At 37.4% G+C, this 72,089-nt stretch overlaps 2 protein-coding genes across 2 annotated transcripts; both read right to left on the bottom strand.

Annotated features, from left to right (window-relative positions):
- Window positions 1–57,791: 57,791 nt before the first annotated feature.
- LOC145401660 (uncharacterized) lies at window positions 57,792–58,775 on the bottom strand. The gene has a single exon (XM_080273849.1). The coding sequence runs from the start codon at window positions 58,773–58,775 to the stop codon at window positions 57,792–57,794; it is 984 nt and encodes a 327-aa protein (XP_080129975.1).
- A 194-nt stretch (window positions 58,776–58,969) lies between these two features.
- Window positions 58,970–61,818, bottom strand: LOC145401659 (uncharacterized). The gene is made up of 2 exons (XM_080273848.1): window positions 60,003–61,818; window positions 58,970–59,037 (listed from the first exon to the last, which is right to left on the bottom strand). Exons 1-2 carry the CDS (start codon window positions 61,816–61,818, stop codon window positions 58,970–58,972), a joined length of 1,884 nt encoding a protein of 627 aa, XP_080129974.1.
- Between the last annotated feature and the right edge of the window lie 10,271 nt (window positions 61,819–72,089).

The raw sequence follows: 72,089 nt of genomic DNA, 5'->3' as shown, positions 1-72,089 counted from the left end.
ACTTGTGCTCATGTTTAAGTCCATATCAGGCAGTGGGTGGATATGTTTGTGTGTATGATTGAGGATGGCATAGTGATTGATGGTGGATAAAGTAGACATGGCTGGTGTAAATACTGCACAGTAGTCTGGTGTTATGTATAATCCTGAGGCTGAAGTATGAGATGGTGGAATATCTGGACAGACTATGTAAACTGATGTGTTATGAGTGAAATAAAAAAACTGTGAGTGTCCGATGCGTTGATGGTGTACAAGTTTATCTGGAGCAAAAGTGAAGTTGCAGTGATTATGAATATTGTCATTTCTGATGATAGCCATTTCACAAGGGACTGTATCAGTAGGCTGAAACGTGAAAATGTACGCAGGACAAAGATGAACAGCATGTAAGGATGTGCAGCACTTTCGATCAATCGTTGATTCACTTGCGAAAGTGACAGTGTTCCGTCTCTTGGAGACCATGATGAGTTCGGTGTCTGTGTTGATGTTGATGATGACCAAATTGTTGTTATTTTTATAGGGGAACGGGTGTATTTGGTATACTGTGAACAGGTCATCAGTTATGAATGGTACATGAACTACTACTGATGTTGGTGTTAGTGTTGCTTCTAAATATGGATAATATTGCATGAATTTCCTACTGCGGAACAAAGGCTTCAATTTATGTTTATGTATGCCTTGACTAATTATCTGACGTAGCTCATGAACTGGGAATAAGTCAATTGTGATCTTGCCATCACCAGCATCCCACCGCTGCCTCCAAATAATGTCATAAAAGACTTTGTAGTAACATGTAGAGAAATTTTCTTGTTTGGTTGTCACTCTCGATTTCTTGTAGTAGAATTTTAAGATGAATAAAGTGAGTTGATCTTAATCTATTATCTTCAGAGAAAATCTAAGTTGAGCAGGGTATGTCTTACAGAGACAATATAATAAGGAAGTCTAGTTGAGCCCCTCTTTCTTGTTCACTCTCTCCACTACCTGTTGGTTCTAATGCTAGCCTCCTTCTGCCCCTCTGCTTCCTAAATTCTGGTGAAACAAGGGTCGTGTCACGTGTGTTACACTGTGGTTGGAAAGTTCCAGAAACCTGTGTGTGAATGTGTGTGTATGTCACTAGGCTTTGTTCACCTGCTATCTCGGTGACACACTACCTACATCATCCCCTGACTTTGCTACTTTCTATGTATCGTCAACATTTCCTCAGTTAACTTGCAAGATCATTTCCCTTTCCCAGGCTTGCATGGAGCTGTCTATCTATCTATTTATCTATCTATCTATTATGATTTGTAATTATAATATGGACTCATAACATGGCTCGGCCACGCCGCTGAAGGTCCTCCGACAGCAATCATCATTGACATATGCTAATCTATTAGTACATAATATTGATTATGATATTGTATACATATAATATTCATAGTAAATTGCAATGATCCAGTAATATTACATTTTAAACAAGTTGTATACATATTTGAATAAATGCATTAAAGGTAAACTATTTAATAACTGTAATACAGTATGTACGTGGGTTACTGTAGTGAAATGCATACATGCAAGAAAAAAAAATAGTTTAAAATTAAGATTATGGTAAGAGTTATTAATATTTCATTTAAAGTTAATGGTACTGGTATGCCATACTTCTATATCATGGGTCATTCTTCTTTGTATATATATATATATATATATATATATATATATATATATATATATATATAATTAATACTATATACAAAATATGTACACTTCATTCAGGGGGGTTAACTTGGATGTTAACTCTCCCCCCACTAAATACTGACTCCAAATTTACAATTCTTGCATGCATTCTGTGCATTGCGAACAGCAGTACTGCAAATACAATGCAGATTATAAAAACAGTAGGTGCTGGGCTATACACATAATATGGGTTGAACATACTCAAACTTAAATCTTTCCAGGGATTCATTGTTTCATTGATCAGCTGCATAGTTTCAAACTTAGGTGAAGTCAACTTAATACTTGTGCTCATGTTTAAGTCCATATCAGGCAGTGGGTGGATATGTTTGTGTGTATGATTGAGGATGGCACTGTGATTGATGGTGGATAAAGTAGACATGGCTGGTGTAAATACTGCACAGTAGTCTGGTGCTATGTATAATCCTGAGGCTGAAGTATGAGATGGTGGTATATCTGGAAAGACTATGTAAACTGATGTGTTATGAGTGAAATAAAAAAACTGTGAGTATCCGATGCGTTGATGGTGTACAAGTTTATCTGGAGCAAAAGTGAAGTTGCAATGATTATGAATATTGTCATTTCTGATGATAGCCATTTCACAAGGGACTGTATCAGTAGGCTGAAACGTGAAAATGTACGCAGGACAAAGATGAACAGCATGTAAGGATGTGCAGCACTTTCGATGAGTCGTTGATTCACTTGCGAAAGTGACAGTGTTCCGTCTCTAGGAGACCAGGATGAGTTCGGTGTCTGTGTTGATGTTGATGATGACCAAATTGTTGTTATTTTTATAGGGGAACGGGTGTATTTGGTATACTGTGAACAGGTCATCAGTTATGAATGGTACATGAACTACTACTGATGTTGGTGTTAGTGTTGCTTCTAAATATGGATAATATTGCATGAGTTCCCTACTGCGGAACAAAGGCTTCAATTTATGTTTATGTATGCCTTGACTAATTATCTGACGTAGCTCATGAACTGGGAATAAGTCAATTGTGATCTTGCCATCACCAGCATCCCACCGCTGCCTCCAAATAATGTCATAAAATACTTTGTAGTAACATGTAGAGAAGTTTTTTTGTTTGGTTGTCACTCGATTTCTTGTAGTAGGAATTAAAGATGAATACAGTGAGTTGATCTTAATATATTATGTTCAGAGAAAATCTAAGTTGAGCAGGGTATGTCTTACAGAGACAATATAATAAGTAAGTCTAGTTGAGCCCCTCTTTCTTGTTCACTCTCTCCACTACCTGTCGGTTCTAATGCTAGCCTCCTTCTGCCCCTCTGCTTCCTAAATTCTGGTGAAACAGGGGTCGTGTCACGTGTGTTACACTGTGGTTGGAAAGTTCCAGAAACCTGTGTGTGAATGTGTGTGTATGTAACTAGGCTTTGTTCACCTGCTATCTCGGTGACACACTACCTACATCATCCCCTGACTTTGCTACTTCCTATGTATCGTCAACATTTCCTCAGTTAACTTGCAAGATCATTTCCCTTTCCCAGGCTTGCATGGAGCTGTCTATCTATCTATTTATCTATCTATCTATTATGATTTGTAATTATAATATGGACTCATAACATGGCTCGGCCACGCCGCAGAAGGTCCTCCGACAGCAATCATCATTGACATATGCTAATCTATTAGTACATAATATTGATTATGATATTGTATACATATAATATTCATAGTAAATTGCAATGATCCAGTAATATTACATTTTAAACAAGTTGTATACATATTTGAATAAATGCATTAAAGGTAAACTATTTAATAACTGTAATACAGTATGTACGTGGGTTATTGTAGTGAAATGCATACATGCAAGAAAAAAAAATGGTTTAAAATTAAGATTATGGTAAGAGTTATTAATATTTCATTTTAAGTTAATGGTACTGGTATGCCATACTTCTATATCATGGGTCATTCTTCTTTGTATATATATATATATATATATATATATATATATATATATATATATATATATATATATCTATATATATATATATATATATATATATATATATATATATATATATATATATAATACTATATACAAAATATGTACACTTCATTCAAGGGGGTTAACTTGGATGTTAACTTTCCCCCCACTAAATACTGTCTCCAAATTTGCAATTCTTGCATGCATTCTGTGCATTGCGAACAGCAGTACTGCAAATACAATGCAGAAGATTATAAAAACAGTAGGTGCTGGGCTATACACATAATATGGGTTGAACATACTCAAACTTAAATCTTCCCAGGGCTTCATTGTTTCATTGATCAGCTGCATAGTTTCAAACTTAGGTGAAGTCAACTTAATACTTGTGCTCATGTTTAAGTCCATATCAGGCAGTGGGTGGATATGTTTGTGTGTATGATTGAGGATGGCATAGTGATTGATGGTGGATAAAGTAGACATGGCTGGTGTAAATACTGCACAGTAGTCTGGTGCTATGTATAATCCTGAGGCTGAAGTATGAGATGGTGGGATATCTGGACAGACTATGTAAACTGATGTGTTATGAGTGAAATAAAAAAAACTGTGAGTGTCCGATGCGTTGATGGTGTACAAGTTTATCTGGAGCAAAAGTGAAGTTGCAATGATTATGAATATTGTCATTTCTGATGATAGCCATTTCACAAGGGACTGTATCAGTAGGCTGAAACGTGAAAATGTACGCAGGACAAAGATGAACAGCATGTAAGGATGTGCAGCACTTTCGATCAATCGTTGATTCACTTGCGAAAGTGACAGTGTTCCGTCTCTTGGAGACCACGATGAGTTCGGTGTCTGTGTTGATGTTGATGATGACCAAATTGTTGTTATTTTTATAGGGGAACGGGTGTATTTGGTATACTGTGAACAGGTCATCAGTTATGAATGGTACATGAACTACTACTGATGTTGGTGTTAGTGTTGCTTCTAAATATGGATAATATTGCATGAATTTCCTACTGCGGAACAAAGGCTTCAATTTATGTTTATGTATGCCTTGACTAATTATCTGACGTAGCTCATGAACTGGGAATAAGTCAATTGTGATCTTGCCATCACCAGCATCCCACCGCTGCCTCCAAATAATGTCATAAAAGACTTTGTAGTAACATGTAGAGAAGTTTTCTTGTTTGGTTGTCACTCTCGATTTCTTGTAGTAGGAATTAAAGATGAATACAGTGAGTTGATCTTAATCTCTTATGTTCAGAGAAAATCTAAGTTGAGCAGGGTATGTCTTACAGAGACAATATAATAAGTAAGTCTAGTTGAGCCCCTCTTTCTTGTTCACTCTCTCCACTACCTGTCGGTTCTAATGCTAGCCTCCTTCTGCCCCTTTGCTTCCTAAATTCTGGTGAAACAGGGGTCGTGTCACGTGTGTTACACTGTGGTTGGAAAGTTCCAGAAACCTGTGTGTGAATGTGTGTGTATGTCACTAGGCTTTGTTCACCTGCTATCTCGGTGACACACTACCTACATCATCCCCTGACTTTGCTACTTCCTATGTATCGTCAACATTTCCTCAGTTAACTTGCAAGATCATTTCCCTTTCCCAGGCTTGCATGGAGCTGTCTATCTATCTATTTATCTATCTATCTATTATGATTTGTAATTATAATATGGACTCATAACATGGCTCGGCCACGCCGCAGAAGGTCCTCCGACAGCAATCATCATTGACATATGCTAATCTATTAGTACATAATATTGATTATGATATTGTATACATATAATATTCATAGTAAATTGCAATGATCCAGTAATATTACATTTTAAACAAGTTGTATACATATTTGAATAAATGCATTAAAGGTAAACTATTTAATAACTGTAATACAGTATGTACGTGGGTTATTGTAGTGAAATGCATACATGCAAGAAAAAAAAAGTTTAAAATTAAGATTATGGTAAGAGTTATTAATATTTCATTTAAAGTTAATGGTACTGGTATGCCATACTTCTATATCATGGGTCATTCTTCTTTGTATATATATATATATATATATATATATATATATATATATATATATATATATATATATAATTAATACTATATACAAAATATGTACACTTCATTCAGGGGGGTTAACTTGGATGTTAACTCTCCCCCCACTAAATACTGACTCCAAATTTGCAATTCTTGCATGCATTCTGTGCACTGCAAACTGCAGTATTGGAAATATAATGCAGAAGATTATAAAAACAGTAGGTGCTGGGCTATACACATAATATGGGTTGAACATACTCAAACTCAAATCTTCCCAGGGCTTCATTGTTTCATTGATCAGCTGCATAGTTTCAAACTTAGGTTAAGTCAACTTAATACTTGTGCTCATGTTTAAGTCCATATCAGGCAGTGGGTGGATATGTTTGTGTGTATGATTGAGGATGGCATAGTGATTGATGGTGGACAAAGTAGACATGGCAAGTGTAAATACTGCACAGTAGTATGGTGCTAGGTATAATCCTGAGGCTGAAGTATGAGATGGTGGGATATCTGGACAGACTATGTAAACTGATGTGTTATGAGTGAAATAAAAAAAAACTGTGAGTGTCCGATGCGTTGATGGTGTACAAGTTTATCTGGAGCAAAAGTGAAGTTGCAATGATTATGAATATTGTCATTTCTGATGATAGCCATTTCACAAGGGACTGTATCAGTAGGCTGAAACGTGAAAATGTACGCAGGACAAAGATGAACAGCATGTAAGGATGTGCAGCACTTTCGTTCAATCGTTGATTCACTTGCGAAAGTGACAGTGTTCCGTCTCTTGGAGACCACGATGAGTTCGGTGTCTGTGTTGATGTTGATGATGACCAAATTGTTGTTATTTTTATAGGGGAACGGGTGTATTTGTTATACTGTGAACAGGTCATCAGTTATGAATGGTACATGAACTACTACTGATGTTGGTGTTAGTGTTGCTTCTAAATATGGATAAGATTGCATGAATTCCCTACTGCGGAACAAAGGCTTCAATTTATGTTTATGTATGCCTTGACTAATTATCTGACGTAGCTCATGAACTGGGAATAAGTCAATTGTGATCTTGCCATCACCAGCATCCCACCGCTGCCTCCAAATAATGTCATAAAAGACTTTGTAGTAACATGTAGAGAAGTTTTTTTGTTTGGTTGTCACTCTCGATTTCTTGTAGTAGGAATTAAAGATGAATACAGTGAGTTGATCTTAATCTCTTATGTTCAGAGAAAATCTAAGTTGAGCAGGGTATGTCTTACAGAGACAATATAATAAGTAAGTCTAGTTGAGCCCCTCTTTCTTGTTCACTCTCTCCACTACCTGTCGGTTCTAATGCTAGCCTCCTTCTGCCCCTTTGCTTCCTAAATTCTGGTGAAACAGGGGTCGTGTCACGTGTGTTACACTGTGGTTGGAAAGTTCCAGAAACCTGTGTGTGAATGTGTGTGTATGTCACTAGGCTTTGTTCACCTGCTATCTCGGTGACACACTACCTACATCATCCCCTGACTTTGCTACTTCCTATGTATCGTCAACATTTCCTCAGTTAACTTGCAAGATCATTTCCCTTTCCCAGGCTTGCATGGAGCTGTCTATCTATCTATTTATCTATCTATCTATTATGATTTGTAATTATAATATGGACTCATAACATGGCTCGGCCACGCCGCAGAAGGTCCTCCGACAGCAATCATCATTGACATATGCTAATCTATTAGTACATAATATTGATTATGATATTGTATACATATAATATTCATAGTAAATTGCAATGATCCAGTAATATTACATTTTAAACAAGTTGTATACATATTTGAATAAATGCATTAAAGGTAAACTATTTAATAACTGTAATACAGTATGTACGTGGGTTACTGTAGTGAAATGCATACATGCAAGAAAAAAAAATAGTTTAAAATTAAGATTATGGTAAGAGTTATTAATATTTCATTTAAAGTTAATGGTACTGGTATGCCATACTTCTATATCATGGGTCATTCTTCTTTGTATATATATATATATATATATATATATATATATATATATATATATATATATATATATATATATATATATATATATATATATAATTAATACTATATACAAAATATGTACACTTCATTCAGGGGGGTTAACTTGGATGTTAACTCTCCCCCCACTAAATACTGACTCCAAATTTGCAATTCTTGCATGCATTCTGTGCATTGCGAACAGCAGTACTGCAAATACAATGCAGAAGATTATAAAAACAGTAGGTGCTGGGCTATACACATAATATGGGTTGAACATACTCAAACTCAAATCTTCCCAGGGCTTCATTGTTTCATTGATCAGCTGCATAGTTTCAAACTTAGGTGAAGTCAACTTAATACTTGTGCTCATGTTTAAGTCCATATCAGGCAGTGGGTGGATATGTTTGTGTGTATGATTGAGGATGGCATAGTGATTGATGGTGGATAAAGTAGACATGGCTGGTGTAAATACTGCACAGTAGTCTGGTGCTATGTATAATCCTGAGGCTGAAGTATGAGATGGTGGGATATCTGGACAGACTATGTAAACTGATGTGTTATGAGTGAAATAAAAAAACTGTGAGTGTCCGATGCGTTGATGGTGTACAAGTTTATCTGGAGCAAAAGTGAAGTTGCAATGATTATGAATATTGTCATTTCTGATGATAGCCATTTCACAAGGGACTGTATCAGTAGGCTGAAACGTGAAAATGTACGCAGGACAAAGATGAACAGCATGTAAGGATGTGCAGCACTTTCGTTCAATCGTTGATTCACTTGCGAAAGTGACAGTGTTCCGTCTCTTGGAGACCACGATGAGTTCGGTGTCTGTGTTGATGTTGATGATGACCAAATTGTTGTTATTTTTATAGGGGAACGGGTGTATTTGGTATACTGTGAACAGGTCATCAGTTATGAATGGTACATGAACTACTACTGATGTTGGTGTTAGTGTTGCTTCTAAATATGGATAATATTGCATGAATTTCCTACTGCGGAACAAAGGCTTCAATTTATGTTTATGTATGCCTTGACTAATTATCTGACGTAGCTCATGAACTGGGAATAAGTCAATTGTGATCTTGCCATCACCAGCATCCCACCGCTGCCTCCAAATAATGTCATAAAAGACTTTGTAGTAACATGTAGAGAAGTTTTTTTGTTTGGTTGTCACTCTCGATTTCTTGTAGTAGGAATTAAAGATGAATACAGTGAGTTGATCTTAATCTCTTATGTTCAGAGAAAATCTAAGTTGAGCAGGGTATGTCTTACAGAGACAATATAATAAGTAAGTCTAGTTGAGCCCCTCTTTCTTGTTCACTCTCTCCACTACCTGTCGGTTCTAATGCTAGCCTCCTTCTGCCCCTCTGCTTCCTAAATTCTGGTGAAACAGGGGTCGTGTCACGTGTGTTACACTGTGGTTGGAAAGTTCCAGAAACCTGTGTGTGAATGTGTGTGTATGTCACTAGGCTTTGTTCACCTGCTATCTCGGTGACACACTACCTACATCATCCCCTGACTTTGCTACTTCCTATGTATCGTCAACATTTCCTCAGTTAACTTGCAAGATCATTTCCCTTTCCCAGGCTTGCATGGAGCTGTCTATCTATCTATTTATCTATCTATCTATTATGATTTGTAATTATAATATGGACTCATAACATGGCTCGGCCACGCCGCTGAAGGTCCTCCAACAGCAATCATCATTGACATATGCTAATCTATTAGTACATAATATTGATTATGATATTGTATACATATAATATTCATAGTAAATTGCAATGATCCAGTAATATTACATTTTAAACAAGTTGTATACATATTTGAATAAATGCATTAAAGGTAAACTATTTAATAACTGTAATACAGTATGTACGTGGGTTATTGTAGTGAAATGCATACATGCAAGAAAAATAAGAGGTTAAAATTAAGATTATGGTAAGAGTTATTAATATTTCATTTAAAGTTAATGGTACTGGTATGCCATACTTCTATATCATGGGTCATTCTTCTTTGTATATATATATATATATATATATATATATATATATATATATATATATATATATATATATAATTAATACTATATACAAAATATGTACACTTCATTCAGGGGGGTTAACTTGGATGTTAACTCTCCCCCACTAAATACTGACTCCAAATTTGCAATTCTTGCATGCATTCTGTGCATTGCGAACAGCAGTACTGCAAATACAATGCAGAAGATTATAAAAACAGTAGGTGCTGGGCTATACACATAATATGGGTTGAACATACTCAAACTTAAATCTTCCCAGGGCTTCATTGTTTCATTGATCAGCTGCATAGTTTCAAACTTAGGTGAAGTCAACTTAATACTTGTGCTCATGTTTAAGTCCATATCAGGCAGTGGGTGGATATGTTTGTGTGTATGATTGAGGATGGCATAGTGATTGATGGTGGATAAAGTAGACATGGCTGGTGTAAATACTGCACAGTAGTCTGGTGCTATGTATAATCCTGAGGCTGAAGTATGAGATGGTGGTATATCTGGAAAGACTATGTAAACTGATGTGTTATGAGTGAAATAAAAAAAACTGTGAGTATCCGATGCGTTGATGGTGTACAAGTTTATCTGGAGCAAAAGTGAAGTTGCAATGATTATGAATATTGTCATTTCTGATGATAGCCATTTCACAAGGGACTGTATCAGTAGGCTGAAACGTGAAAATGTACGCAGGACAAAGATGAACAGCATGTAAGGATGTGCAGCACTTTCGATCAATCGTTGATTCACTTGCGAAAGTGACAGTGTTCCGTCTCTTGGAGACCACGATGAGTTCGGTGTCTGTGTTGATGTTGATGATGACCAAATTGTTGTTATTTTTATAGGGGAACGGGTGTATTTGGTATACTGTGAACAGGTCATCAGTTATGAATGGTACATGAACTACTACTGATGTTGGTGTTAGTGTTGCTTCTAAATATGGATAATATTGCATGAATTCCCTACTGCGGAACAAAGGCTTCAATTTATGTTTATGTATGCCTTGACTAATTATCTGACGTAGCTCATGAACTGGGAATAAGTCAATTGTGATCTTGCCATCACCAGCATCCCACCGCTGCCTCCAAATAATGTCATAAAAGACTTTGTAGTAACATGTAGAGAAGTTTTCTTGTTTGGTTGTCACTCTCGATTTCTTGTAGTAGGAATTATAGATGAATACAGTGAGTTGATCTTAATCTCTTATATTCAGAGAAAATCTAAGTTGAGCACGGTATGTCTTACAGAGACAATATAATAAGTAAGTCTAGTTGAGCCCCTCTTTCTTGTTCACTCTCTCCACTACCTGTCGGTTCTAATGCTAGCCTCCTTCTGCCCCTCTGCTTCCTAAATTCTGGTGAAACAGGGGTCGTGTCACGTGTGTTACACTGTGGTTGGAAAGTTCCAGAAACCTGTGTGTGAATGTGTGTGTATGTCACTAGGCTTTCTTCACCTGCTATCTCGCTGACACACTACCTACATCATCCCCTGACTTTGCTACTTCCTATGTATCGTCAACATTTCCTCAGTTAACTTGCAAGATCATTTCCCTTTCCCAGGCTTTCATGGAGCTGTCTATCTATCTATTTATCTATCTATCTATTATGATTTGTAATTATAATATTTACTCATAACATTGTTCGGCCACGCCGATGAAGGTCCTCCAACAGCAATCATCATTGACATATGCTAATCTATTAGTACATAATATTGATTATGATATTGTATACATATAATATTCATAGTAAATTGCAATGATCCAGTAATATTACATTTTAAACAAGTTGTATACATATTTGAATAAATGCATTAAAGGTAAACTATTTAATAACTGTAATACAGTATGTACGTGGGTTACTGTAGTGAAATGCATACATGCAAGAAAAAAAAATAGTTTAAAATTAAGATTATGGTAAGAGTTATTAATATTTCATTTAAAGTTAATGGTACTGGTATGCCATACTTCTATATCATGGGTCATTCTTCTTTGTATATATATATATATATATATATATATATATATATATATATATATATATATATATTTATATTATATATATATATAATTAATACTATATACAAAATATGTACACTTCATTCAGGGGGGTTAACTTGGATGTTAACTCTCCCCCCACTAAATACTGACTCCAAATTTGCAATTCTTGCATGCATTCTGTGCATTGCGAACAGCAGTACTGCAAATACAATGCAGAAGATTATAAAAACAGTAGGTGCTGGGCTATACACATAATATGGGTTGAACATACTCAAACTTAAATCTTCCCAGGGCTTCATTGTTTCATTGATCAGCTGCATAGTTTCAAACTTAGGTGAAGTCAACTTAATACTTGTGCTCATGTTTAAGTCCATATCAGGCAGTGGGTGGATATGTTTGTGTGTATGATTGAGGATGGCATAGTGATTGATGGTGGATAAAGTAGACATGGCTGGTGTAAATACTGCACAGTAGTCTGGTGCTATGTATAATCCTGAGGCTGAAGTATGAGATGGTGGGATATCTGGACAGACTATGTAAACTGATGTGTTATGAGTGAAATAAAAAAACTGTGAGTATCCGATGCATTGATGGTGTACAAGTTTATCTGGAGCAAAAGTGAAGTTGCAATGATTATGAATATTGTCATTTCTGATGATAGCCATTTCACAAGGGACTGTATCAGTAGGCTGAAACGTGAAAATGTACGCAGGACAAAGATGAACAGCATGTAAGGATGTGCAGCACTTTCGATCAATCGTTGATTCACTTGCGAAAGTGACAGTGTTCCGTCTCTTGGAGACCACGATGAGTTCGGTGTCTGTGTTGATGTTGATGATGACCAAATTGTTGTTATTTTTATAGGGGAACGGGTGTATTTGGTATACTGTGAACAGGTCATCAGTTATGAATGGTACATGAACTACTACTGATGTTGGTGTTAGTGTTGCTTCTAAATATGGATAATATTGCATGAATTTCCTACTGCGGAACAAAGGCTTCAATTTATGTTTATGTATGCCTTGACTAATTATCTGACGTAGCTCATGAACTGGGAATAAGTCAATTGTGATCTTGCCATCACCAGCATCCCACCGCTGCCTCCAAATAATGTCATAAAAGACTTTGTAGTAACATGTAGAGAAGTTTTTTTGTTTGGTTGTCACTCTCGATTTCTTGTAGTAGGAATTAAAGATGAATACAGTGAGTTGATCTTAATCTCTTATGTTCAGAGAAAATCTAAGTTGAGCAGGGTATGTCTTACAGAGACAATATAATAAGTAAGTCTAGTTGAGCCCCTCTTTCTTGTTCACTCTCTCCACTACCTGTCGGTTCTAATGCTAGCCTCCTTCTGCCCCTTTGCTTCCTAAATTCTGGTGAAACAGGGGTCGTGTCACGTGTGTTACACTGTGGTTGGAAAGTTCCAGAAACCTGTGTGTGAATGTGTGTGTATGTAACTAGGCTTTGTTCACCTGCTATCTCGGTGACACACTACCTACATCATCCCCTGACTTTGCTACTTCCTATGTATCGTCAACATTTCCTCAGTTAACTTGCAAGATCATTTCCCTTTCCCAGGCTTGCATGGAGCTGTCTATCTATCTATTTATCTATCTATCTATTATGATTTGTAATTATAATATGGACTCATAACATGGCTCGGCCACGCCGCAGAAGGTCCTCCGACAGCAATCATCATTGACATATGCTAATCTATTAGTACATAATATTGATTATGATATTGTATACATATAATATTCATAGTAAATTGCAATGATCCAGTAATATTACATTTTAAACAAGTTGTATACATATTTGAATAAATGCATTAAAGGTAAACTATTTAATAACTGTAATACAGTATGTACGTGGGTTATTGTAGTGAAATGCATACATGCAAGAAAAAAATAGTTTAAAATTAAGATTATGGTAAGAGTTATTAATATTTCATTTAAAGTTAATGGTACTGGTATGCCATACTTCTATATCATGGGTCATTCTTCTTTGTATATATATATATATATATATATATATATATATATATATATATATATAAATATATATATATATATATATATATATATATATATATTATATATATATATATAATTAATAGTATATACAAAATATGTACACTTCATTCAGGGGTTAACTTGGATGTTAACTCTCCCCCCACTAAATACTGACTCCAAATTTGCAATTCTTGCATGCATTCTGTGCACTGCGAACAGCAGTACTGGAAATATAATGCAGAAGATTATAAAAACAGTAGGTGCTGGGCTATACACATAATATGGGTTGAACATACTCAAACTCAAATCTTCCCAGGGCTTCATTGTTTCATTGATCAGCTGCATAGTTTCAAACTTAGGTGAAGTCAACTTAATACTTGTGCTCATGTTTAAGTCCATATCAGGCAGTGGGTGGATATGTTTGTGTGTATGATTGAGGATGGCATAGTGATTGATGGTGGATAAAGTAGACATGGCAAGTGTAAATACTGCACAGTAGTCTGGTGCTATGTATAATCCTGAGGCTGAAGTATGAGATGGTGGGATATCTGGACAGACTATGTAAACTGATGTGTTATGAGTGAAATAAAAAAAACTGTGAGTGTCCGATGCGTTGATGGTGTACAAGTTTATCTGGAGCAAAAGTGAAGTTGCAATGATTATGAATATTGTCATTTCTGATGATAGCCATTTCACAAGGGACTGTATCAGTAGGCTGAAACGTGAAAATGTACGCAGGACAAAGATGAACAGCATGTAAGGATGTGCAGCACTTTCGTTCAATCGTTGATTCACTTGCGAAAGTGACAGTGTTCCGTCTCTTGGAGACCACGATGAGTTCGGTGTCTGTGTTGATGTTGATGATGACCAAATTGTTGTTATTTTTATAGGGGAACGGGTGTATTTGGTATACTGTGAACAGGTCATCAGTTATGAATGGTACATGAACTACTACTGATGTTGGTGTTAGTGTTGCTTCTAAATATGGATAATATTGCATGAATTCCCTACTGCGGAACAAAGGCTTCAATTTATGTTTATGTATGCCTTGACTAATTATCTGACGTAGCTCATGAACTAGGAATAAGTCAATTGTGATCTTGCCATCACCAGCATCCCACCGCTGCCTCCAAATAATGTCATAAAAGACTTTGTAGTAACATGTAGAGAAGTTTTCTTGTTTGGTTGTCACTCTCGATTTCTTGTAGTAGGAATTATAGATGAATACAGTGAGTTGATCTTAATCTCTTATATTCAGAGAAAATTTAAGTTGAGCACGGTATGTCTTACAGAGACAATATAATAAGTAAGTCTAGTTGAGCCCCTCTTTCTTGTTCACTCTCTCCACTACCTGTCGGTTCTAATGCTAGCCTCCTTCTGCCCCTCTGCTTCCTAAATTCTGGTGAAACAGGGGTCGTGTCACGTGTGTTACACTGTGGTTGGAAAGTTCCAGAAACCTGTGTGTGAATGTGTGTGTATGTCACTAGGCTTTGTTCACCTGCTATCTCGGTGACACACTACCTACATCATCCCCTGACTTTGCTACTTCCTATGTATCGTCAACATTTCCTCAGTTAACTTGCAACATCATTTCCCTTTCCCAGGCTTGCATGGAGCTGTCTATCTATCTATTTATCTATCTATCTATTATGATTTGTAATTATAATATGGATTCATAACATGGCTCGGCCACGCCGCTGAAGGTCCTCCAACAGCAATCATCATTGACATATGCCAATCTATTAGTACATAATATTGATTATGATATTGTATACATATAATATTCATAGTAAATTGCAATGATCCAGTAATATTACATTTTAAACAAGTTGTATACATATTTGAATAAATGCATTAAAGGTAAACTATTTAATAACTGTAATACAGTATGTACGTGGGTTACTGTAGTGAAATGCATACATGCAAAAAAAAAATACTTTAAAATTAAGATTATGGTAAGAGTTATTAATATTTCATTTAAAGTTAATGGTACTGGTATGCCATACTTCTATATCATGGGTCATTCTTCTTTGTATATATATATATATATATATATATATATATATATATATATATATATATATATATAATTAATACTATATACAAAATATGTACACTTCATTCAGGGGAATTAACTTGGATGTTAACTCTCCCCCCACTAAATACTGACTCCAAATTTGCAATTCTTGCATGCATTCTGTGCATTGCGAACAGCAGTACTGCAAATACAATGCAGAAGATTATAAAAACAGTAGGTGCTGGGCTATACACATAATATGGGTTGAACATACTCAAACTTAAATCTTCCCAGGGCTTCATTGTTTCATTGATCAGCTGCATAGTTTCAAACTTAGGTGAAGTCAACTTAATACTTGTGCTCATGTTTAAGTCCATATCAGGCAGTGGGTGGATATGTTTGTGTGTATGATTGAGGATGGCATAGTGATTGATGGTGGATAAAGTAGACATGGCTGGTGTAAATACTGCACAGTAGTCTGGTGCTATGTATAATCCTGAGGCTGAAGTATGAGATGGTGGGATATCTGGACAGACTATGTAAACTGATGTGTTATGAGTGAAATAAAAAAACTGTGAGTATCCGATGCGTTGATGGTGTACAAGTTTATCTGGAGCAAAAGTGAAGTTGCAATGATTATGAATATTGTCATTTCTGATGATAGCCATTTCACAAGGGACTGTATCAGTAGGCTGAAACGTGAAAATGTACGCAGGACAAAGATGAACAGCATGTAAGGATGTGCAGCACTTTCGATCAATCGTTGATTCACTTGCGAAAGTGACAGTGTTCCGTCTCTTGGAGACCAGGATGAGTTCGGTGTCTGTGTTGATGTTGATGATGACCAAATTGTTGTTATTTTTATAGGGGAACGGGTGTATTTGGTATACTGTGAACAGGTCATCAGTTATGAATGGTACATGAACTACTACTGATGTTGGTGTTAGTGTTGCTTCTAAATATGGATAATATTGCATGAATTTCCTACTGCGGAACAAAGGCTTCAATTTATGTTTATGTATGCCTTGACTAATTATCTGACGTAGCTCATGAACTGGGAATAAGTCAATTGTGATCTTGCCATCACCAGCATCCCACCGCTGCCTCCAAATAATGTCATAAAAGACTTTGTAGTAACATGTAGAGAAGTTTTTTTGTTTGGTTGTCACTCGATTTCTTGTAGTAGGAATTAAAGATGAATACAGTGAGTTGATCTTAATCTCTTATGTTCAGAGAAAATCTAAGTTGAGCAGGGTATGTCTTACAGAGACAATATAATAAGTAAGTCTAGTTGAGCCCCTCTTTCTTGTTCACTCTCTCCACTACCTGTCGGTTCTAATGCTAGCCTCCTTCTGCCCCTTTGCTTCCTAAATTCTGGTGAAACAGGGGTCGTGTCACGTGTGTTACACTGTGGTTGGAAAGTTCCAGAAACCTGTGTGTGAATGTGTGTGTATGTAACTAGGCTTTGTTCACCTGCTATCTCGGTGACACACTACCTACATCATCCCCTGACTTTGCTACTTCCTATGTATCGTCAACATTTCCTCAGTTAACTTGCAAGATCATTTCCCTTTCCCAGGCTTGCATGGAGCTGTCTATCTATCTATTTATCTATCTATCTATTATGATTTGTAATTATAATATGGACTCATAACATGGCTCGGCCACGCCGCAGAAGGTCCTCCGACAGCAATCATCATTGACATATGCTAATCTATTAGTACATAATATTGATTATGATATTGTATACATATAATATTCATAGTAAATTGCAATGATCCAGTAATATTACATTTTAAACAAGTTGTATACATATTTGAATAAATGCATTAAAGGTAAACTATTTAATAACTGTAATACAGTATGTACGTGGGTTATTGTAGTGAAATGCATACATGCAAGAAAAAAAAATGGTTTAAAATTAAGATTATGGTAAGAGTTATTAATATTTCATTTTAAGTTAATGGTACTGGTATGCCATACTTCTATATCATGGGTCATTCTTCTTTGTATATATATATATATATATATATATATATATATATATATATATATATATATATATATATATATATATATATATATATTTATAATATATATATACTGTATATAATTAATACTATATACAAAATATGTACACTTCATTCAGGGGGGTTAACTTGGATGTTAACTCTCCCCCCACTAAATACTGACTCCAAATTTGCAATTCTTGCATGCATTCTGTGCACTGCGAACAGCAGTACTGGAAATATAATGCAGAAGATTATAAAAACAGTACGTGCTGGGCTATACACATAATATGGGTTGAACATACTCAAACTCAAATCTTCCCAGGGCTTCATTGTTTCATTGATCAGCTGCATAGTTTCAAACTTAGGTGAAGTCAACTTAATACTTGTTCTCATGTTTAAGTCCATATCAGGCAGTGGGTGGTTATGTTTGTGTGTATGATTGAGGATGGCATAGTGATTGATGGTGGATAAAGTAGACATGGCAAGTGTAAATACTGCACAGTAGTCTGGTGCTATGTATAATCCTTAGGCTGAAGTATGAGATGGTGGGATATCTGGACAGACTATGTAAACTGATGTGTTATGAGTGAAATAAAAAAAACTGTGAGTGTCCGATGCGTTGATGGTGTACAAGTTTATCTGGAGCAAAAGTGAAGTTGCAATGATTATGAATATTGTCATTTCTGATGATAGCCATTTCACAAGGGACTGTATCAGTAGGCTGAAACGTGAAAATGTACGCAGGACAAAGATGAACAGCATGTAAGGATGTGCAGCACTTTCGTTCAATCGTTGATTCACTTGCGAAAGTGACAGTGTTCCGTCTCTTGGAGACCACGATGAGTTCGGTGTCTGTGTTGATGTTGATGATGACCAAATTGTTGTTATTTTTATAGGGGAACGGGTGTATTTGTTATACTGTGAACAGGTCATCAGTTATGAATGGTACATGAACTACTACTGATGTTGGTGTTAGTTTTGCTTCTAAATATGGATAAGATTGCATGAATTCCCTACTGCGGAACAAAGGCTTCAATTTATGTTTATGTATGCCTTGACTAATTATCTGACGTAGCTCATGAACTGGGAATAAGTCAATTGTGATCTTGCCATCACCAGCATCCCACCGCTGCCTCCAAATAATGTCATAAAAGACTTTGTAGTAACATGTAGAGAAGTTTTTTTGTTTGGTTGTCACTCTCGATTTCTTGTAGTAGGAATTAAAGATGAATACAGTGAGTTGATCTTAATCTATTATGTTCAGAGAAAATCTAAGTTGAGCAGGGTATGTCTTACAGAGACAATATAATAAGTAAGTCTAGTTGAGCCCCTCTTTCTTGTTCACTTTCTCCACTACCTGTCGGTTCTAATGCTAGCCTCCTTCTGCCCCTCTGCTTCCTAAATTCTGGTGAAACAGGGGTCGTGTCACGTGTGTTACACTGTGGTTGGAAAGTTCCAGAAACCTGTGTGTGAATGTGTGTGTATGTCACTAGGCTTTCTTCACCTGCTATCTCGCTGACACACTACCTACATCATCCCCTGACTTTGCTACTTCCTATGTATCGTCAACATTTCCTCAGTTAACTTGCAAGATCATTTCCCTTTCCCAGGCTTTCATGGAGCTGTCTATCTATCTATTTATCTATCTATCTATTATGATTTGTAATTATAATATTTACTCATAACATTGTTCGGCCACGCCGATGAAGGTCCTCCAACAGCAATCATCATTGACATATGCTAATCTATTAGTACATAATATTGATTATGATATTGTATACATATAATATTCATAGTAAATTGCAATGATCCAGTAATATTACATTTTAAACAAGTTGTATACATATTTGAATAAATGCATTAAAGGTAAACTATTTAATAACTGTAATACAGTATGTACGTGGGTTACTGTAGTGAAATGCATACATGCAAGAAAAAAATAGTTTAAAATTAAGATTATGGTAAGAGTTATTAATATTTCATTTAAAGTTAATGGTACTGGTATGCCATACTTCTATATCATGGGTCATTCTTCTTTGTATATATATATATATATATATATATATATATATATATATATATATATATAATATATATATATATATATATACAAATAATACTATATACAAAATATGTACACTTCATTCAGGGGGTTAACTTGGATGTTAACTCTCCCCCACTAAATACTGACTCCAAATTTGCAATTCTTGCATGCATTCTGTGCATTGCGAACAGCAGTACTGCAAATACAATGCAGAAGATTATAAAAACAGTAGGTGCTGGGCTATACACATAATATGGGTTGAACATACTCAAACTTAAATCTTCCCAGGGCTTCATTGTTTCATTGATCAGCTGCATAGTTTCAAACTTAGGTGAAGTCAACTTAATACTTGTGCTCATGTTTAAGTCCATATCAGGCAGTGGGTGGATATGTTTGTGTGTATGATTGAGGATGGCATAGTGATTGATGGTGGATAAAGTAGACATGGCTGGTGTAAATACTGCACAGTAGTCTGGTGCTATGTATAATCCTGAGGCTGAAGTATGAGATGGTGGGATATCTGGACAGACTATGTAAACTGATGTGTTATGAGTGAAATAAAAAAACTGTGAGTATCCGATGCGTTGATGGTGTACAAGTTTATCTGGAGCAAAAGTGAAGTTGCAATGATTATGAATATTGTCATTTCTGATGATAGCCATTTCACAAGGGACTGTATCAGTAGGCTGAAACGTGAAAATGTACGCAGGACAAAGATGAACAGCATGTAAGGATGTGCAGCACTTTCGTTCAATCGTTGATTCACTTGCGAAAGTGACAGTGTTCCGTCTCTTGGAGACCACGATGAGTTCGGTGTCTGTGTTGATGTTGATGATGACCAAATTGTTGTTATTTTTATAGGGGAACGGGTGTATTTGGTATACTGTGAACAGGTCATCAGTTATGAATGGTACATGAACTACTACTGATGTTGGTGTTAGTGTTGCTTCTAAATATGGATAATATTGCATGAATTTCCTACTGCGGAACAAAGGCTTCAATTTATGTTTATGTATGCCTTGACTAATTATCTGACGTAGCTCATGAACTGGGAATAAGTCAATTGTGATCTTGCCATCACCAGCATCCCACCGCTGCCTCCAAATAATGTCATAAAAGACTTTGTAGTAACATGTAGAGAATTTTTTTGTTTGGTTGTCACTCTCGATTTCTTGTAGTAGGAATTAAAGATGAATACAGTGAGTTGATCTTAATCTCTTATGTTCAGAGAAAATCTAAGTTGAGCAGGGTATGTCTTACAGAGACAATATAATAAGTAAGTCTAGTTGAGCCCCTCTTTCTTGTTCACTCTCTCCACTACCTGTCGGTTCTAATGCTAGCCTCCTTCTGCCCCTTTGCTTCCTAAATTCTGGTGAAACAGGGGTCGTGTCACGTGTGTTACACTGTGGTTGGAAAGTTCCAGAAACCTGTGTGTGAATGTGTGTGTATGTCACTAGGCTTTGTTCACCTGCTATCTCGGTGACACACTACCTACATCATCCCCTGACTTTGCTACTTCCTATGTATCGTCAACATTTCCTCAGTTAACTTGCAAGATCATTTCCCTTTCCCAGGCTTGCATGGAGCTGTCTATCTATCTATTTATCTATCTATCTATTATGATTTGTAATTATAATATGGACTCATAACATGGCTCGGCCACGCCGCTGAAGGTCCTCCAACAGCAATCATCATTGACATATGCTAATCTATTAGTACATAATATTGATTATGATATTGTATACATATAATATTCATAGTAAATTGCAATGATCCAGTAATATTACATTTTAAACAAGTTGTATACATATTTGAATAAATGCATTAAAGGTAAACTATTTAATAACTGTAATACAGTATGTACGTGGGTTATTGTAGTGAAATGCATACATGCAAGAAAAAAATAGTTTAAAATTAATATTTTTTTAAGAGTTATTAATATTTCATTTATAGTTAATGGTACTGGTATGCCATACTTCTATATCATGGGTCATTCTTCTTTGTATATATATATATATATATATATATATATATATATATATATATATATATATATATATATATATATATATATATATATATATATATATATATAATTAATACTATATACAAAATATGTACACTTCATTCAGGGGGTTAACTTGGATGTTAACTCTCCCCACTAAATATTGACTCCAAATTTGCAATTCTTGCATGCATTCTGTGCATTGCGAACAGCAGTACTGCAAATACAATGCAGAAGATTATAAAAACAGTAGGTGCTGGGCTATACACATAATATGGGTTGAACATACTGAAACTTAAATCTTCCCAGGGCTTCATTGTTTCATTGATCAGCTGCATAGTTTCAAACTTAGGTGAAGTCAACTTAATACTTGTGCTCATGTTTAAGTCCATATCAGGCAGTGGGTGGATATGTTTGTGTGTATGATTGAGGATGGCATAGTGATTGATGGTGGATAAAGTAGACATGGCAAGTGTAAATACTGCACAGTAGTCTGGTGCTATGTATAATCCTGAGGCTGAAGTATGAGATGGTGGGATATCTGGACAGACTATGTAAACTGATGTGTTATGAGTGAAATAAAAAAACTGTGAGTGTCCGATGCGTTGATGGTGTACAAGTTTATCTGGAGCAAAAGTGAAGTTGCAATGATTATGAATATTGTCATTTCTGATGATAGCCATTTCACAAGGGACTGTATCAGTAGGCTGAAACGTGAAAATGTACGCAGGACAAAGATGAACAGCATGTAAGGATGTGCAGCACTTTCGTTCAATCGTTGATTCACTTGCGAAAGTGACAGTGTTCCGTCTCTTGGAGACCACGATGAGTTCGGTGTCTGTGTTGATGTTGATGATGACCAAATTGTTGTTATTTTTATAGGGGAACGGGTGTATTTGGTATACTGTGAACAGGTCATCAGTTATGAATGGTACATGAACTACTACTGATGTTGGTGTTAGTGTTGCTTCTAAATATGGATAATATTGCATGAATTTCCTACTGCGGAACAAAGGCTTCAATTTATGTTTATGTATGCCTTGACTAATTATCTGACGTAGCTCATGAACTGGGAATAAGTCAATTGTGATCTTGCCATCACCAGCATCCCACCGCTGCCTCCAAATAATGTCATAAAAGACTTTGTAGTAACATGTAGAGAAGTTTTTTTGTTTGGTTGTCACTCTCGATTTCTTGTAGTAGGAATTAAAGATGAATACAGTGAGTTGATCTTAATCTCTTATGTTCAGAGAAAATCTAAGTTGAGCAGGGTATGTCTTACAGAGACAATATAATAAGTAAGTCTAGTTGAGCCCCTCTTTCTTGTTCACTCTCTCCACTACCTGTCGGTTCTAATGCTAGCCTCCTTCTGCCCCTTTGCTTCCTAAATTCTGGTGAAACAGGGGTCGTGTCACGTGTGTTACACTGTGGTTGGAAAGTTCCAGAAACCTGTGTGTGAATGTGTGTGTATGTCACTAGGCTTTGTTCACCTGCTATCTCGGTGACACACTACCTACATCATCCCCTGACTTTGCTACTTCCTATGTATCGTCAACATTTCCTCAGTTAACTTGCAACATCATTTCCCTTTCCCAGGCTTGCATGGAGCTGTCTATCTATCTATTTATCTATCTATCTATTATGATTTGTAATTATAATATGGACTCATAACATGGCTCGGCCACGCCGCTGAAGGTCCTCCAACAGCAATCATCATTGACATATGCCAATCTATTAGTACATAATATTGATTATGATATTGTATACATATAATATTCATAGTAAATTGCAATGATCCAGTAATATTACATTTTAAACAAGTTGTATACATATTTGAATAAATGCATTAAAGGTAAACTATTTAATAACTGTAATACAGTATGTACGTGGGTTATTGTAGTGAAATGCATACATGCAAGAAAAAAATAGTTTAAAATTAAGATTATGGTAAGAGTTATTAATATTTCATTTAAAGTTAATGGTACTGGTATGCCATACTTCTATATCATGGGTCATTCTTCTTTGTATATATATATATATATATATATATATATATATATATATATATATATATATATATATATATATATATATATATATATATATATATATATATATATATATATATATAAATAATACTATATACAAAATATGTACACTTCATTCAGGGGGGTTAACTTGGATGTTAACTTTCCCCCCACTAAATACTGTCTCCAAATTTGCAATTCTTGCATGCATTCTGTGCATTGCGAACAGCAGTACTGCAAATACAATGCAGAAGATTATAAAAACAGTAGGTGCTGGGCTATACACATAATATGGGTTGAACATACTGAAACTTAAATCTTCCCAGGGCTTCATTGTTTCATTGATCAGCTGCATAGTTTCAAACTTAGGTGAAGTCAACTTAATACTTGTGCTCATGTTTAAGTCCATATCAGGCAGTGGGTGGATATGTTTGTGTGTATGATTGAGGATGGCATAGTGATTGATGGTGGATAAAGTAGACATGGCAAGTGTAAATACTGCACAGTAGTCTGGTGCTATGTATAATCCTGAGGCTGAAGTATGAGATGGTGGGATATCTGGACAGACTATGTAAACTGATGTGTTATGAGTGAAATAAAAAAACTGTGAGTGTCCGATGCGTTGATGGTGTACAAGTTTATCTGGAGCAAAAGTGAAGTTGCAATGATTATGAATATTGTCATTTCTGATGATAGCCATTTCACAAGGGACTGTATCAGTAGGCTGAAACGTGAAAATGTACGCAGGACAAAGATGAACAGCATGTAAGGATGTGCAGCACTTTCGTTCAATCGTTGATTCACTTGCGAAAGTGACAGTGTTCCGTCTCTTGGAGACCACGATGAGTTCGGTGTCTGTGTTGATGTTGATGATGACCAAATTGTTGTTATTTTTATAGGGGAACGGGTGTATTTGGTATACTGTGAACAGGTCATCAGTTATGAATGGTACATGAACTACTACTGATGTTGGTGTTAGTGTTGCTTCTAAATATGGATAAGATTGCATGAATTCCCTACTGCGGAACAAAGGCTTCAATTTATGTTTATGTATGCCTTGACTAATTATCTGACGTAGCTCATGAACTGGGAATAAGTCAATTGTGATCTTGCCATCACCAGCATCCCACCGCTGCCTCCAAATAATGTCATAAAAGACTTTGTAGTAACATGTAGAGAAGTTTTTTTGTTTGGTTGTCACTCTCGATTTCTTGTAGTAGGAATTAAAGATGAATACAGTGAGTTGATCTTAATCTCTTATGTTCAGAGAAAATCTAAGTTGAGCAGGGTATGTCTTACAGAGACAATATAATAAGTAAGTCTAGTTGAGCCCCTCTTTCTTGTTCACTCTCTCCACTACCTGTCGGTTCTAATGCTAGCCTCCTTCTGCCCCTCTGCTTCCTAAATTCTGGTGAAACAGGGGTCGTGTCACGTGTGTTACACTGTGGTTGGAAAGTTCCAGAAACCTGTGTGTGAATGTGTGTGTATGTCACTAGGCTTTGTTCACCTGCTATCTCGGTGACACACTACCTACATCATCCCCTGACTTTGCTACTTCCTATGTATCGTCAACATTTCCTCAGTTAACTTGCAACATCATTTCCCTTTCCCAGGCTTGCATGGAGCTGTCTATCTATCTATTTATCTATCTATCTATTATGATTTGTAATTATAATATGGACTCATAACATGGCTCGGCCACGCCGCTGAAGGTCCTCCAACAGCAATCATCATTGACATATGCTAATCTATTAGTACATAATATTGATTATGATATTGTATACATATAATATTCATAGTAAATTGCAATGATCCAGTAATATTACATTTTAAACAAGTTGTATACATATTTGAATAAATGCATTAAAGGTAAACTATTTAATAACTGTAATACAGGATGTACGTGGGTTAAAGTAGTGAAATGCATACAAGCAAGAAAAATAAGAGGTTAAAATTAAGATTATGGTAAGAGTTATTAATATTTCATTTAAAGTTAATGGTACTGGTATGCCATACTTCTATATCATGGGTCATTCTTCTTTGTATATATATATATATATATATATATATATATATATATATATATATATATATATATATATATATATATATAATTAATACTATATACAAAATATGTACACTTCATTCAGGGGGGTTAACTTGGATGTTAACTCTCCCCCCACTAAATACTGACTCCAAATTTGCAATTCTTGCATGCATTCTGTGCATTGCGAACAGCAGTACTGCAAATACAATGCAGAAGATTATAAAAACAGTAGGTGCTGGGCTATACACATAATATGGGTTGAACATACTCAAACTCAAATCTTCCCAGGGCTTCATTGTTTCATTGATCAGCTGCATAGTTTCAAACTTAGGTGAAGTCAACTTAATACTTGTGCTCATGTTTAAGTCCATATCAGGCAGTGGGTGGATATGTTTGTGTGTATGATTGAGGATGGCATAGTGATTGATGGTGGATAAAGTAGACATGGCAAGTGTAAATACAGCACAGTAGTCTGGTGCTATGTATAATCCTGAGGCTGAAGTATGAGATGGTGGGATATCTGGACAGACTATGTAAACTGATGTGTTATGAGTGAAATAAAAAAACTGTGAGTGTCCGATGCGTTGATGGTGTACAAGTTTATCTGGAGCAAAAGTGAAGTTGCAATGATTATGAATATTGTCATTTCTGATGATAGCCATTTCACAAGGGACTGTATCAGTAGGCTGAAACGTGAAAATGTACGCAGGACAAAGATGAACAGCATGTAAGGATGTGCAGCACTTTCGTTCAATCGTTGATTCACTTGCGAAAGTGACAGTGTTCCGTCTCTTGGAGACCACGATGAGTTCGGTGTCTGTGTTGATGTTGATGATGACCAAATTGTTGTTATTTTTATAGGGGAACGGGTGTATTTGGTATACTGTGAACAGGTCATCAGTTATGAATGGTACATGAACTACTACTGATGTTGGTGTTAGTGTTGCTTCTAAATATGGATAATATTGCATGAATTTCCTACTGCGGAACAAAGGCTTCAATTTATGTTTATGTATGCCTTGACTAATTATCTGACGTAGCTCATGAACTGGGAATAAGTCAATTGTGATCTTGCCATCACCAGCATCCCACCGCTGCCTCCAAATAATGTCATAAAAGACTTTGTAGTAACATGTAGAGAAGTTTTTTTGTTTGGTTGTCACTCTCGATTTCTTGTAGTAGGAATTAAAGATGAATACAGTGAGTTGATCTTAATCTCTTATGTTCAGAGAAAATCTAAGTTGAGCAGGGTATGTCTTACAGAGACAATATAATAAGTAAGTCTAGTTGAGCCCCTCTTTCTTGTTCACTCTCTCCACTACCTGTCGGTTCTAATGCTAGCCTCCTTCTGCCCCTTTGCTTCCTAAATTCTGGTGAAACAGGGGTCGTGTCACGTGTGTTACACTGTGGTTGGAAAGTTCCAGAAACCTGTGTGTGAATGTGTGTGTATGTAACTAGGCTTTGTTCACCTGCTATCTCGGTGACACACTACCTACATCATCCCCTGACTTTGCTACTTCCTATGTATCGTCAACATTTCCTCAGTTAACTTGCAACATCATTTCCCTTTCCCAGGCTTGCATGGAGCTGTCTATCTATCTATTTATCTATCTATCTATTATGATTTGTAATTATAATATGGACTCATAACATGGCTCGGCCACGCCGCTGAAGGTCCTCCAACAGCAATCATCATTGACATATGCCAATCTATTAGTACATAATATTGATTATGATATTGTATACATATAATATTCATAGTAAATTGCAATGATCCAGTAATATTACATTTTAAACAAGTTGTATACATATTTGAATAAATGCATTAAAGGTAAACTATTTAATAACTGTAATACAGTATGTACGTGGGTTATTGTAGTGAAATGCATACATGCAAGAAAAAAAATAGTTTAATATTAAGATTATGGTAAGAGTTATTAATATTTCATTTAAAGTTAATGGTACTGGTATGCCATACTTCTATATCATGGGTCATTCTTCTTTGTATATATATATATATATATATATATATATATATATATATATATATATATATATATATATATATATATATAATTAATACTATATACAAAATATGTACACTTCATTCAGGGGGGTTAACTTGGATGTTAACTCTCCCCCCACTAAATACTGACTCCAAATTTGCAATTCTTGCATGCATTCTGTGCATTGCGAACAGCAGTACAGCAAATACAATGCAGAAGATTATAAAAACAGTAGGTGCTGGGCTATACACATAATATGGGTTGAACATACTCAAACTCAAATCTTCCCAGGGCTTCATTGTTTCATTGATCAGCTGCATAGTTTCAAACTTAGGTGAAGTCAACTTAATACTTGTGCTCATGTTTAAGTCCATATCAGGCAGTGGGTGGATATGTTTGTGTGTATGATTGAGGATGGCATAGTGATTGATGGTGGATAAAGTAGACATGGCAAGTGTAAATACAGCACAGTAGTCTGGTGCTATGTATAATCCTGAGGCTGAAGTATGAGATGGTGGGATATCTGGACAGACTATGTAAACTGATGTGTTATGAGTGAAATAAAAAAACTGTGAGTGTCCGATGCGTTGATGGTGTACAAGTTTATCTGGAGCAAAAGTGAAGTTGCAATGATTATGAATATTGTCATTTCTGATGATAGCCATTTCACAAGGGACTGTATCAGTAGGCTGAAACGTGAAAATGTACGCAGGACAAAGATGAACAGCATGTAAGGATGTGCAGCACTTTCGTTCAATCGTTGATTCACTTGCGAAAGTGACAGTGTTCCGTCTCTTGGAGACCACGATGAGTTCGGTGTCTGTGTTGATGTTGATGATGACCAAATTGTTGTTATTTTTATAGGGGAACGGGTGTATTTGTTATACTGTGAACAGGTCATCAGTTATGAATGGTACATGAACTACTACTGATGTTGGTGTTAGTGTTGCTTCTAAATATGGATAAGATTGCATGAATTCCCTACTGCGGAACAAAGGCTTCAATTTATGTTTATGTATGCCTTGACTAATTATCTGACGTAGCTCATGAACTGGGAATAAGTCAATTGTGATCTTGCCATCACCAGCATCCCACCGCTGCCTCCAAATAATGTCATAAAAGACTTTGTAGTAACATGTAGAGAAGTTTTTTTGTTTGGTTGTCACTCTCGATTTCTTGTAGTAGGAATTAAAGATGAATACAGTGAGTTGATCTTAATCTCTTATGTTCAGAGAAAATCTAAGTTGAGCAGGGTATGTCTTACAGAGACAATATAATAAGTAAGTCTAGTTGAGCCCCTCTTTCTTGTTCACTCTCTCCACTACCTGTCGGTTCTAATGCTAGCCTCCTTCTGCCCCTCTGCTTCCTAAATTCTGGTGAAACAGGGGTCGTGTCACGTGTGTTACACTGTGGTTGGAAAGTTCCAGAAACCTGTGTGTGAATGTGTGTGTATGTCACTAGGCTTTGTTCACCTGCTATCTCGGTGACACACTACCTACATCATCCCCTGACTTTGCTACTTCCTATGTATCGTCAACATTTCCTCAGTTAACTTGCAAGATCATTTCCCTTTCCCAGGCTTGCATGGAGCTGTCTATCTATCTATTTATCTATCTATCTATTATGATTTGTAATTATAATATGGACTCATAACATGGCTCGGCCACGCCGCTGAAGGTCCTCCAACAGCAATCATCATTGACATATGCCAATCTATTAGTACATAATATTGATTATGATATTGTATACATATAATATTCATAGTAAATTGCAATGATCCAGTAATATTACATTTTAAACAAGTTGTATACATATTTGAATAAATGCATTAAAGGTAAACTATTTAATAACTGTAATACAGTATGTACGTGGGTTATTGTAGTGAAATGCATACATGCAAGAAAAAAAATAGTTTAATATTAAGATTATGGTAAGAGTCATTAATATTTCATTTAAAGTTAAAGGTACTGGTATGCCATACTTCTATATCATGGGTCATTCTTCTTTGTATATATATATATATATATATATATATATATATATATATATATATATATATATATATATATATATATATATATAATTAATACTATATACAAAATATGTACACTTCATTCAGGGGGGTTAACTTGGATGTTAACTCTCCCCCCACTAAATACTGACTCCAAATTTGCAATTCTTGCATGCATTCTGTGCATTGCGAACAGCAGTACTGCAAATACAATGCAGAAGATTATAAAAACAGTAGGTGCTGGGCTATACACATAATATGGGTTGAACATACTGAAACTTAAATCTTCCCAGGGCTTCATTGTTTCATTGATCAGCTGCATAGTTTCAAACTTAGGTGAAGTCAACTTAATACTTGTGCTCATGTTTAAGTCCATATCAGGCAGTGGGTGGATATGTTTGTGTGTATGATTGAGGATGGCATAGTGATTGATGGTGGATAAAGTAGACATGGCAAGTGTAAATACTGCACAGTAGTCTGGTGCTATGTATAATCCTGAGGCTGAAGTATGAGATGGTGGGATATCTGGACAGACTATGTAAACTGATGTGTTATGAGTGAAATAAAAAAACTGTGAGTGTCCGATGCGTTGATGGTGTACAAGTTTATCTGGAGCAAAAGTGAAGTTGCAATGATTATGAATATTGTCATTTCTGATGATAGCCATTTCACAAGGGACTGTATCAGTAGGCTGAAACGTGAAAATGTACGCAGGACAAAGATGAACAGCATGTAAGGATGTGCAGCACTTTCGTTCAATCGTTGATTCACTTGCGAAAGTGACAGTGTTCCGTCTCTTGGAGACCACGATGAGTTCGGTGTCTGTGTTGATGTTGATGATGACCAAATTGTTGTTATTTTTATAGGGGAACGGGTGTATTTGTTATACTGTGAACAGGTCATCAGTTATGAATGGTACATGAACTACTACTGATGTTGGTGTTAGTTTTGCTTCTAAATATGGATAAGATTGCATGAATTCCCTACTGCGGAACAAAGGCTTCAATTTATGTTTATGTATGCCTTGACTAATTATCTGACGTAGCTCATGAACTGGGAATAAGTCAATTGTGATCTTGCCATCACCAGCATCCCACCGCTGCCTCCAAATAATGTCATAAAAGACTTTGTAGTAACATGTAGAGAAGTTTTTTTGTTTGGTTGTCACTCTCGATTTCTTGTAGTAGGAATTAAAGATGAATACAGTGAGTTGATCTTAATCTCTTATGTTCAGAGAAAATCTAAGTTGAGCAGGGTATGTCTTACAGAGACAATATAATAAGTAAGTCTAGTTGAGCCCCTCTTTCTTGTTCACTCTCTCCACTACCTGTCGGTTCTAATGCTAGCCTCCTTCTGCCCCTTTGCTTCCTAAATTCTGGTGAAACAGGGGTCGTGTCACGTGTGTTACACTGTGGTTGGAAAGTTCCAGAAACCTGTGTGTGAATGTGTGTGTATGTCACTAGGCTTTGTTCACCTGCTATCTCGGTGACACACTACCTACATCATCCCCTGACTTTGCTACTTCCTATGTATCGTCAACATTTCCTCAGTTAACTTGCAACATCATTTCCCTTTCCCAGGCTTGCATGGAGCTGTCTATCTATCTATTTATCTATCTATCTATTATGATTTGTAATTATAATATGGACTCATAACATGGCTCGGCCACGCCGCTGAAGGTCCTCCAACAGCAATCATCATTGACATATGCCAATCTATTAGTACATAATATTGATTATGATATTGTATACATATAATATTCATAGTAAATTGCAATGATCCAGTAATATTACATTTTAAACAAGTTGTATACATATTTGAATAAATGCATTAAAGGTAAACTATTTAATAACTGTAATACAGTATGTACTTGGGTTACTGTAGTGAAATGCATACATGCAAAAAAAAAAATACTTTAAAATTAAGATTATGGTCAGAGTTATTAATATTTCATTTAAAGTTAATGGTACTGGTATGCCATACTTCTATATCATGGGTCATTCTTCTTTGTATATATATATATATATATATATATATATATATATATATATATATATATATATATATATATATATATATATATATATATAAAATTAATACTGTATACAAAATATGTTCACTTCATTCAGGGGGTTAACTTGGATGTTAACTCTCCCCCCACTAAATACTGACTCCAAATTTGCAATTCTTGCATGCATTCTGTGCATTGCGAACAGCAGTACTGCAAATACAATGCAGAAGATTATAAAAACAGTAGGTGCTGGGCTATACACATAATATGGGTTGAACATACTCAAACTCAAATCTTCCCAGGGCTTCATTGTTTCATTGATCAGCTGCATAGTTTCAAACTTAGGTGAAGTCAACTTAATACTTGTGCTCATGTTTAAGTCCATATCAGGCAGTGGGTGGATATGTTTGTGTGTATGATTGAGGATGGCATAGTGATTGATGGTGGATAAAGTAGACATGGCAAGTGTAAATACTGCACAGTAGTCTGGTGCTATGTATAATCCTGAGGCTGAAGTATGAGATGGTGGGATATCTGGACAGACTATGTAAACTGATGTGTTATGAGTGAAATAAAAAAAACTGTGAGTGTCCGATGCGTTGATGGTGTACAAGTTTATCTGGAGCAAAAGTGAAGTTGCAATGATTATGAATATTGTCATTTCTGATGATAGCCATTTCACAAGGGACTGTATCAGTAGGCTGAAACGTGAAAATGTACGCAGGACAAAGATGAACAGCATGTAAGGATGTGCAGCACTTTCGTTCAATCGTTGATTCACTTGCGAAAGTGACAGTGTTCCGTCTCTTGGAGACCACGATGAGTTCGGTGTCTGTGTTGATGTTGATGATGACCAAATTGTTGTTATTTTTATAGGGGAACGGGTGTATTTGGTATACTGTGAACAGGTCATCAGTTATGAATGGTACATGAACTACTACTGATGTTGGTGTTAGTGTTGCTTCTAAATATGGATAATATTGCATGAATTTCCTACTGCGGAACAAAGGCTTCAATTTATGTTTATGTATGCCTTGACTAATTATCTGACGTAGCTCATGAACTGGGAATAAGTCAATTGTGATCTTGCCATCACCAGCATCCCACCGCTGCCTCCAAATAATGTCATAAAAGACTTTGTAGTAACATGTAGAGAAGTTTTTTTGTTTGGTTGTCACTCTCGATTTCTTGTAGTAGGAATTAAAGATGAATACAGTGAGTTGATCTTAATCTCTTATGTTCAGAGAAAATCTAAGTTGAGCAGGGTATGTCTTACAGAGACAATATAATAAGTAAGTCTAGTTGAGCCCCTCTTTCTTGTTCACTCTCTCCACTACCTGTCGGTTCTAATGCTAGCCTCCTTCTGCCCCTCTGCTTCCTAAATTCTGGTGAAACAGGGGTCGTGTCACGTGTGTTACACTGTGGTTGGAAAGTTCCAGAAACCTGTGTGTGAATGTGTGTGTATGTCACTAGGCTTTGTTCACCTGCTATCTCGGTGACACACTACCTACATCATCCCCTGACTTTGCTACTTCCTATGTATCGTCAACATTTCCTCAGTTAACTTGCAACATCATTTCCCTTTCCCAGGCTTGCATGGAGCTGTCTATCTATCTATTTATCTATCTATCTATTATGATTTGTAATTATAATATGGATTCATAACATGGCTCGGCCACGCCGCTGAAGGTCCTCCAACAGCAATCATCATTGACATATGCCAATCTATTAGTACATAATATTGATTATGATATTGTATACATATAATATTCATAGTAAATTGCAATGATCCAGTAATATTACATTTTAAACAAGTTGTATACATATTTGAATAAATGCATTAAAGGTAAACTATTTAATAACTGTAATACAGTATGTACGTGGGTTACTGTAGTGAAATGCATACATGCAAGAAAAAAAAATAGTTTAAAATTAAGATTATGGTAAGAGTTATTAATATTTCATTTAAAGTTAATGGTACTGGTATGCCATACTTCTATATCATGGGTCATTCTTCTTTGTATATATATATATATATATATATATATATATATATATATATATATATATATAATTAATACTATATACAAAATATGTACACTTCATTCAGGGGGGTTAACTTGGATGTTAACTCTCCCCCCACTAAATACTGACTCCAAATTTGCAATTCTTGCATGCATTCTGTGCATTGCGAACAGCAGTACTGCAAATACAATGCAGAAGATTATAAAAACAGTAGGTGCTGGGCTATACACATAATATGGGTTGAACATACTCAAACTTAAATCTTCCCAGGGCTTCATTGTTTCATTGATCAGCTGCATAGTTTCAAACTTAGGTGAAGTCAACTTAATACTTGTGCTCATGTTTAAGTCCATATCAGGCAGTGGGTGGATATGTTTGTGTGTATGATTGAGGATGGCATAGTGATTGATGGTGGATAAAGTAGACATGGCTGGTGTAAATACTGCACAGTAGTCTGGTGCTATGTATAATCCTGAGGCTGAAGTATGAGATGGTGGGATATCTGGACAGACTATGTAAACTGATGTGTTATGAGTGAAATAAAAAAACTGTGAGTATCCGATGCGTTGATGGTGTACAAGTTTATCTGGAGCAAAAGTGAAGTTGCAATGATTATGAATATTGTCATTTCTGATGATAGCCATTTCACAAGGGACTGTATCAGTAGGCTGAAACGTGAAAATGTACGCAGGACAAAGATGAACAGCATGTAAGGATGTGCAGCACTTTCGATCAATCGTTGATTCACTTGCGAAAGTGACAGTGTTCCGTCTCTTGGAGACCAGGATGAGTTCGGTGTCTGTGTTGATGTTGATGATGACCAAATTGTTGTTATTTTTATAGGGGAACGGGTGTATTTGGTATACTGTGAACAGGTCATCAGTTATGAATGGTACATGAACTACTACTGATGTTGGTGTTAGTGTTGCTTCTAAATATGGATAATATTGCATGAATTTCCTACTGCGGAACAAAGGCTTCAATTTATGTTTATGTATGCCTTGACTAATTATCTGACGTAGCTCATGCACTGGGAATAAGTCAATTGTGATCTTGCCATCACCAGCATCCCACCGCTGCCTCCAAATAATGTCATAAAAGACTTTGTAGTAACATGTAGAGAATTTTTTTTGTTTGGCTGTCACTCGATTTCTTGTAGTAGGAATTAAAGATGAATACAGTGAGTTGATCTTAATCTCTTATATTCAGAGAAAATCTAAGTTGAGCAGGGTATGTCTTACAGAGACAATATAATAAGTAAGTCTAGTTGAGCCCCTCTTTCTTGTTCACTCTCTCCACTACCTGTCGGTTCTAATGCTAGCCTCCTTCTGCCCCTTTGCTTCCTAAATTCTGGTGAAACAGGGGTCGTGTCACGTGTGTTACACTGGTTGGAAAGTTCCAGAAACCTGTGTGTGAATGTGTGTGTATGTCACTAGGCTTTGTTCACCTGCTATCTCGGTGACACACTACCTACATCATCCCCTGACTTTGCTACTTCCTATGTATCGTTAACATTTCCTCAGTTAACTTGCAACATCATTTCCCTTTCCCAGGCTTGCATGGAGCTGTCTATCTATCTATTTATCTATCTATCTATTATGATTTCTAATTATAATATGGATTCATAACATGGCTCGACCACGCCGCTGAAGGTCCTCCAACAGCAATCATCATTGACATATGCCAATCTATTAGTACATAATATTGATTATGATATTGTATACATATAATATTCATAGTAAATTGCAATGATCCAGTAATATTACATTTTAAACAAGATGTTTACATATTTGAATAAATGCACTAAAGGTAAACTATTTAATAACTGTAATACAGTATGTACGTGGGTTATTGTAGTGAAATGCATACATGCAAGAAAAAAAATAGTTTAATATTAAGATTATGGTAAGAGTCATTAATATTTCATTTAAAGTTAAAGGTACTGGTATGCCATACTTCTATATCATGGGTCATTCTTCTTTGTATATATATATATATATATATATATATATATATATATATATATATATATATATATATATATATATATATATATATAATTAATACTATATACAAAATATGTACACTTCATTCAGGGGGGTTAACTTGGATGTTAACTCTCCCCCCACTAAATACTGACTCCAAATTTGCAATTCTTGCATGCATTCTGTGCATTGGGAACAGCAGTACTGCAAATATAATGCAGAAGATTATAAAAACAGTAGGTGCTGGGCTATACACATAATATGGGTTGAACATACTCAAACTCAAATCTTCCCAGGGCTTCATTGTTTCATTGATCAGCTGCATAGTTTCAAACTTAGGTGAAGTCAACTTAATACTTGTGCTCATGTTTAAGTCCATATCAGGCAGTGGGTGGATATGTTTGTGTGTATGATTGAGGATGGCATAGTGATTGATGGTGGATAAAGTAGACATGGCTGCTGTAAATACTGCACAGTAGTCTGGTGCTATGTATAATCCTGAGGCTGAAGTATGAGATGGTGGGATATCTGGACAGACTATGTAAACTGATGTGTTATGAGTGAAATAAAAAAAACTGTGAGTGTCCGATGCGTTGATGGTGTACAAGTTTATCTGGAGCAAAAGTGAAGTTGCAATGATTATGAATATTGTCATTTCTGATGATAGCCATTTCACAAGGGACTGTATCAGTAGGCTGAAACGTGAAAATGTACGCAGGAGAATGATGAACAGCATGTAAGGATGTGCAGCACTTTCGTTCAATCGTTTATTCACTTTCGAAAGTGACAGTGTTATGTCTCTTGGAGACCACGATGAGTTCGGTGTCTGTGTTGATGTTGTTGATGACCAAATTGTTGTTATTTTTCTAGCGGAACGGGTGTTTTTGGTATACTGTGAACAGGTCATCAGTTATGAATGGTACATGAACTACTACTGATGTTGGTGTTAGTGTTGCTTCTAAATATGGATAATATTGCAAGAATTTCCTACTGCGGAACAAAGGCTTCAATTTATGTTTATGTATGCCTTGACTAATTATCTGACGTAGCTCATGAACTGGGAATAAGTCATTTGTGATCTTGCCATCACCAGCATCCCACCGCTGCCTCCAAATAATGTCATAAAAGACTTTGTAGTAACATGTAGAGAAGTTTTCTTGTTTGGTTGTCACTCTCGATTTCTTGTAGTAGGAATTAAAGATGAATACAGTGAGTTGATCTTAATCTATTATGTTCAGAGAAAATCTAAGTTGAGCAGGGTATGTCTTACAGAGACAATATAATAAGTAAGTCTAGTTGAGCCCCTCTTTCTTGTTCACTCTCTCCACTACCTGTCGGTTCTAATGCTAGCCTCCTTCTGCCCCTTTGCTTCCTAAATTCTGGTGAAACAGGGGTCGTGTCACGTGTGTTACACTGTGGTTGGAAAGTTCCAGAAACCTGTGTGTGAATGTGTGTGTATGTCACTAGGCTTTGTTCACCTGCTATCTCGGTGACACACTACCTACATCATCCCCTGACTTTGCTACTTCCTATGTATCGTCAACATTTCCTCAGTTAACTTGCAACATCATTTCCCTTTCCCAGGCTTGCATGGAGCTGTCTATCTATCTATTTATCTATCTATCTATTATGATTTGTAATTATAATATGGACTCATAACATGGCTCGGCCACGCCGCTGAAGGTCCTCCGACAGCAATCATCATTGACATATGCTAATCTATTAGTACATAATATTGATTATGATATTGTATACATATAATATTCATAGTAAATTGCAATGATCCAGTAATATTACATTTTAAACAAGTTGTATACATATTTGAATAAATGCATTAAAGGTAAACTATTTAATAACTGTAATACAGTATGTACGTGGGTTATTGTAGTGAAATGCATACATGCAAGAAAAAAAAAATAGTTTAAAATTAAGATTATGGTAAGAGTTATTAATATTTCATTTAAAGTTAATGGTACTGGTATGCCATACTTCTATATCATGGGTCATTCTTCTTTGTATATATATATATATATATATATATATATATATATATATATATATATTTATATATACATATATATATTTATATATATATTTATAATATATATATAATTAATACTATATACAAAATATGTACACTTCATTCAGTGGGATTAACTTGGATGTTAACTCTCCACCCACTAAATACTGACTCCAAATTTGCAATTCTTGCATGCATTCTGTGCATTGCAAACACCAGTACTGCAAATACAATGCAGAAGATTATAAAAACAGTAGGTGCTGGGCTATACACATAATATGGGTTGAACATACTCAAACTCAAATCTTCCCAGGGCTTCATTGTTTCATTGATCAGCTGCATAGTTTCAAACTTAGGTGAAGTCAACTTAATACTTGTGCTCATGTTTAAGTCCATATCAGGCAGTGGGTGGATATGTTTGTGTGTATGATTGAGGATGGCATAGTGATTGATGGTGGATAAAGTAGACATGGCAAGTGTAAATACTGCACAGTAGTCTGGTGCTATGTATAATCCTGAGGCTGAAGTATGAGATGGTGGGATATCTGGACAGACTATGTAAACTGATGTGTTATGAGTGAAATAAAAAAAACTGTGAGTGTCCGATGCGTTGATGGTGTACAAGTTTATCTGGAGCAAAAGTGAAGTTGCAATGATTATGAATATTGTCATTTCTGATGATAGCCATTTCACAAGGGACTGTATCAGTAGGCTGAAACGTGAAAATGTACGCAGGACAAAGATGAACAGCATGTAAGGATGTGCAGCACTTTCGTTCAATCGTTGATTCACTTGCGAAAGTGACAGTGTTCCGTCTCTTGGAGACCACGATGAGTTCGGTGTCTGTGTTGATGTTGATGATGACCAAATTGTTGTTATTTTTATAGGGGAACGGGTGTATTTGTTATACTGTGAACAGGTCATCAGTTATGAATGGTACATGAACTACTACTGATGTTGGTGTTAGTGTTGCTTCTAAATATGGATAAGATTGCATGAATTCCCTACTGCGGAACAAAGGCTTCAATTTATGTTTATGTATGCCTTGACTAATTATCTGACGTAGCTCATGAACTGGGAATAAGTCAATTGTGATCTTGCCATCACCAGCATCCCACCGCTGCCTCCAAATAATGTCATAAAAGACTTTGTAGTAACATGTAGAGAAGTTTTTTTGTTTGGTTGTCACTCTCGATTTCTTGTAGTAGGAATTAAAGATGAATACAGTGAGTTGATCTTAATCTATTATGTTCAGAGAAAATCTAAGTTGAGCAGGGTATGTCTTACAGAGACAATATAATAAGTAAGTCTAGTTGAGCCCCTCTTTCTTGTTCACTTTCTCCACTACCTGTCGGTTCTAATGCTAGCCTCCTTCTGCCCCTCTGCTTCCTAAATTCTGGTGAAACAGAGGTCGTGTCACGTGTGTTACACTGTGGTTGGAAAGTTCCAGAAACCTGTGTGTGAATGTGTGTGTATGTCACTAGGCTTTCTTCACCTGCTATCTCGCTGACACACTACCTACATCATCCCCTGACTTTGCTACTTCCTATGTATCGTCAACATTTCCTCAGTTAACTTGCAAGATCATTTCCCTTTCCCAGGCTTGCATGGAGCTGTCTATCTATCTATTTATCTATCTATCTATTATGATTTGTAATTATAATATGGACTCATAACATGGCTCGGCCACGCCGCAGAAGGTCCTCCGACAGCAATCATCATTGACATATGCTAATCTATTAGTACATAATATTGATTATGATATTGTATACATATAATATTCATAGTAAATTGCAATGATCCAGTAATATTACATTTTAAACAAGTTGTATACATATTTGAATAAATGCATTAAAGGTAAACTATTTAATAACTGTAATACAGTATGTACGTGGGTTATTGTAGTGAAATGCATACATGCAAAAAAAAAAATAGTTTAAAATTAAGATTATGGTAAGAGTTATTAATATTTCATTTAAAGTTAATGGTACTGGTATGCCATACTTCTATATCATGGGTCATTCTTCTTTGTATATATATATATATATATATATATATATATATATATATATATATATATATATATATTTATTTATTTATAATATATATATACTGTATATAATTAATACTATATACAAAATATGTACACTTCATTCAGGGGGGTTAACTTGGATGTTAACTCTCCCCCCACTAAATACTGACTCCAAATTTGCAATTCTTGCATGCATTCTGTGCACTGCGAACAGCAGTACTGGAAATATAATGCAGAAGATTATAAAAACAGTAGGTGCTGGGCTATACACATAATATGGGTTGAACATACTCAAACTCAAATCTTCCCAGGGCTTCATTGTTTCATTGATCAGCTGCATAGTTTCAAACTTAGGTGAAGTCAACTTAATACTTGTGCTCATGTTTAAGTCCATATCAGGCAGTGGGTGGATATGTTTGTGTGTATGATTGAGGATGGCATAGTGATTGATGGTGGATAAAGTAGACATGGCTGGTGTAAATACTGCACAGTAGTCTGGTGCTATGTATAATCCTGAGGCTGAAGTATGAGATGGTGGGATATCTGGACAGACTATGTAAACTGATGTGTTATGAGTGAAATAAAAAAACTGTGAGTGTCCGATGCGTTGATGGTGTACAAGTTTATCTGGAGCAAAAGTGAAGTTGCAATGATTATGAATATTGTCATTTCTGATGATAGCCATTTCACAAGGGACTGTATCAGTAGGCTGAAACGTGAAAATGTACGCAGGACAAAGATGAACAGCATGTAAGGATGTGCAGCACTTTCGTTCAATCGTTGATTCACTTGCGAAAGTGACAGTGTTCCGTCTCTTGGAGACCACGATGAGTTCGGTGTCTGTGTTGATGTTGATGATGACCAAATTGTTGTTATTTTTATAGGGGAACGGGTGTATTTGGTATACTGTGAACAGGTCATCAGTTATGAATGGTACATGAACTACTACTGATGTTGGTGTTAGTGTTGCTTCTAAATATGGATAATATTGCATGAATTCCCTACTGCGGAACAAAGGCTTCAATTTATGTTTATGTATGCCTTGACTAATTATCTGACGTAGCTCATGAACTGGGAATAAGTCAATTGTGATCTTGCCATCACCAGCATCCCACCGCTGCCTCCAAATAATGTCATAAAAGACTTTGTAGTAACATGTAGAGAAGTTTTTTTGTTTGGTTGTCACTCTCGATTTCTTGTAGTAGGAATTAAAGATGAATACAGTGAGTTGATCTTAATCTATTATCTTCAGAGAAAATCTAAGTTGAGCAGGGTATGTCTTACAGAGACAATATAATAAGTAAGTCTAGTTGAGCCCCTCTTTCTTGTTCACTCTCTCCACTACCTGTCGGTTCTAATGCTAGCCTCCTTCTGCCCCTCTGCTTCCTAAATTCTGGTGAAACAGGGGTCGTGTCACGTGTGTTACACTGTGGTTGGAAAGTTCCAGAAACCTGTGTGTGAATGTGTGTGTATGTCACTAGGCTTTGTTCACCTGCTATCTCGGTGACACACTACCTACATCATCCCCTGACTTTGCTACTTCCTATGTATCGTCAACATTTCCTCAGTTAACTTGCAAGATCATTTCCCTTTCCCAGGCTTGCATGGAGCTGTCTATCTATCTATTTATCTATCTATCTATTATGATTTGTAATTATAATATGGATTCATAACATGGCTCGGCCACGCCGCTGAAGGTCCTCCGACAGCAATCATCATTGACATATGCTAATCTATTAGTACATAATATTGATTATGATATTGTATACATATAATATTCATAGTAAATTGCAATGATCCAGTAATATTACATTTTAAACAAGTTGTATACATATTTGAATAAATGCATTAAAGGTAAACTATTTAATAACTGTAATACAGTATGTACGTGGGTTATTGTAGTGAAATGCATACATGCAAGAAAAAAAATAGTTTAAAATTAAGATTATGGTAAGAGTTATTAATATTTCATTTAAAGTTAATGGTACTGGTATGCCATACTTCTATATCATGGGTCATTCTTCTTTGTATATATATATATATATATATATATATATATATATATATATATATATATATATATATATATATATATAATACTATATACAAAATATGTACAGTTCATTCAGGGGGATTAACTTGGTTTTTAACTCTCCCCCCACTAAATACTGACTCCAAATTTGCAATTCTTGCATGCATTCTGTGCATTGCAAATAGCAGTACTGCAAATACAATGCAGAAGATTATAAAAACAGTAGGTGCTGGGCTATACACATAATATGGGTTGAACATACTCAAACTCAAATCTTCCCAGGGCTTCATTGTTTCATTGATCAGCTGCATAGTTTCAAACTTAGGTGAAGTCAACTTAATACTTGTGCTCATGTTTAAGTCCATATCAGGCAGTGGGTGGATATGTTTGTGTGTATGATTGAGGATGGCGTAGTGATTGATGGTGGATAAAGTAGACATGGCTGGTGTAAATACTGCACAGTAGTCTGGTGCTATGTATAATCCTGAGGCTGAAGTATGAGATGGTGGGATATCTGGACAGACTATGTAAACTGATGTGTTATGAGTGAAATAAAAAAACTGTTAGTGTCCAATGCGTTGATGGTGTACAAGTTTAACTGGAGCAAAAGTGAAGTTGCAATGATTATGAATATTGTCATTTCTGATGATAGCCATTTCACAAGGGACTGTATCAGTAGGCTGAAACGTAAAAATGTACGCAGGAGAAAGATGAACAGCATGTAAGGATGTGCAGCACTTTTGTTCAATCGTTGATTCACTTGCGAAAGTGACAGTGTTCCGTCTCTTGGAGACCACGATGAGTTCGGTGTCTGTGTTGATGTTGATGATGACCAAATTGTTGTTATTTTTATAGGGGAACGGGCGTATTTGGTATACTGTGAACAGGTCATCAGTTATGAATGGTACATGAACTACTACTGATGTTGATGTTAGTGTTGCTTCTAAATATGGATAATATTGCATGAATTCCCCACTGCGGAACAAAGGCTTCAATTTATGTTTATGTATGCCTTGACTAATTATCTGACGTAGCTCATGAACTGGGAATAAGTCAATTGTGATCTTGCCATCACCAGCATCCCACCGCTGCCTCCAAATAATGTCATAAAAGACTTTGTAGTAACATGTAGAGAATTTTTTTGTTTGGTTGTCACTCTCGATTTCTTGTAGTAGGAATTAAAGATGAATACAGTGAGTTGATCTTAATCTATTATGTTCAGAGAAAATCTAAGTTGAGCAGGGTATGTCTTAGAGAGACAATATAATAAGTAAGTCTAGTTGAGCCCCTCTTTCTTGTTCACTCTTTCCACTACCTGTCGGTTCTAATGCTAGCCTCCTTCTGCCCCTCTGCTTCCTAAATTCTGGTGAAACAGGGGTCGTGTCACGTGTGTTACACTGTGGTTGGAAAGTTCCAGAAACCTGTGTGTGAGTATGTGTGAATGTCACTAGGCTTTGTTCACCTGCTATCTCGCTGACACACTACCTATATCATCCCTGACTTTGCTACTTCCTGTGTATTGTCAACATTTCCTCAGTTAACTTGAAGATCATTTCCCTTTCCCAGGCTTGGATGGAGCTGTCTATCTATCTATTTATCTATCTATCTATTATGATTTGTAATTATAATATGGACTCATAACATTACTCCTCCTGTCTAGTTTTCTTATAACATATTACCAAGGGTCCACTGTAAGGCTCTTTATATGTCTATCATATTCTTTCTTAAGGGAAGGACGTATTCTTGTCTAAGCTGAATATTATCATCTAGTGGTAACAGATGTACTGTATAAGAAACAATGTGAATCGACAATGAAAAGAATATTTCGTGTGTGTGTGTGTGTGTGTGTGTGTGTAAGTCTCTTCTTTTTAGAAGAGGGGAGGGGTAATTTCATGAGGCACTAACAAGAATAAAGTAGCAGATAACGTGAATGTCTAAATTTGAGAATGATTAGCTCTGTTTGTCTGTGTGTTTTACCGAAGGGTCGCGTTCCCACGAGAGCTAAATAAAATTGTCTGATGACATGAAAAAAAAAAATTACAAATCGTCTGAATAAATAACTTAGTGCCTCATTTTTTCATTCTATCAGGTCGTCCTTAGGCAATGAGTGAGTTCTACCCCAAAATTACCAAAAGTTCCAAAAGTTTAGAGCCAGTAACAGTTTAACAGAAACAAGAAGATTCAATCAAAGGATGCAACACCTATCCACATCAGCCGGCATAAGGACTGAATATATTACTGTTACCTGTGACCTTGTCCTTCGTCTATTTGCACTCAAAATCGAATCACTTTATTCTTCCTTAACCTATTACGCTTCCAACAAGTCTACCTCAAATCAGATCAGGCCCGTTTGATTTTACTTTGCCTAGTGACTTTCACATTTGACCTTTCCTTGTGACCTTGACTTGATTCACTGATCTAAAAATCGAAACACTTTATTATCGCCTAAACCTGAATCCTTCCCAGAGTTTGGTATACATCGGATGTAAACTATTAAGGTGACTTTGTTAGGTAACCTTTACCATTGACCTATTGTTCGATTATTCTCCACCCATCCTTCATGTTTTATTCAGTTCGAATGAAAAATGTTTTGGTATATTATTCACACAGAGACTCGAGGATCAATCACTGGCCTTGCTCTGTGACCTTGATCTTTGACTGATAGTTCTCATTCTTGAATCTCTTCGTTCCTTCCTTACTCTTAACCATTCCACCAAGTTTGGCTTAAATGATATAAAAACTGAGATGACCTCGCCTTGGTATGTTGGCTTTGCCCTTTCCCTTGTGACATTCGCTTTTGACTGACTGTTCTCAAAGTCAGACCTTTATATTCTTTCCTTTTCTTTAATCGTTCAACCATGTTTTCTCTAAATAGGATAAAAACTGTTTTATTTTTCCTTATCATGAGACCTTGACCTTTCTAAAAAAAAAAAAAAAAAAAAAGTTTTTCTTTGTCTGATCTTAATCGCATCATCCGATTTGATTAAAATATTATTGTAACTCTCAACTGAACGTTGACTTTCAGTGACCTTGGCCTTTGACTGTTTGGTTCCAAAACTGATTCATATTTGTGCCTTATCATCAAACGTTTTTACTAATTTGGTCAAAATTGCTTGAAAATAAACAAACATAGGTTCATTTTCCTTCGTAAATGTTTGACCTAATCCTGTGAACTTTACCTTTGATATTTTACTCTATAAAACAATAATTTTTTCATGGAATTACCCCGTACCATTCAGCCATCTTAGATTAATATCGGATAAAAACTGTTTATTTGTTAACCGACACACACACACACACACACACACACACACACACACACATGCATACACACACACACAACACACACACACACACACACACATGCATACACACACACACACAACACACACACACACACACACACACACACACACACACATGCATACACGCACACACAACACACACACACACACACACACACACACACACACACTCCGCTCAATACATAAAACGCTCTTGCTTCGCAAGCGCAGGTGTATTTAATGTGTTTCATTAAGTATGAATGTCTTTGTTATGAGTGAGAGGCGTTTTACCTTAGGCTAAAAAAAAAAGAATTGAATCAAGATATAAAATCGGCAATCATGAGAAAGTATAAAATAATTTCCTTGAACACATTACTCATAGAGTGCCCTTCTGTCAATCTGTATGTTTTTTATGTCTTCCTCTCCAGAAGAGTTGTATTTGTACATAATTCAAATAAAACAACATTTCAGTAGCACACAAGAAACAGTGCCAAAGCACACCAAACCCATCCCCGGCAGTCATTTTAGTGCTGACGTATAAACTCAACAGAATACCTAGTCAAAGATGCCACATATAAAAGTTGGAGTATATCGGGTGAAAATTGACGATTTTATGCCTATTTGAAATTTTAGGCCAGACCCACCTGACATTAACCCCCTTACAACTAACTGGGGAGTGAACACACTGATGTAATGAGTCAAGTTAAAGGATGCATATTTGAAAGATGCACCTTTAGGTTTTGGTTTCATATTGATATGGCTAATTTGAAAGGAGTTACGGCGAGAAAACGATTTGCTTTTACATATTTTAAAATATTTTTTTGAGGGGCCTACAGCCCAGGCCTTGTCCCTGTTTGGCCCAAAACTTAATAGGTTGATCAGAAGGTCGTAGCTCATCATCTCTGTAATTTTAGTCAAAATCGCATCAGTAGCTTTTGTGGAACGTTGTTAACAGACAGACAGACAGACAAACAAACCGAGTGAGAACAATACCCGTCCCCGAGCCCCTCCGCGGCGGTGATGGGTAATCAATGTGAATCGACAATGCAGAGCCTGTACCTATCTGTCTATCGATCTATCCTAGAGGAGAGGCGTTTTTGTTCCTAGTATGGACGTCATTGTTTGCCGTTAGCAAGGATGAAATAGTCATGTTGAATCTTAATGGAGTGTGTCTGCCTGTTCCAGTATCTGTCTGTCAGTCTGTTTTCTTTTCTGTATGGGAATTGTATATTTTCACATTGACTTACTAAATGTGTTTGATGGTACTAAGAATTAAATAACAATAATAATTAATTTACTGAGGTGTATGACTTTCTTTCCATCACTTTCTCTGTCTGCCTGTCTGTCTCAGTGACGATGACTTCTGTCCTGAAGATGACGTGTATTCAGCTACGTTATTCTTTACCACAGAGAACTTCAAGAGAGCGTGAATGCTGATGAAAATACAACTGTAATTTACATTTCAAGCCAATATATATCTCTTATTTCTTTTTGCATGAAGTTCTTTTGTTGCTATGCAGTCAGATATAATTTGTATATATTTACCAAACACTGGTTCTATAACACGTTCCAAATATCATGAATTGCTTCAAGCGGCGAAGCAAAGGAGTGAGGATGGTGTGAAGAATGAGGGAAGCCGCGTCTTGGGCTGTGTCCGAACATAAGCCGTTTTTGGTTCCATGGATCTGGCATCGACAAACCCTCGATGCTTTCTTTGGATCGAGTGTGTTAAAACGTTTTAATCGAACATTTATTTGAACCTTTTACATAATATTCTGAACAGCAAGTTGATCTCTAGCAGTTGTATCAGTAGGTTTCAAAAGTCACTGCTCTCTTATTTTTCGTTATGAAGTGGATTAGTATGAGCGTCTGGAATTGATGGAAGGACAAAAGAGTGAGATCAGTGGAAATGAGTTATTTGAGAGGAGCATAATGTTACATGGAGGGACAAACTGACAAAAGAGGAAATGAGGGAGCGTCATACCCTTTTTTTTTCTTTTTTAATGCAAGGAAAAAGGAACCAAAGGCCAGGAGCCAGTAAACCGTTCCTTTCAAGAAAAACAAAAAGAAAATATTACAAAAGAGAGCCAAATTCAAGATTCATTTAATTCAAGGTGCCTGGACATACTGCGTTTGAAAAACTGGAGATGATAAGAAGTATGAAATACAGACAGAGACAGTTCCAGATAGACCTGTTGCATACATTAAGAACTGAGAGAGATGGGTAACTCTAGCATTAGAGAGTTGGACAGAAGAGGGACACCTGTACACACTGCATTTGAAAAACTGGAGATGATAAGAAGTAGGAAACACAGACACAGTTCCAGATTGACCTGTTGCATAGATGAAGGACTGAGAGAAACGGCCAACTCTAGCATAAGAGAGTTGGACAGAAGAAGGATGAAAGTTTATTGCCAGAGGGATGCTATGTGCCTGGAGGGATGCAAACAGACAGTTTAGAGGAGCAGTGACCCTGAGGTAGCGATAGAAAAGAGATAAAGATGCAACAGTGCGGCGAAGAGACCGAGATTGAAGGGAGCCAGTAAGAGGAGGAGAATTAATGAGACAAAATGCCTTTTACCTTCTCCCTGTTGATAAAAGCTGTGTTTGGGGAGCCTCCCCACACATGAAAGTTGTACTCTGCAAGGGGTAAAAAAAAAAAAAAGTGTATGAAGTCAACAACTGTGCAGGGGTAAAGAAGGTATGGAGTTGGTTTAGCACACCTAATCTCTTGGAAGCAGATTTTACAAGACATGAAATATATTTCCAAGATAAATCCTAAGAGCATGATAGAAACCTTAAGAGGGCAGTTTCAAATTGAAGATTTATGCCAGACTCGATTGAAAGCCTTTGACATGTCAAGTGAGGTGCCGAGTGGAATAACCTCTCGTGCGCTAAATATCGAAAATGGAGAAAAACGCTGTTAAAGTTTGTTTACTTTCAAAATGTCTTATCTTTTCATCCGATAAAGATATTCTGGTGAACTTTTTTTTTCAAATGTAGCTGAAAACATCTGCTTGCATGTCAGAGTATGTAAATCAATGGCATTTTGAAAGAACAATATATTAACAGCATCTTTCTCCTCTTTCCTGATAACAATGAACTGCATTTTCCCAAAAATGTGTGTTATTGCAAGCCAGCCTTATGATGTACGCATGTACTTTGACCATATCCATTAATATGGCACAAAACCAGCACAAAAAAATAAAATATAGCTAAAAAAAAATCTGTCTGTGGTGGCCTGTGGTGCTCGAGTGGTTATTACTAGCATTCTGGGACTTCACCCCCATGAGGCTAACAATAGATGCGTGTCTGAACGTGAATACATAAGAAAAATCGACCTTAACACCAGTGGAATAACTGAGCCTGATGTTGGTTTCCAAGGTTCAGGAGCTGGGGAAGACAATGTTAAGCCACAACGATTTTCTGACTGGATTATTCAGGCAAAAATGGACCTAATGTCCACCTAGCAGAGTATAAACATCTTCGTGTGCAACGCGGGCAGTCAGTACCCTCTATAAAATGGGATTTTCACCCATGTTGGGGACATTATCTTCACATGATTCGTTATTGTACTAGTAGAAGAGGGTTTGGGGAATATGTTGGTGTACTTAACTCCAAAATGGCCGCTGTGGTGGACAAGAGGTTATTCCACTCAGCGTCTCAAGTGCAATGGCAAAGCTTTCACCAAAGTCCTGAAAGGAGATGACCAGGAGTCTGAAAGGTTGGTGAGAAGACCGCCAGTGGAGCCTCCCTGATGGAACCCATACTGATGATCAGAAAGATGAGTGTGATATGAAAGATGCTTTATAATTTTTCTGTTAAGAATAGACTCGAAAACTTTTGAGACACAGGATGTAAAAGCATCCTGAATGAGAGCAAACTTCCAGCAAGAAGGAAAGGTACAAGTTGATAGACAAAGGTGAAAGAGTTTACCTAGGCAGAGTGTAAGCTCAAAAGCACAGTTCTTGAGGACAACAGGAGGGACCCAATCAGGCCCATTTGCCTTGTTCGTATTTAGGCCAGAGATAGCAGAAAATACATCAGCTGAAGAAATTTTAATGTTAGTCATAAGGAAGTTGGAGGGGGGGGAAGTGATGGAGGAAGAACACTGGAATTGTCTAAGGCGGATTTGGTGGAGAAAGTCTGAGCAAAGAGATCTGCCTTATCACTAGAAGAAATAGCTACAGAGCCATCACAGTAGAAAAGAGGAGGGAAGGATGATGAGGTAAAGTTGTTATAAAGATTTTTGGCAAGGTGCCAGAAGGAGAGGGAAAAATTCGAGTTGGAGACTTGAGAGCATTTAATACGGATGAAATAATTTTTAACAGAGCGAAGATCAGACGTAACATGATTACGGACAGAAGCATAAAAAAGATGTGATTCAGGGGTGGGTTGGCTCCAGTACCTTTTATCCTCCTTCTTATTGTGGACAGCATTAGAACAAGTGTGATTAAACCATGGCTTTCTTGCATTAGTCACAGGATGTGAGAGGGATGTATGCTTCCATGCCCGAGAGAATAACCTCTGTATTGCGCATGGCACACTCAAATCATGGCAATAATCATTTCAGGGAAAAAGAAGTACTGCCTCAGGGTCTCCCAATCAGCAGCTCCAAAGTGCTGCAACCGATGTTTCTTTGGAGGGTCCACAGAATGTATTGGAAATATAGGACAGGTTAAGGTAATAAGGTTGTGATCAGAGGAGCCCAGTGGGGAGGAAGGATTAACAGTGTAAGCAGAAGGATTAGTAAGGAAATGGTCAAGTATGTCGGAACTTTCTCCAAGTTGGTCAGGGATACAGGTACGGTGCTGTACAAGGTGCAATAGGTCGTTAAGGATAGAAAAGATGTAGGCTTGTTCACCAGGTGGATCAGTGAAAGGAGAGGAGGGCCAAAGATGGTGGTGGACATTGAAATCTTTAATGGAGATTTCAGAGAAAGGAGAAACAGATAGGATGTGTTCCATCGTAGAAGTAAGATAGTCGACATGGATGTGATGAAAAGTGTTAGGAGAAATAGACTGAGATGGTTTGGCCATGTAGAGAGGATGATGAGTGAAAGACTAAAGAGGAAAGTGTATATGAGAGAGGTGGAGGGGGGGAGAGGGAGGGAAAGGCAGAGGATGAGATAGAGGCATGGAGTGGAGAGGTATTTGCTGGAGGGAGGGGTGAGCTGCGAGTAGGGCAGACATGGTAAAATGGAGGAGATTTGTTTGTGGCCACTCCTTACAGGATTAAGGCGTCTGGCAGTATATATATATATATATATATATATATATATATATATATATATATATATAGACGATAGTCTGGAATTGTACAGTCAGGGAAGACAAGGTGTCGTGAATAAACTGAGAAATTAAATCATCTGAGGGAAGCGTGCCCTTAGCCTCCCACCAAATGTCTCCCCCAGAAAACCTCGTCCTGAACGACAACGCAAGACTACGAAGGCTACAGATAATCTTCTAAGCAATGAAGTCAAAGTCAAAGTCAAATGTTTATATAGCCATAGAGATTACAATAGTTGACATAACACTTAGTCTACTAGCGGCTGAGCCTTTTGAGAGTCCGGGAACTCTCTTTAAAGGCACCTTGTTTTTCTTGCACTTTTGGTAAACATCAATTGTCTACTAAGGCTAAAACTACGATTTTACTAAATCAGCTGTATGACTTTTAAGTAATAATGGTCATCCCCGAATGACAATAGTTTAAGATTTTAATAAAGGGTATATACAAGATAGCACTACAACAAAACGGAGGTAATTTTATATTAATACCAGTAGTAATAGTGATAATAATAATAACTACCACAATAACAATAATAATAATGAAAGTCAACTAGTTTAATGAATTAGTACTTTGATAGTAAGTAGGATTTATAAGCAGATTTGAAAGATACAGCCTCACTTAGTTCCTGATTGGCCGTTGGGATACCATTCCAAATTTTGTGTCCCTGATAAGTGATACGTGACTGGGACTGGGTTGAAGCCATGAGCGATATTTTTAGATTACAGTTATTTCGGAGATTATACCGATCATTCATATTAAAATCAAAGTAACTGTTAAATGACAGGTTGTGCAGAGACTTGTAAACAAACAAAGCAGTGCAATAGGACTTTAAATCAGGCAATTTTAGGATACCCAATTTCTTGAAAGATGGATTAGTATCGTCATATTTGCTTAAGTTTTCCATTATACGGACCGATTTCTCTTGGGCTATAAATGTTTTACAAGCGCCACTCCATACACTGTTGCAATAAAACAATAAAGGAAAAATCAGCGAGTAATAATTGAGCTTAAAAGACCGTGTTGTTAGTTGATTACGAATTTGGTACATGATACCACACTGTTTGCTAATCTTTGTATGGAGATACTGGATATGTAAATGCCATGACAAACATTCATGAATTATAACACCAAGGAATTTTATTCTGTCCACTCTTTCAACTGACTGGGCATCTATGTAGATGTTGGGTTGATTTGCCGTGCTTTGTTTCCTTCTAAATATAATGTAATGAGATCTGCTTACATTTAGTGTGAGTTTGTTGCTTGTTATCCATTTTTTAATATCTGTTAGGCTGCTATTTACAACATTTGATAGTTCATTGAGATTTTGGTGGCTTGCATAAAAGGTACTATCATCAGCAAATAGTACTGGCTTCATATGTGAGGTAGCGAACACGATGTCATTTATGTACAAAATAAACAAGAGTGGTCCTAAGACCGACCCCTGGGGAACTCCAGATTCTACTGGCATACAGGTAGACTGGCACTGTTTGTATTGCACAAACTGTTTGCGATTGGCTAAGTAGGAAGCAAACCATTGATTTGAAGTGCATTGTATACCATAGTGTTCAAGCTTCTTTAGTAATATAGAGTGATTAACCGTATCAAATGCCTTGGCCAGATCTAGAAATACACCCATAGTAAATTTATTTTCATCAAATGAAGCCAGCACGTCCTTGGTGAATGACAGTTAGACAATTTTTCCCTAAAACCAAATTGTGAATCAGTGATAATACTGTTGGTGGTGCAAAATTGAATTAACCTACCATAAACCAATTTCTCTATTATCTTACTGATTGCTGGCAGGATTGAGATAGGGCGATAATTGCTTAACAGCTTACGATCACCAGCTTTAAAAACTGGAATGACTTTGGCCAATTTCAACATGTCAGGAAACTTTCCGGTCTCAAAAGATAAATTAAAGAGGAAGACAAATACAGGAACTAGATAGGCCATTATTTCCTTAATGATGGACATGGGGATATCGTCTTATCCGGGACCAACATTCCGTAGATTTTTTATAGTCTGGGTAACTTCATGTTCAGTAGTAGGTGACAAAACGAATACACTGTCTTGCCTATTGCATAAATGTGAATAGAAACTAATCTCAGACTCTCCAACAGACTCAGCAAGTTTCTTACCAACACTGACAAAGTAATTATTAAAATGGTCAGCTACTTCCTTAGGTTCATGTACAGTCGCCAAAGTTTCCACCTGGGCCGGCTAGCAGCGAGAGGTGGGTAACGGGTGCTGGCAACAGTGTATCTGTTTGTTCGTGTGTACATGCTCGACGAAAGTTCGGATCATCAACTCTCGTCTTCCGTAGTGAACCTCAGTCAGAGTTCATCCCAATATTCAGTCGATAATTTTTAGTCGATGGAATTTCTTGAAAGTATTAGATAATGCGAGTATTGAAAACAATAAGGAATATAATATTAACAATAAGTGAAATAATATAAAAGATGGCATATTTACAAACTTTACATAACTATCAACGTATCCTTTTTCAGTATTACATGATAAACCCATGGCTAAAAAATGTCTACTGAATACTGGGGGGACGAACCGTCGTGTGACCGGCCCTTACGGTAGAAAAATAGATGCCGGTGTCTGATCGTTTTGCATTTCGTCAGTCCTGGGCCGGTCTCGATTAAACCTACTGAAATACCATTCTTGATTCCAGACATGATTAGATAAGTTAGGTCATTATTCGTTACAGGATTACTCATTGGGTTGATATTGATTTAAACTAAGTAGGAGAGAGAGGAACTGTAGATGTCGAAGGTAAATGTGTGACCTCACAGATAAGCGACACACCTAATAATCAATTGTCCTTGTAATGTGTAATTCAGTCATTCGTTAGATGAATGGACTATAAAGGTGTGCTGTAATGACCATAGTCATATGAAATGTTGATACGGTGTCATAATCATACCTGACATAATAGTATGCATGAACTCTTTGCCTGTTGAGGTGACAGTATTATAACCTCCTACCTCTTCATGGTGCACCACAGAACACATAAAAACATCTGCCTGAAGTTTTACCAAAGAGGAATAAGCAACCGTTAACAGTGTCTAAACATAATCTAAATGTTTGGTCAGTGTTATTGATGATGTGAATATGGCAGGTAATCTTACTCGTAACTGGACAGATGTTAAGTAAATGCATTCCTCTTCAACCTATACTGATAATGGTATCAAGTGATAACCCTATGAAATGGAATTACTGATATAAAAAGGAGAGAGTTGGAGAAATACTTGGAGCGACTACAGTATATAGTTCATTTACATGTTATCGTAACAATGTAAAAACAACATAGAAAATTAAATGTTTAGTACTGTTTCGAATGCAAATATTTAGTAGATGCTACTGGATCTCAAAAACTAGTTCGGCAATTATCACTGGCGGTGTGAATAACGTAACCCCCCCCCCTCCGCACGTCCGGCGCCTCCCCTAGCCTTTACTATGCCAAGCTCCCCCCTTAAGCAACTCTCCCACCGGCTCGACAAGTTGCAGGAAACCGGTCGCCACAGGTTGCACGGACCAAGGTCAAATTAATATAATAGGTGTTATTGTATTATATATAATATGTATATATTTATATCGTAATATTATATATATTATCTTATTATAAAACTCATATAGTCATATTCATTTGGCCTTGGTCAGCACCTGTGACACACAACAATTTCCCGTGCAACCAGTTTCATGCAACAGACTGAACCGACGGGAGAGCCGCAAAACCCCTGAGACAATTTTCTCCCCACCGAACTCCGTACCCAGCCATCTATGGGATGAACTCTGTACTCTGACGGAGGTTCACTATGGACGAAGAGAGTTGATGATCCGAACTTTCGTCGAGCACTTACACACGAACAAACAGATACACTGTTGCCAGCACCCGTTACCCACCTCTCGCAGCTAGGTGGCCCAGGTGGAAAGTTTGGCGACTGTACCTCATTATTGTTTACTAAATAAAAGCAATTATTTCTTTGTCGTGAAGAAGGCTTATTAATTATAGAGTTTATTACACACCATTTTTTTTTATTGTTACCTATATTTTCACTTATTTTATTCTTATAGTAATATGACTTTGCTTTTCTGATTTTAGCTGTGATTTCATTGCGCAGTCTGCGATACCCTGCACCGTAAGTAATGGGTTTCTTGGCACACACTCTTTGAAGCTTGTTTCTTTCTCGGATCATCTGGCTAATATCTGCAGTAATGTAGGGCTTATCAGCATGTTTAGATTTAATTATTTTTTGTTTTAACGGAAACTGGTTATGAAATATATTAGAAAGTAGATTAAAATTACAATAACCTACGTCTGGGTCTTTAGCACATAAAACAAGGTCCCAAGACACTTGACTATTTTTTTCTTTAAATGTATTTATACTACTTTCGTGAAAGTCTCTATACTGGAGGACAGTTTGTTCACCTTTCGGTAAATATGGTGTGGATTTGAACACCGATACAACAGGAAAATGATCTGAAATTTTATTATATATAATATTGCTTGTGAAGCAGTTTATGTAGTCATTAGTCCATATATGATCTATTAGTGTGGCGGATGTTAAAGTTACGCGTGTGGGTTTATTAATAGTGTTATAAAAATTATGAGAATAGCACATAGATAATAGGTTACTGACATGTGGGTTTGCTCTACTTTTCAACAGGTCGATATTAAAATCACCCCCGATGAAACAAGATTTATCTTCCGAGCTGACTAAATCAATAATGTAGTGAAAGTCGTGCTGAAATCACGGCTACACATCTCAAAGTTAATCATCCCAGCCTTTTTCGATGTGTCTTATCCACAGCATCGTACACACGCTGCAAAAGGACCCGAACTTGACATCATACTTGCCAACCAAGGAACCACTTCTGACCAATCAAATGCGTCAGAAACAGCTTTACTTTGCAAGTAAACTGTACTGGAAAAATCAAGGATGGGCCACAAGTCATAACAACTATTTATTCCAGAAGTTTCAACCTGTAATACAATAATCCAATAAAACAATGGGAACATGAATTGTAATAAAACAGAGAACAGAGTCTCAATAATGTTATAAAATTCCTATGTACACAATCTAAGGCAAATTCATTGGGCCACAATAAATCAATGCAATAAATCTATGTAGTGCAAATGTAGTATCGGTCCAGTCCTCAGTGGTAATCAAAAAGTAACACAGTGAGTAGTCTATAAGCCTAATCACATCAATAAACAAATATGAATAATAGATATGCCTGCACAATAATTCCATAACAATCATATCCATAATAATTCACAATTGCATACAATAATAAAGCAAGGAATTGAAAATATATTTACCAAAGCCCAAATATTCACCCTAGGGACAACATGCCTCACCGCTATATACAACACAAAGTAATATTATTTACACTCACTTCAATGGCCACACCATCACGAGCCTCGATTCCCAGTAGGTGAGCATCCTGTCATCATCACCTTAGGCTACCACTTCTGCACACAGTTCCTACACCGGCTGAAAGCCGCAGATAGTAAACATTCCAATCCACCATCAAACAAACCCGACAGGGGTGGATACAATTACGTTGCTTTATGTACAGTATACCACTATTATTTCCTCATGACCTAAGTATTCGCAACTCCACAATCCTATACAACTTGTACCTACCCTTATAATATGGCTCCAACAACAAGTAAATACCCAGCGTCCACCAACAACCAGCTGCAACTGAGAGGTATACATCGAAAACACCCGTCAAGTCAGCTGACTCCAAACAAATTACGCTTGAGATGCGCAATAGAAGAAAACATTTGGTGTGACTTACATTATCCATTATTACAAAATAGTTACATATATACAGATGATACAAATACCTATCATGCTAATGATACACTCCGCCCCCCACAAGTTACAACAGGTATACCAGTAGTCTATCATAATACATACACATCGAGATTACATTTGTTCCTCTATCGGCAATAACACCACTAATCTATGTACCGATCTACTCATTACCTTATCCACATCACCATCATATCCCTTCCCTTGCCTTATTATCTTGTACCTCAAATCAACATCACGAACGGCGCCATCCCGTCCTGGATCAGCTCTAATCACCTGTGCCAGTTTCCATGCCCCTCTCACTGAGTTGCTATCTTGCACTAGAACTACATCACCCACTCTTACATTCCTTCCAGTTGTGTGCCACTTCTGCCTGATCAACATGGAAGGGAAATAGTCCCGCTGCCACTTCTTCCAAAATGAATCTACAATCTTCTGCATAAATTCCAGCCTCCGTTTATGATCTCCACTGACCTCGTACATACCACTTGGACAGTAATTACTAGAACGGCCAAGTAACAAATCATTAGGGCAGAGGTAGCTACCTAATTCCAAACTAAACCCAGGTTTTGTACCAATTGGTTGCTCGTTTAACAAATTGGCAATAGCAAATAAAGCAGTCTGTAATTCCCCAAAATTTAATACAGAATTTCCAATAGTAATACACAGGCTCCTTTTGACAGACTTGATCAGAGCTTCACTTGCACCATTATACCAAGGTGCATCACTAGGAATGTTAAAAGTCCATGTTACCCCCTCCTTCTCACCAATACTTTCTATTTTCTTGCTAGCTGATATCAGTTGAATCCCCTTATCCGAATATATGAACCTAGGGGCACCCCTGATAGCAGTGAATCTCTGAAATGTGGTCAAGAAATCATCGGTACTATATCCCTCTGCCAAATCCAAATAAACTGCCCTAGTCACCAAACAATTAAATATAACTCCAAATGCTTTACCATGAGTTCTCTTCTTGACCGTGTCCCTTATTGTCAATGGCCCAAACAAATCCACTGCTGTGTGGTAAAAAGGTGGAGCAGGTTTCAATCTTTCTGTCCTCACTTGACCCATACATTGGTCTTCTATTTTCTTTGTTAACTTCCTACATACTACACATCAATTTTTGATTGTCTTTATTATCTTCCAGGCCCCAGGAACCCAAAATCTTCTCTGCAGCTTTGCCAAGGTAGTCTCTACACCTGCATGATCCACATTGTGTAAACATAATATATACAGTCTTGTTACTGGGTGGTTGGCTGGTATTAACATGTAGTATTCTTGATTCCAATTCTCTTTCAACCACTTCGATATTCTTTGTCCTACTACAATTATCCCATTTTCAAGTGTGGGACCCAATCTTTTGAATCTCACTTCCCAATCCATCATGTTTTCTTTATCTTTCTAACCCACATTAATTCTGCTTCTGCAACACCTTTGACAGTGGGTTCTTTCAAAATACCCTTGAAGGATTTGCACTTGAACACAGCCATTATCCTACATGTAAGTCTCAGTAATCTATAATAACCACTAAATTTATCAACATCAATTACTCCCAAATCAATAATGTCCTGGTTCACTTTAGCAACAGTCATGGTAATACTGATTCTATCTGTTAGTTCATCTTCACATATTTGTCTAATAGGCCATTCTGAAATTGGTAAAGTCAGAAAATTAGGTCCATTTTGCCAGGCAGAGTCTTTCCCAATCTTCTCTGGATGACATGGTTTGGATGTTAAGTCTGCAACATTCTGAACTCTATCAACCCACCACCATTCGCTTGAATCTGTTTTGACTTGTACCTCTGCTATACGTACTGCAACAAAAGTGTTAAACCAGTGAGACTCCTTTTGAATTTGTGATCTTACAATGGATGAATCAACAATGTGATACACTGATTCAAACTCCCATTTAAACTCCTTCATTATAGACTCTCTCAACCTAGCTGCCATAAGAGCACCACAAAGCTCCAAGCGAGGAATAGACAACTGTTTTACCGGTGCAATCTTATTCTTGGCCACAATCAGATTTGCATCAAACTTATCTTTACCAATCTGCCACCTTACATATGCACATGCCCCATATGCCTGTGTGCTACCATCAGAAAATATGATTAGGATGGGCTTACCAAAGGCATTAGATGGTTTCAAGGGTCTTCTGAAAGTCAAGTCTTCTAATGCATACAACTCTTTAAGGAACCTTTTCCATTCATTCACCACAGAAGCATCAAGTGGATCATCCCATTTTATTCCTCTATCATTTGAATTACCTTTGGTAATCATGGACCTCATCAAAACTTTAGCTTTCAGTACAACTGGTACAGTAAACCCCAGTGGATCATAGAGTGAAGCAATCTGACTCAATATCATTCTGCGTGTTAAAACCTCTGGAAATTTGGCTTCAATCTCACAGCACTCTAAATTTGGACCACTCCTTATCTTTCTCACTCTTGGTGAGAAATTAACCTTTACTGTGAAGGAAAAATTGTCCTCCTTAGGATTCCATTTCAGACCTAAAATCTTCTCACAATCAGAGTCTATCTATCACATTGAAATTACAATTTTCATAATGCCCACTGACTATCCAATGCTTCACCCGAAAACTTCCCAGAGTAAGTATCTCCTCCGCATTCTGTATCAAATTAAAGGCTTTCTCAACACAGTCAGTAGAATACAGTATATGATCCACATAAGCATTATTGATAATCATGTCTTGCACTTCTGGAACCTCCCCACCAAACCTTTCTACCGTGTGTCTCAAAGCCAATGTAGCTATAGTACCACTAGGCCTATCTCCAAAAGTGACTGTGGTGAGTACATAATGATCAGGTGGTCTATTGCTATCCAAGTCCCTCCACACAAATCTATGAGTGTGTTCATCTAGTGTGCTGAGTCTGACAGTATGATACATCTTCGATATGTCACCTGCTATAGCTACCGTATCTTGTCTAAATCTAAATAACACTCCAAGCAAATTATTCAAAATGTCGGGCCCCTTAGCCCAAAAGTCTTTCAGCTTCTGGCCCATATAAGATGCAGAGGAGTTGAAAACGATGAGCAGGGGGGTTGAACTAGATTCTGGCTTCAACACCTCATGATGGGGAACATAATGAACTGGACCCTCGTAGTCTCTAACCTCTTCCTTACTTAGTTTCCTCGCTACTCCCCTACTAACCATATCTTCAATTTCACTTTGATATTTATTTGCATATTCGATGCCGAGTTTCTTTAATCTGATCTCTGTTGTTCTTAATCTGGCAATTGCTACTTTGAGGTTATTTTACAGATTATTTGGGTCCTTTATCCATGGATAACTAGCTATCCAGCATTTCTGCTCTTCATTGTACACCAATCCTTCCTCAATTAACGCTAGTTCCTTTTCTTCTCTCAAACTTATGCAGTTAGGTCCAGGACAACCTCTACACATACACTTGATACATTGTGGCTCACACTTTATTCCAATTTCCTCTATGGCAAAAAATTTATCCAACGTACTCTTTAGATTATCAGCAGACTCAATGCTGATTTCATTCAGACTTGCAAAGCTTAACAGTTTATGCGTTCTTACGAGTAAATGGTTGTTAGCGTTGACCTGACCTGTATTTTCATCATATCTACCTTGGATACTGAGCCCAAACTGATTTTCTAACAACTGTAGACTCTTCTTTGTTTGAACAACTCTTGGTAACAATTCACTATAATTGGCACCAATGAGCATGTCAATTTCACCATGTGGGCGATTTACCTCGGATCTTGATATTCCCACAAAAAGTTCAGGCATTTTTGATAGGTCAACCTTCTTGATTCTGGCTGATATCTCATTGATACCAACAGCATCCACATTCCAAACCCTACCAGTTTTGTCAGTTAAAGGCACACAATATTCTTTACTAGATTGATGTTCAATGGTATTACCTACTTTAATCATAGAAAGATTGACATTCTTCCCTTTCAATCCCAGTTTCTTTGCCATGCTATGAATTATCAACGAAATATCAGATCCTGAATCCCATAATACAGTAACAGGTTGGTTTCCGCTATTTAATGCACTGATATTCAACAAAGTTGTAAATGTCTTCTCTGATACTACATTATGAAGAGTACCTTCCATCTTATCAGGGTGCAAAAGTGGATGATGATTACGATTACACAACCCTTGTCCTACAATCACCACATCACACAATTTACCCACTTTGCAGCTACGAGCTGGATGATATCCCTTCAAGCACCTAAAGCATATGCCATTATTCTTCATCATCTCAAGTCTATCTTTGCTACTAAGACCTTTGAACTTATAACAGTCTGTAATCTCATGACCCGTTGAGTTGTGTAACAAGCACCCTCCACCCCTGCTCTCTGCCTTATGGTTAGCACCTTTTACCATCTCAGTTAAGCTTACAATACATGATTCAAATTCTTTATTCTTGACCTGCTGCTCTTCACCCATCTTCTTCACCAACTTTACCAGGTCTGAATCAGTGTTATTATCAAATGTACTGTTAACATTATGTACTGCTTGTGTTACCTTATTATCACCACTACTATTTCTAATGCTAGAATTCATGTACTCCAAAACTTTCCTCTCCTTCTGCAGGAACTTCAACATCTCTGGAAACAACTTGCTAGTGACTGACACTTCTTCTGCTTTAATGACCCATTCTCTCTTTTGAAGAGAAGGTAAAACCTTTTCAATGTGACTGACAACGTTGGCTGTGTTAAGTTCATCCGATAGATTTACCTTTTTCAGATCTAACCAACACTGCTCAACCTGGTCTACCATTTTAATGAATCCTTTGGTGTCACCATCAGTAATCTTCTTTAAAGACTTGAGATCACTTATCACTAAATCCACAATCTTTCTTGAATTTCCAAATTTATCATCCAGTCGCTGAAACATTTCCTCATAGTTACCCTCAAAGCCCTTTACTGCCTGTAGTGCTTCACCACCAAGACACATTTTAAGAGCATATGGATCAGTACCATACATACTTTTGACAAGATTCTTATAATCCTCTTTAAAGGTAGGGTAGTCTCTCAGATTACCTTCAAACTTAGGTGGCTCAAATTTCTTTACTTTAACTTTAGGTTTATCCATGGCTTTCTGGTCATTCTCAATTTTACCTATTTTTGCACATAAATCATTCTTAACTCTTTCACAGTCTAAAATGTATTTCTGGGCTTCCTGTTCCACATTGTCACTTAGATTATTGTCACATATGAAAGTTAGCAGTTCATCACTTTTACTCTCCAAGCATTTGAATGCTTCCAACACTTCATCACAGTTCCTCTTTAACACTGATAAATGATCACCTCTATCCAATCCTTCCTCACACAATGTTACCTTCCTGGTGAATTTTCCTTTGGTGGTGCCCCTCTGTCTCTTCAAGGCATCATATTCCTCTTGCACCCCCATGGTGGTTGAAGTTGAAATGTACTGGGAAAATCAAGGATGGGCCACAAGTCATAACAACTATTTATTCCAGAAGAAGTTTCAACCTGTAATACAATAATCCAATAAAACAATGGGAACATGAATTGTAATAAAACAGAGAACAGAGTCTCAATAATGTTATAAAATTCCTATGTACACAATCTAAGGCAAATTCATTGGGCCACAATAAATCAATGCAATAAATCTATGTAGTGCAAATGTAGTATCGGTCCAGTCCTCAGTGGTAATCAAAAAGTAACACAGTGAGTAGTCTATAAGCCTAATCACATCAATAAACAAATATGAATAATAGATATGCCTGCACAATAATTCCATAACAATCATATCCATAATAATTCACAATTGCATACAATAATAAAGCAAGGAATTGAAAATATATTTACCAAAGCCCAAATATTATCCCTAGGCACAACATGCCTCACCGCTATATACAACACAAAGTAATATTATTTACACTCACTTCAATGGCCACACCCTCACGAGGCTCGATTCCCAGTAGGAGAGCATCCTGTCATCATCACCTTAGGCTACCACTTCTGCACACAGTTCCTGCACCGGCTGAAAGCCGCAGATAGTAAACATTCCAATCCACCATCAAACAAACCCGACAGGGGTGGATACAATTACGTTGCTTTATGTACAGTATACCACTATTATTTCCTCATGACCTAAGTATTCGCAACTCCACAATCCTATACAACTTGTACCTACCCTTATAATATGGCTCCAACAACAAGTAAATACCCAGCGTCCACCAACAACCAGCTGCAACTGAGATGTATACATCGAAAACACCCGTCAAGTCAGCTGACTCCAAACAAATTACGCTTGAGATGCGCAATAGAAGAAAACATTTGGTGTGACTTACATTATCCATTATTACAAAATAGTTACATATATACAGATGATACAAATACCTATCATGCTAATGATACATAAACAAAGACTGAACCGCAGAAGACCGGAGGAAAATAATGTCCTGTGATGAGAGCACCTTCATGTGTTTTGTCCTCGCATTTGGCGGGTAAGGCGGCCTCGCAACGTCACGCACTGTGAAGTCCACTACATACAGAAGACTGTCAAGCACAGTGATGGCATAATGGTGTGGGATTGCTTTAGCCGGGAAGTGAGCAAGGGAGGCCTGTATTTCCTTCCTAAAAACACGACGATGAATGCTGATTAGAATATGCTGGTGTGGGACATCCATCTCCTACAATTCTGAGTTTCATGGTTGCACACATTTTAAGCAGGGTCTACTCCATGTCACAAAGCAAAAAGGGCAATGAAATTCCTCTCAGATCATGACACTGAAGTACTGGATTGGCCAGGTAAACTCTCCAGATCTTAATTTCATGGAAAACGCATGGAATTACAATATACAACACCTTGTCATTGCCATGCGTTATGGATGAGATTCGCAATATGTGGGTCAAAGAGATGACTGCAGAATATTTCCAAAATTTTGCAAACAGCAGGCCCAAAAGCCTTCAGACTCTAAATCGTCTAAAGGCAACAACACCAAGTATTAGGATGCAGTTATGTTGCATAGTTTTGTTTGTATCAGTAATATATTCCCTGGCGTGTGATTTTTTTTTTTTTTTTAACATAATGCCTTGTGCAGTCAATTTCTTTTGCAGAGAAGGATGATCAAAATATCATATTGCTATATACATGTTTTAAATGTTTATTGTGACTAGTGTTGCATTTTATTTTACAATATAATCAATCAAAATTATCCGGACTGGTATAACTTTGTCATAAGGAAACTGACGCCACAAATGAAGAATTTTGCAAAAATCGAATTGATCCTACCGGCTGTTTCTAGCCATGCTTCATGAGGATGCCTTGTGCTGCCTGCATGTGATATTTCCTAATATATCCGTCACAAGGTTTGATAATGTATATACACCGAGATGAAAATAGAACAACTTTTTCTGAGTCGTAATGAACTTTACTGTTTAATTACAACAGCACTGGATCCCTCCATATAAATGTTTTTACTTTGCATTCCCCCCACCCTTTTTTTTTATTAATATTTTACTGTAAGTATATATAACTGTCCTCTTCCTCTGACCAGGTGTTTCTTGGTTTTTGGCTTCTGTATGCGTTACTGGTGACGACCTATTACAAGACCTACCTTACCAGTAGCTTGACTGTGCCCTTTGCTCCTTCTACCATAAACACACTGCAGCAGCTCCATGATTCCAATTTAGAATATGGAATCAGTAGCGACAAGGTTAGTATGTAAGGGATTACTTATGTTGAACTCCACTGCAGTCCAGGAGTGATTCAAGAGGCATGATTTGTCGTTGTTAGTGGGTTCTTCACCCCACCCCACTCGCTGTTCCCTGTCAGCCCCCCCTCCCCCTTCCTTGCTACAAGGTATCATCCCATAAGCTCTTCCTTTTGCATATTGAAGGCAACTGCAGTGATCATGCATGTAAAGTAGAACACTTAACCATTAACAAAACATGCAAGGAACTTACTATACATTGCATCGGTGCCAAATTAAGTTATTTCACCGCATTCATTTACAACATCGCTGTCTTAGTTTTCATGAATAATTTGAAGGCCATAAACTCACACACGCACACCAACGCACTCCTACAAGTTCACACACACACACACACACACACACACACACACACACACACACACACACACCATTCGCTGGTGCAGTGGTAACGTTCTCGCTTGCCAACTGGTGGACGGAAGTTCGCACCTCGCTCAGGTTGGGAAAAGTTTTGCTGACGAAGTGGGTGGTTACTGTCCCCCTTGAGCAAGGGGACGGGTGTGTGCGTGTGTGAAGGTCACAGCCTTGCCCTTAGATCGGACTATATGAGCTCTCAGCTCCCTTCCGGGAGGGTAAAAGCTGACGATCACGACCATCAAGTGATCCTGACCGACCCAGTGAATTACACACACACACGTACGCATTATGCAAGTGAAATATTATTACATATGAAATACTCTACTGGTCTAAGACTGCCTTGGTGGTGTGTAAACACACTGGGGCGAACCTGGACCAACAGTGGTCATGCACCGTAACAACCACTGTTATTCTTAAAGTTTTCTTATATCATCCCCATAAACAACAGACACTGATTGGTATTATCACAAGAATTCAGGTACTTTTCACCGATCGTAAGTTCACAGGAAACTAACCTTTTTTTCACAAAGCTCCCCAACATGTTTACTATTCCTGGATTTCACTGAATTAATTCAAAATTTTATCAATTTGTTGAAACCAGCTGCACCATCTTCACACTTCCATTTTTTATTTATTTTTTATATACCTAGGCTGCTTCCCCCAAGGAAAGGGAGGTAGCCGAGACAGGACGACACACTCCCCATTTACTCATCCATTCAAACACATTCATTCGCATCTTAGCCCCAAAGGGAAGAACGGACAGATCTTCACCGCACCACACCGCACAAGGGTCAACTGTGCAATGCAATCAGTGACATACACAGCAGGGCCCGACAGCAGAACTGGTTTACCCCTGCCACATCATAACAGACCCATCCCCTTACCAGCACATGACCTGACTAGCTGATCAGACCAAATGCGGGAGAATATCCCTTCAGGGCTGCATCATCACTTATTCATTCACAATTTCTCTCCATTTATTTCTGTCACGCACAGCCACTCTTCCTTGCTCAACAGACATCCCTCTCGCATCCAGCGCTCTCTTCACACTGTCCATCCATCCTATTCGTGGTCTTCCTCTCAGTCTTACACCTCTCACATCAGATCTAGTTATCTTCCATACAATGTATATATATTGTTGCCCTTGATAAATGATATCCGAACTCCCACCTCCTCCCCCCTAAAAAAAAAAAAAAAAAAAATCAATTGATGCTAGTCGCGATTAAAATGGTCTGGGCCTCTGCGGTGGTCCAGGTGGCCCAAATTGTCCCGGCTGGCAATGACGCTTTGTAAAACAGGATACCTCACATGTGATTAATATTTGGGGGGCAGTGGTGAAAATAAAATATGTGTGTGGGCACGTATCCACTAAAGGGTTATAACACTATATTTATTTTTCATGTAATCCTTTCTCCCCTGAGACATTTCACATTTCCCAGTTGTTCTATTTCCCTTTGATCCAGCTTGACATTATAATCATGATCGCATTACATTATAGTTCAGCTGAAAATAACCCTGGGAACTAAACCCTCTTCTACGATCCCCTTTTACCTCCTTCCCTCTGACGTTCTACCACATTCTCTCTTTCCCCTCCCTCCCTAACTCACTGCATGATTTTAGCAGCGCCAGTTAACTGTTTCAGTTACCTATACACCTTTATGGGAACAACGTTACTACCTTATCATCGTGGCAGAGAACAAATATTACAGTCATGCCACACACATATCAGTAATATTTACGTCTATTGCTTGTTTTCCAAATACATATTATTTTCTTTAGAGTAAAATTGTTATTTAAAGCTAGAATGATTGGGTATATTCTTCACCAACCTCATCACTACATGGTGGCTATCCAAAGTTTAAAATAAACAACAAGTAAAAGGAAGAAATTATCGTCTGATAATTTAGTTGATGAATCTTGAACATTCCATACAAAATATTAACAATATAACTGCTTTTGGCAGGGTGCAGCATATCAGCTGTTCATGACTTCCACTGTACCTCAATATCAGAAAATGGTGAAGGATATGCAATTTCACACCGTATCAGACAGTATGGTGCTCGTGAACCAAGGAAGATTTGCCTTCCTAGCATCGAAGACATTCTTGCACTTCACTATGATGGAGCACAACAGTAACCCCAGGAGGACACATGACCTACATGTGGCCACTGAGGAGTTCTTCCCTGGGGGTTATGCATGGGCCTTCCCAAAAGTAAGTAGGGATGTATAACTGTGGGGTGAGGAGGCTTTCTTACACATTTTTCTCCTCAGTGGTAGGGATTAAATAAAAATATTTACATATACTCGTGCATAGAGAGAGAGAGAGAGAGAGAGAGAGAGAGAGAGAGAGAGAGAGAGAGAGAGGAAAAGGGAATTTGAATTTATGATCTGATGATATCATATTCACTATGCAGTATACTAACAATCCGGTGCAGATAAAATCCTGGATGTAATAAGCCTGTTTCTTGTTTATTGCAATTTATTCGAATTAATGGCAGAACATCAAACATTCTGTGACAGAAAACTGTTAACCCAGTCAAGGTTCGAGGAACAGGTGTTTCTTAAGGTGCCTGTCATTTTTGTTTTCTTCACTCAAAATAATTTTCAAAGCCTCCACCTCATGATCCTCCATAATATCCTGTGTATTCTCCCCCCTACAAACCATTTGTGTGCTGCCGCGCCAAACATAAGAAAATGATGAAACGCCTGGAACTGGGCCCTGAGCTGTGATGCGAAGCGTCGCTTGGTATGCCTCCATCAAGCATTGCACGCGGACTCTCCCTACCACCTCCATGACGCTGCTAACCTAATCAGTTCATCATCCCACACTAACAAATGTTTTGTGAAACTCCGTCGAGGGGCTCAGGAGACATTACTTCCACAAGGATAAAAAAGTCAACATCATATGACCTTGACCTTTGGCCCATTGATCTGATTAAGTCAATCGGTTCATCTCCTCGTTCTGCATCACTGACAAAAGATTAGTGGAAATCCGCCCAAGGGTTCAGGAGTTATCGTGCCCACAATAGTGTTATGGAAGCGGGAACGCACGCAAGCATGCACCCACGCAGACGCGGATGAACAGACCAATCAATGACTCTTCAGCCTTAGGTGGGCGAAGACATAATGAGTAAGAACGAACTTCAGATTTGTTTTTCATTTTATTTTTTATTATGGCAGCTTTCATGCACCATTCAGGTCTATGACAAGCCCTGATGGAAGAAGTAGCTGATTGAGAAGAAAACCTGTGGAACCATAAGAGGGTTAATGTTATGTCATCAGTTGAAGAGCAGATTTCCTGTGCTGGTATTTTGTGTACAAGGATTCAAAAGACAGAAAGTACATACGATATTAGGATTTACTAATGTATTTGGCCGTGATTTTACAATCGGTAATTTGTGAGCAGGTGACTTCTTACCCAACATATATTTTCATTCTCATTTCCTATCCTGCATGGATAATTATTATTTCATTTGTGGATATTTAACTATATACCTCAGCTGCCTGCATAAAGATTTTCCTTCAAATCTGAACACCTTGAGGATGGTAATATTCAGCCGAGTTTCTCTTGGCAAATACGGCAAGGGACAAAAGCCTCATTCGATCCTACCTCGTTTAATTTTTAGTTCGTACCCTCCCCCCACTTTAGCCTGCTCTCTCTCTCTCTCTCTCTCTCTCTCTCTCTCTCTCTCTCTCTCTCTCTCTCTCTTTCAACCAAAAGAAAAAGCATATAGCGAGTGGATGGGAAGCAGAGGCTTGGAGGAAACTGAGAGACGGAAGAAAGGGAGACGAAAAGATTACCAAGCGAGAGTTAGAAGATACTTGGCGAGAAATTTGGAACTGGAGGGTAAAATGGAGGCAATGTAAGACAATGTTCTGGAAAGAAGTACAGTGAGTTAGAAAGGGTAATAGAAAAGTTAGTAGAGGAGTGAATGCTAAAAATTGTAGATTGTTAGTGGAGATGGGAGAAAAAGTGAGCAGATGGAGAAAACACTTTAAGGAACCGTTGAACATAGAGAATGAAAGTAAAGCGAGTATAAGTGGCTGGGGAAAGGCTGGGAGAAGGAGGGAGGTGAGAAGAGAGGAAGAGATCAGCAGGATGGAAGTAGTGGAGGCAATAAAGAACGTCATGGGGACAGCCGCAGCATCTGATGGAGTTTGTGGTGAAATGATGAAACATGGGGGAGAGATGGTAGCAGAATGAATATAGAAGATGGGTAGATTGGGCTGGGAGGAAGGTAGGGTCCCAGAGGATTGGAAGTAAGATATAATTATTCCCTTGTACAAGGGAAAAGAGGAAAAGGAAGTGTTTGGATAAGGGCATATGTCTTCTGAGTGTAACATGAAAAGTATATGGTAGAATACTTATTGACAGAGTTAAGTAATGACAGAGGAATTAGTTGAAGAAGAACAAGGAGGTTTCAGGAAGGGAATATAGCCTATTTTGTAGAGCAGATATTCTTTTTTATGTCTTTAGTGGGAAAGTTTCAAGAGAAGGGAAAGATGCTTGCGTCCTTCATTGATATGGAAAAAACATACGATCGGGTGGATACGCAAGGAGTATGCAAAATATTTAGAACATATGGAATATATGAGAAGTTGTTGAATGCTGTGAAGATTATGAATGAGGGCGCTAGGGCAGTGTGTGTTGAAGAGAGAAACCTGTACTGTACACAGGAAAAATCATCTGGTAAATTACCAATATGCTGGGAATCGAACCAGGGACTCTCAGGTGAGAGCCAGGCAGCATACCACTACACCACGACCAGGTCGTGGTGTAGTGGTATGCTGCCTGACTCTCACCTGAGAGTCCCTGGTTCGATTCCCAGCATATTGGTAATTTACCAGAGCAGTGTGTGTTGATGGTGAAATGAGTGAGTTTTTCTATGTGAATGTTGGACTGAAAGAGGGGTGTGTCATGTGTCGATGGTTGTTAAAACTATAAAAGGATGGGGTTATAAAAGAGATACCAGGAAGGGCAGTGGATGTTGGAGCGACCCTAAAGAGAGAAGGCAACGTTTGGAAACTTCCTGTACTGTTGTTTGCAGATGATACTGTATTGTTAACTGAAGACGAAGGGGAACTGCAAAGCTTGGTGAATTAGTTTGGGAGAGTGTGTAAGAAACGGAAGCTAAAGGTCAGTGTAGGGAAGAGTAAAGATATGGTCTTCGAGAGAAGCGAAGTCACCGAATGTATATTAAGGCTGGATGATGAGGAAATGGGAAATATGAGTGCATTTATGTACTTGGGTGGTGTGATGAGTAAGGATGGAAGTTTCGATGATGAGGTGTATGAAAGGGTACAGCAAGTATGAAAGGATGCTGGTTGTCTGAAAGCAGTGATAATAAATATGGACGTAAGCATGGAAGTAAAAAAAAGTCACCAACCCTACCGTATGGAAATAAAGCTTGGACTTTGTTGGAAGGACACAAGTCAAGAGTGAGAGCAGTAGAAATGAGTTATCTGAGAGGACCATGTGGAGTTACATGGTGAGACTGACAAATGAGGAAGTGAGGGAGCATTGTAATGTGGATGTGGATGTGATAAAAAGCATGAGGAGAAATGCAATGAGGTGGTTTGGCCATGTGGAGAAGATGGAGAGGGAGAGACTAATGAAGAAAGTGTATATGAGTGAAGTGGAGAGGGAGGGGGAGGCCGAGAAAGAGATGGAATGAAAGGTAAATGAGAGATGTGTGTCTGAGGTGGGGGAAGTACAGTAAAAAGTACTTCAGGTGACTTTACACTCCCTCTTCTGCCTTTCTTTACTTCATTCTTTCCTCTTCAATCTGCCTATGGTTGACTCTACAATTAGTGACAAGCCAAATGATTTCTTTTACATTAGGAAACCATTTACTGCGCTCGGTGGTAACCATATAACCAAATTATGGGGCATGGTGGTTTAATGGGTAATTAAGGCGTTCAAATTGGATTGCGCCTGTGTAGGTTTATATCCAAGAGGTGCTTGGGGTTTATTACTCAAGTAATGCCACTCAGGGATGAGTGTAACTTGCCACTCTCATCTTAAATCTCAGGACCAACTTGCCTAGCCCCGGCCTCCTGCACTCCTCACGGGTCAACATAGCATTGGAAGATGGATATACAGTCTATATATATATATATATATATATATATATATATATATATATATATATATATATATATATATATATATATATATATATATATATATATATATTATTGCTCACATAATGCCACTCAGGGATGAGTGAGGCTTGCCATTCTTATCTTAAATGTCAGGACCAACTTGCCTAGCCCCAGGATCGTATGCCCCTCATGGGACAACGCAGGGTTGGATGATGAATGAATCTCTCTCTCTCTCTCTCTCTCTCTCTCTCTCTCTCTATATATATATATATATATATATATATATATATATATATATATATATATATACCTATAATCTCATCAGCCGTTTGAGTGTCCACTGCAGGACAGGCCTATCCCAACCGAAGTGGGGACGATACAGCCAATGTATCTCTACCAAGTGGCTTAGGCAGTCAGGCAGAGATTGTATGTAGGGTGAGAAGTGCTTTTAAATGTAATTGTAGTGTTGGAGTGGCTTTGGATGTGTATGTAGTCTGTGAATCAAGTGTAATCGGCCCGCGCAAGCCGACTGGGTGCAGGCATTATTAATAGTATGCGACACTGGTACAACCACAGCACCCCTGATGTCCGCCAATGCAGTACGTGGCCAGAAGAACGCTCCCAAAGTTTATTACCCTGGCCCGGCACGAACCATCGTTCTTCAGTGTACGAAAACGCACACTTTACCACTGTACCACAAAGGCTCCATTATCTCTCCCTCTCTCTAGATAGATAGATAGATAGATAGACAGATAGATAGATAGATAGAGATATTTATATATCGATAGACAGAGCCAAATATATAGATCACACAGTTGTCATTCCGACAAGTCCATGATGGTCATTGTCGCTCTACAAATGGACTGTATAGTCCAAGAGAAAAGCTTATCAGGTAATTTATGCAACATTGTTTTTAAACGAAACCTGGTAACACATATGTGTTGAGCATGCCAAAATCTGTTATATATGTCAAATATCGATATGACTAACCTCAAAAATCTGACAATGTTTGTACCTGGGTGTTCAGCAGGGTAGGGTGGGGTAAATAACATTGCTTAGTTAAGGAGGTATGACAGTCTGTATGTCAGAGCAAGTTTGCTGCCTTCTCATACTGTGACTCTTTCATGGTTGCTGACAAGCCATCACTCATAGCCTCCTTGATGTGTGGTTCAGGGTGCAACATACCTGCGAAGCTTCGAGAGAGTGATGTGGCGATGTGTGCAGGTGGGTCTGGTGAACAAGTGGTACAACGACCTCATTGCATATTACATCAGGGAGTCAAAGCATAAGGACGCGGCCGAGGAGAAGTATCAGGGGCAGGAGGAGACGCTGGACAGTGACACCAGACATGTATGACAATTGTTTATGATCTGTTAAAAGGTACACAGGAATCACTTTATCTTGGTGCCATAACTACTCCCTCGACCACACATTCTCCGCTGATTTGCCTTAATATTATTTCATGTTACAGCTCTTC

This window comes from Coenobita brevimanus, chromosome 56 (assembly GCF_032717465.1).
Source record: "Coenobita brevimanus isolate Jiangsu-jjx chromosome 56, ASM3271746v2, whole genome shotgun sequence".
Taxonomy (NCBI): domain Eukaryota; kingdom Metazoa; phylum Arthropoda; class Malacostraca; order Decapoda; family Coenobitidae; genus Coenobita; species Coenobita brevimanus.
The sequence above is the reverse complement of the archived record's forward strand: the minus strand, read 5'-3'. Positions and strand labels throughout refer to the sequence as shown.

Bases quoted from the DNA above. Each gene is read 5' to 3' on its own strand.
- LOC145401660 (XM_080273849.1), bottom strand. From the start codon at position 58,775: ATGATATTGAGTCAGATTGCTTCACTCTATGATCCACTGGGGTTTACT.
- LOC145401659 (XM_080273848.1), bottom strand. From the start codon at position 61,818: ATGGGGGTGCAAGAGGAATATGATGCCTTGAAGAGACAGAGGGGCACC. The intron at 59,038-60,002 runs GTCAGGTCAACG...AATTTGATACAG, and splicing joins TAGATATGATGAAAATACAG to AATGCGGAGGAGATACTTAC.